We start from the raw sequence: 72,089 nt of genomic DNA, 5'->3' as shown, positions 1-72,089 counted from the left end.
CTTACGTCACAAGTGTATCATTTGGCTCACTTTTTAAAAATTTTCTCAAAATTCTAAAATAAATAAATAAATATTTCTTAAAGATTCTAATTAAATTTTTCGATATATAATGTTTCTCTTTAATACTTAAATATGAATTTTACTTTTAATTCACACAAATAAAACAGAAATAATGATTTGAAATTTGAGGGCGAGACAGCCCCTTGACAACGGGCCCAGACAGAGATATCTCAGCCCTGGACCCTGACAAGAAACCAGAAGTCTCTGTCGAGACTGTAGTAGCTCTACTGGTTTGTACTTATAACAAAGGATGAGAAAAGAAGCCATTGCCATCAGACCAAAATTGTAGAAGGAGTAGCGTTTTAAAGGAATTTCTCAGACATTTCTATTTTTAGTAACAATGGCAAAACTGTTCATCGAAATCAAAAACCGATGCACTATTTTATGTATCTTAGTGTAGTCTACTTGTGTGCCACGAAATACTGAAATCAGACTAAAACCATAGGGGCTTGTCTTCCGGATTGTTAAATGTAAAATAAATTTTAAAAATTTTGAATCTTCTTTAAATACACTTAAAAGTTGTTAAAATAAAGATCCTGACACTTTCAGGCAAGAAAAACCACGTTTGAAAAAGACGTACCACACCTATATACATAAACTCTCAAAGGGACGCAAGCTGACATCTTGGAAAAAATACCCCCTCCCACTTCAGCACCTATTTCTGGACTCTAAACCATTAATTCATTTCGGTATCATGGCTCTGTCCCCTACAGTGATGATTTTCCTAAATGTTGATGCGATTGTCAGTCGTGAACACGCGTTTAATCAACAGTAAATGGATACAATTTCTTCGATTTGAGCTCATCTCGCTGAATCGACCCAAAAAGAACGGAAGTTGACATGGTTGCATGGTAACGACGCAAGGGCGATAATCGTGGTATAGCATATAGCTCGCTTTTAAATTATGTAACAAATTACTTATATATTAAATGAGTCTTCCCAATGACAATTTAGCCTGTGAAACCAAACTTCAGCCCGTATTTATCATTTTTCACTGTCTTTTTCTTGTCAGTAAACTTTTTTCCGCGAAGCTGGAAATCCTTGGGTGTTACCATTCGCTTTCGATTACCCTCTGAGTTTTCCCTATACAATCATTATCTGCCCTTGCAATTTTGTCAACTTCCGTTCTTTTTGGGTCAATTCAGCGAGATGAGCTCAAATCGAAGAAATTGTATCCGTTTACTGTTGATTAAACGCGTGTTCACGACTGACAATCGCATCAACACCTAGGAAAATCATTACTGTAGGGGACAGAGCCATGATACCGAAATAAATTAATGGTTTAGAGTAAGAAATAGGTGCTGAAGTGGGAGGGGGTATTTTTTCCAAGATGTCAGCTTGCGTCCCTTTGAGAGTTTATGTATATAGGTGTGGTACGTCTTTTTTAAACGTGGTTTTTCTTGCCTGAAAGTGTCAGGATCTTTATTTTAACAACTTTTAAGTGTATTCAAAGAAGATTCAAAATTTTTAAAATTTATTTTACATTTATCAATCCAGAAGACAAGCTCCTATGACTAAAACTGTAGAAGGAGTAGCGTTTTAAAGGAAATTCACAGAAAAATCTAATAGTAACCAAGGCAACACCGTTTATCGAAATAAAAAACCGATGCACTATTTAATGTATCTTAGTGTAGTCTACTTGTGTGCCAAGTTATATTGAAATCAGACCAAAACTGTAGGAGGAATAGCGTTTTAAAGGAATTTCACAGAGAATTCTATTTTTAGTAACCATGGCAACACCGTTCATCGAAATCAAATACCGATGCACTATTTTATGTATCTTAGTGTAGTCTACTTGAGTGCCAAGTTATATTAAAATCAGACCAAAACTGTAGGAGGAGTAGCGTTTTGAAAAATTGTTTACAGACAGACGGACGACGGACACCTTACTATCGCATAAGCTCTTCTGGTCTCTGACCAGTAGAGCTAAAAAGACGGTTAACTTTTATCTTGAACCCCAAACATCATGAGTTAATTATTCTAATGAAAAAGGTTTCACAATATGGTTTGCTAAACAAATGCTTTTAATAAAATGTCTTTTACAGGAAGAAGAAAGCACTGACAAGAAAAAAGAAGTGAGTTCAAACTTTTAAACCGGAATTTTTAAAATGCATGAATACTTGTATGTTGATGGGTTAGTAGCACCCCAAACACCAATACATGACGTATAAAGACAAGACCCCTATAAAATCCACCATTTGCAATGTACTTTCGGTTTCAAATCTTAACATTTGGACAAAATAAACAGGTAAAACAAAAAAAAAAAAAAAATTTCAAGAGGCTTAAGTATTTGTTATCAAGTGATACTTTCTATCTGTTAATCAATGATATATTTATAAACTGTAAAAATTTTCATTTTATACCTTACATAGTTCTGGAGCTATTGTAAAACTAAATTTTTGGGCATGACCTTTGACGAAACAAAGGACTTTCTAATAAATTCCTATTTTTTGTAACCATGGCAACACCGTTCGTCGAAATCATTAATCGATGCAGTAATATGTGATGTATTCTTGTATGTCAAGTTACAGCGGCGGATATTATAAACAAATGGCGTCTCCATAGCGGTTAAAACGGAATGGCCACTGTTATTTACCTGTAAATCCTTTCAGTATGCATGTTTAAATAAAAAGGGCACATGACTGGGTAAAATGACGTATTATGTATAATGAGGTATGACGTATCATTTTTGTATTGCAATAAAAGACGTCATTCTGTATGTAAACAGAGAATGGGAAAAGCGGAAGATTTAATACAAAGCTTAAAACAAAGGATCGAAAATAGTTTTCAGAGTGGAATACATCGTCGCAAACCACGGCCAAAATGTACGCTCCTCTCCCATCTGGCCGTGGTTGAACGAGGAGAGAATTCTTCGTAGCTCATTAAAATATTGACCAATGCGAGTAAAGCATAGTCGGATGATGAACTTTATCGCGACCTTTCAATAACCAATCGCAGTATAGGAAATAGTTCTTGTATACTGTTGACGTCAGTTGTTGATTGCGATGAAAACAAAACTTGCCACTGATTGAATATGACGTCACATTAGAGAGGCATAAATATTCAAGATTACGACACTTTTTGTTATCAAACAGCCACGGGTAGGAGAGAGCTATATATGCGGACTCTGGACCGTGGCTTGAGACGATGAGTGGAATAAAACATTCAGAAATTGCAAAGTGTCTAGGACTAGACCGATGTACAGTTTGTGCAGTGATAAAGCGATATCAGGAACGGGATTCGGTGGAGAATAAGTCTAGTAAGAGAAAACTTGGTGAGCAGGATGAACGATCAATTTTGAGGTTAGTAAAAACACATCGTGTCGAACCTCTGAAGGATATCACTGCCAGATTCAACCAGTTTCAGGGAAATACTGATTCAGAAGTAACTGTAAAAAAATGTTTGTTCCGAAATAAATACCACAAACGAGTTGTAAGAAAAAACATACGAACCCGAGATGTAAACATTACAAGAAGCCCACGGGCCTTACAGGTCACCTGAGTATCATGTAACAACTTTCAAACATTTGAATTGGTTCGTGTTTTAAATCAAAGGCCATGAAATTCACAATTTTGAAAGAGGCACTATTGCTTATCATAACTATACACTTAGCTTGCTTACTTTGGTTACTTAATACACAGAGGTAGATCAGAGTAACAAAGAGAAAATGTGTTTCCACTTTATAATCCTGTTGTGTACTCCACCCCACAGGAACCAATGACCTGGGAGTAGTATAAGGGGTCTGGATGGGTGGGTCAACTGAGTGCACTTTTGGGGCTGAGGGGATAGGTGGGTCAACAGAGTGCACTTTTTGGGGGGATAGGTGGGTCAAGAGAGTGCAGCTCCTGGGGGGGGGGGATAGGTGGGTCAAGGGAGTGCAGATTAGGGGGTTCTAAGGATAGCCGGGTCAATTCAGTACATATGTTGCATCATCTTTTAGATCTATTGCATCATCTTTATATATCTATTGCATCATCTTTATATATCTATTGCATCATCTTTAAGATCTATTGCATCATCTTTTTAATACTTATTGCATCATCTTTTTTATACCTGTTGCATCATCTTTCAAACTGGATTTCCTCAAAACATTAACAAATAACACACAAGACCAAAACAAAAGAACAAGTGCAAAAATAGGTTGGACTTATCTTTCTGTAAACTATCTAGTCAGCGAGCTTACCTATGCATTGTGACGTCATAAACTTGGCAGCGACGTCATGTTAGTCCTTCACAAGCCGCGATGGCTGCTTATTTTGACACAATAACACAGACTTTCACTGCGCTTGAGACTTCATGTAATAACAGTATGGTCCTATGGATTTCAGTACCAAAACTGATTTTCTACCGTTTTTCTTCCAAGAAAGTTCTGAACAGCTGAATCCTGGATCAGCCTAGATGTTATTTCACTGGATTATTTAATGAATATTACTCTCCTGAGTTACCTGGTTACATGGTAAGTTTTAATAAACTTTTCTTTATACATTTTCTATGAAGGTCATCTTTGTATTTATTCATTATTACTGTGTTATATACCTTATGTTTAGAACATTTATACAAACACTGCCATTGTTTACCCTGAAATACACTAGGACACTAAAAGATCCTCAAAATGTTGATAAATCTTTAAAGGAAGAAAAATCATTATAACTCAATATTGTGCCAGCAGTGGTCTCCCTTTGATAACTCTCTTCAAGCAGTTATAGTTCATTCTGTTAGTACATCATATATTATATACTGTGTTATATACCTTATGTTTAGAACATTAATAGGCATTAATTTTGTGATAAAAATATGATAGATTCACTGCCATTGTTTTTACGAATAAGCAATGCTAATTTCAACCAAAAATGCCAATACATGTTCTGTGCACTATGTGAGTGATTAAAATTCTTAAACTGTTCTAAAGATCCTCAAAATGTTGATAATCTTTTTTGCATGAGTGACACATATGATTTAGTAATATGATTTATAAATATCAGAAAGACAATTACTGCAGGCACAATATTTTTTAATGCTTTTTCCAAGAGGAAGCTGATCAGATAAGGAAGCATTAAAGAAGTTAAAATGTTTAAAAAATGGAAATAATTTTGAAACGTTATAATTTTCAACAACTTTAAACTACACAATAGTAAAAGAAATATATACATATATCTTTCCTCTTGTACCAACTTTAAGATCTATTCAAAATGGATGTTTAAAAAACACAAAAATAAAAAGGGTGGAATAAGAAAAATCATAAATCAAATGTCTATAACATATCTACATGACCCACTAAATTAAACTTATAACCATCAAAGAGTGTACTAAAGGTAAAATTTTATGATAAAAAGCCTTACCTGCTATGACAGTGTTGATACATTCATAAAGTAGAGACATTGCTGAAGTACTGCCAAAAAGAGAGACAGAATTAGACATGACATTAATGGTAAGTACGTGTAGAATATGTGAAATCAAGAATCTATACTTTAAATAGAGACTGAAATCTCACCTATGAATTAGATTAGTTAAAGGCTCTATAAGTTTTTTCCCAAGGCGAGGCTCCAAGGGTGTTAATGCACTGAACTAAAATGTAAAACATCAAAGTCTTCAATACTGAAAAAGTGGTATGTTAAATCTGTTTAACATGAGACCCATGGACACAATGCATCCAGTCACAAGATATATATTCTCATTCATGATTGCAAGATTGTTTTATAAATTCAACAAAAATATTGTCTTGTTATTGTCTCTCTATATATTGACTTTTCAGAATTTTCTATCAAACTGAGCTTAAAATGTTTTCTTTTTCTCCCCTCCTCTATTGATGGGCATGCTTCTGTATTAAACTAAAGTTTCATAATGAAAATTTCATCCTGTCACTTCTCCAATTGCTAAATAACACAGCATCATAAATAAATGTAAAGCTTTAGATTGAACGTACCAGTTTGATGATTTTAATGAGGACCCAGTTGTTTGTAGAACTTGTCATCAGCTTAAAGAAAAGTGGGGCCAAAGAGAGGTAATTCTGGGGATTCTTTCTGGCCAGTTCACAAATCACATTGACAGCAGCTGATTGAACTCCTGTAGAGAATTTGATACATCAACATTAATAACATACTAATCTTCTCTACAAGTGAAGGTGGGGGATTCAACAATTTATACAGCACTGATAAAAATACACTCATAATTCTTGACATAGTAAAATATTACACATACAAACATACTCTCTCAAAGCAGATCACTAAATCTGTGAAAGCAAATAAAAAGAATACCTTAGATTTCTATTTCTAATAAGTTCTTTGAAAAACTCAGAAAGACAGGATTTAAATATGATTATCTTCAACATAGAATACCCACATTTTTTCTAAATTATATATAAAAACATATATTTTCTCTGGTTAAATAATACATCTGCAAATGAATGTACTGTGTATGTGATAGAGTAACATTGCTGGGCTAATAAAATAGTCCTCTTCTCGCTTACCCTGGTCTGGATCTTCCAGTTTTTCCTTGAGCCTTGGAAATGCAGGTCTTAATGCCTCGGGAAACTGCAGGAAAACTTTGTACATAATAAGTACTGCCTTCTTTCTTAGGTACGGACGAGTTGATGTCATCTGAAATTAACAATTTTACCAAGAACTCAGCAAAACAATATTCCTTTAATCATAATTTTCACAAAAGTTATTCATTTATTGGAAAAAAGATACAATGCATTTCAATCTTATTTAGGCAACACTACTGTGTATTCTGATCCAGCAAAATCATAATATGGAAATTCTTATTTGATGACTCCATATTAAATGTATTAGCTGAAACTTGAAACCGTTGGACTGAAACTTACAAGAGTCATGATGTCATTAGCGAGATCTCTGGCGAGGTCTGGTGTGACAAAGCAGGAGAGACCAGATAGAGCAATACCAGCATCGTACATATTCTGACTGCTTAGATCCTGTAAAATAAGTAATAATAATGAGTAAACAAAAGAGATCAGAAACCAGTGTCACACACAAGTGCAAATAATATAATGTTATCTCACATTAAAATTTGTTTAAGAAAAACAAAGTTTGAAAATAATATTTATATATTTAGGTACAAATGTATGCATTAAGAATTGATCATTAATGTACAATACAGTACAAACACTCTAGGATCATTTTATTTTTACTAAATTATATGATTTATGACAATAAGATATGTAAATTTTATGTGCTCATTCAAAGAATGTGAACAGAGGAAATTTCCAAGTTATACATCTGTATCTATCGATTACTTTTTGTAAAAGTACAATATATACAGTTTTAGAATTGAGAATAATTTTTACGAAATTGACAAAATCATAATTTCTAGAAAGTCCAGTATTTTTGTAAAATGATGCTGGAGTGTTATAATGTGGTACAGAATTTCACAAATGAAGAGAATCAATAATTATTTTCCTAATTAGTACATGCATAAGATAATCAGGAAGTCTACAAATCAATCTGTATCTATTTTAATTAAATATTTATATCATACTTTTTAATAGGGCAATAAATTCAAAATATGTCACAAAATTAATTTTTAGAAAAATCATTATCTATCAAACTACAATTCTTATACAGTGTGTTTCTGCACAATTTAAATATGCACACTCAAACAGATATCCTATATGCTCTAAAGTTGTAAAGGTCCCAGAAGAAGCTTATGGGAAATCCAATGTGCCAGTGAGTAATTTTCATACTTATTTCCCCATGGCAAATAGCACAAAAAATTATCCCAGGGTAGAGGCTCTTTCCGTTTATTCAGGGTCTGTCTGAAGTCCTAATGTACCTCTAATTTCTTTATTGGTCAGATCAATTTTTTGCTATTGTAAATTGGTTCAATGCTGACATTCTCAACAATGCATGTCTTAAAGTATCTTCTCCTTAGTTAATTTTTGTATTGGTAAAAAAGATACAAAGAGAGCCAGATATTTTTTTTAACCAACTAACTTTATAGTGTGATAACAAATCTGTGATGTAAACAACAAATAGAGAAAAATTCACCTTTCTGATCATGTTGGTGGTCAACATTAAAACATCTGTGCTTTCATGGAAACTTTGCGAGGCTGCTATATAACCAATTCTCTGTAAGAACAATACACGGAAGATGAATGATTAAGATCACAATATTACATACACATGATATACTCACTCATTTATAGAAAACATTAGAACTGTAATCATGGCCAAGCAGACTTTCGAAAAATGTAAAAATATATATCAAATGGTACAAAAGATTTTCCAATCTTGCTAGTCTTACATCAGACTTAATAAAATAAGTGTCAGCCTTATAGAACTTTAGACACTACTTTGCACTCTACCTTGTTAACTTATGCTAAGGCACCCAATTGATAAAAAAGTCAATAATTGCTTTCTAATGTAGATTTTCAATAATATGAAATTAAATGAATACATAGACACAACTGAATAATGTACCTATAGTAATGTCAAATTAACAATAGCAAGTTCGTTTTCTACTACTTAACTCACTTTAAATCAAGTTGAATTCTGGGGTACATCTCAGAAGAGATTGCCAAGACCAGTAAGAAAAACATCAAAATTCTTCAATATTTAATAAAATATTATAACTTATACCAAATTTATCACCTTTATTGTATATTTTGTTGAACTCATCACTTCGATGATGTGAAAGGCAGCCCAGCTTATGTCATATCCCAGCATTTGAAGCTGTCAAAGTAAATAAAGACAATGTATTTAAAAAAAAACTTGGTAAAAAAATCCAATAAACAAGGTGCAGACATAAGAACATTAAAAATTAAATCACATAAACCGGGATTATAAATAGACTAAGTAAGAGTGGAGATGATGCTTACATAGATAAGCTTGTTTACAGCATTGGCTTTCACTGCTTGGTTTTCTTGACGAAGTTCTTGCTTTATTTCATCAATGCATTCAGCAATGTACTTTCCCTGGGAAAAAAAATCACCACTAAGCATGTGATAAACACTCGTGTGTTTCTATTTGTTATGCTATATAGTTTCATGTCTGCAGTTTTGCCTAGCAAATACTGAAATAGCACATGTAAATGATAAAAGAGATATTGATCAAACTAAACCCTCTGTACTCTATATTCATGCATGTGGTTTGTGCCGCGGATATCAGCCTGGATAGCTCAGTCAGTAGAGCGCCTGACTGGAGATACAGGGGTCCCGGGTTCAATTTCTGGTCCAGCCATTCATTTTCTCCCCTCCTGTTACAGATTTGGTGCCATTGACCACCCCTGAATTGTAGGTGAAAGTCCTGCCAGGGGCTAATAAGCACTTGGGTTGTGTCTATGGGGGCAAAATACCATTTATTAAAGGAGGGAGGAATGTAATGGTTTGAGCCATGGATATTGGCCTGGATAGCCAAGTTTGTTGAGCACCTGTCTAGTGATGCAAGGGTCCCATGTTCAATATTCCAGGTCCAGTCATACATTTTCTCCTTTGCTGTTACACTTTGTTACTATGTATGTGTATTTGCTTTTTTTTATGTTTAGCAAGCACAGATATCATGCCTGCTTGTCACATTTCTGTTGGACATCACGAAACATTCTTTTCATAGACTTTACTTTAGGAGCACATTGTAAAAACATGTCTTACAAATAACAAAGACTTGAAGCAATTGAAAAAAGACAGGCTTATGGCTATTTGTCCTTGACCAGGCGGTATAATGTTAACTATCGGAATGCAAGGTAAATATTTTAGAAACATCAATTTCATGTCATTTGTATGCTAGTGTATGTTAAAAGAAATCATCGTATTTTACTGCGGGTACAAACGCCCCATAATCGTGATAATATTATCTCTATTGTAAACACTTAACAGTGTTGTGTATCTCTACTTCAAGCTTCAAATTGATATTGATTTTTACATCCCACCTCATTTTCTTTGTGGTTGCGAATGCCACGAACCAAATCTTGAAGATTTTTGTCCAGCACTCGCTCCAAAGTGCCTTTGACTTTCTTGAGAGCCATTATTTACACCGGTCAAGTCCAAAATATACGTTAATCCATGCTATGATGTTCCCTACAATTCAACAGGAAAGCCAAAATGGATCCAATCTAAATCATGTGAGATGTTGACGTGTGGCGTTTGGAAATTCTAAAATTCAAACCAAGAAATCCGGATTTTTTTCTTCTTGCATAGGAATAATTTGGCCTTCTGTTTCCCTTGAAAAAATAAACTTATAATAAAGTTTTAAACATTAATGCAAAGTTATGTGACCTTCCTTTCCGTTTTGCTGTACTGGAAATCTGCCTCAGAAATATGGTTTTTAGTGCTTTTAAAAAAACTTGCAAGGGGAAAAATACATTGCGTTGTAAATTATTAATATGAGTTGCAAATATGATTATAAATCAATAATAACCTGGGAATATGTTTTTATGCCCCTATTATCGAGGATTCGGGGGTATATAGTTTTTTCCCTGTCCGTCCATCTGTCAGCTGTAGGCTGTGTGTTTATCTGTTTGTCCGCAAAAAACTTGAACTTGCCCATCCATCACTTCTGATCATATTTCACAGGCGTATTCCTCGGGCCCACTCGATTGGGACCCTTCTTATTCCAGAATAACCATTCTGTCTGCTCGATTGGTTTGGTAGGGTAGACTTAGAAGGCCTTGTCAGCCTTCTACGTCAGAGATGGAAGGATAGCTGAAGGATAGCATTCTAATATGGCGTCAAGCGGTTTGGGGAAACTCGGGGGATTTTTATTATTGTAAATAAACCAAACTTAAAACAAAATACAGTTGCAAAAAAGTATTTTTATCATGTATGAAGGGTAATTCTGTTAAGAAGCATTTTTTCTGTTATGTAATTGCAGTAAAATCAACTTTACGTATTTTTTTCTTGTCAAGAAATTTCTGGGTTAGATTTTTTTTACCAGAGTGACCCTCTTGGAAAAAAATGTTCAATAGATCCGCGCCTTTTTTTAAATTTACATAAATATCAATATAACAATAATAAAATTTATTCAAATATGTGAGGCAGTTGGCAGTAAGCAGCTGACAGTTGGCAGTAAGCAGTCAGCAGTTGGCAGTAAGCATTTGGCTGTCGTATATGGCATTCCATATGATGTTTTAAATCTTTCTTTACAAAAAAAATTCCCAATACCATTATATTAAATTAATTTTTCCACTCTTAATTATCTCAAATTTCCCTTTCGAACTAACATTTAATGCTTAAAAAAAACAGATTCAAATTCTTGAAATTCAACAACTGCAGTAATTCAAAACATTGCAGATAATATTCCACCCTATTCAATATACTTCTAAACACTCGATTCAGACATACATATTCCAACCCTTCCAACATTCCCCTCTGCTTCTAGAAGGGTCCCAATCGAGTTGGCCCCTCGTGACCAGACTTTCCAAAGATATACTACCAAATTTTACCTCCTGACATTGACGTTGAGTTTGAACCACGTTTACCAAAAATTTTCAAACATTAGAATTGCCCACAAATATTTCCATTTCTTATTTTTGTCTCTGTGATAACTCTTTGAAACTTAGCGGAGTTAATTTCTTGATAAACCTGCCGGAATGTAATTAGGCAAGTCGAAATGTCAGGAGCTAGGGAGGCCTAATATGCATGCAAATCTCGTGCGCATCTGTCTTTGTGTCTGACGCTAAGGATGCCAAATATGCATGAAAATCTCGTGCGGCTGCCTTTGTGTTTGGCGGCAGTGGGAGAGAGCTATGGAAATTGGCAAGGGAGTCTTCATGTAATTTAAATATATGTCTATATTTTTAAAATATAAATCTACAATTTTATTTCACAGTGAAACGGAAATATAAGGAATCACTGTCTATCTCGTATAGTATGCCAGGGACATCAACGATAGTGGGAAACATTGGATAATTTAAGCATAATGGGCTTCGCCCATTATGCAAATTATTCCATGTTTCCCACTATCATTGATGCCCTGGCATACTGTACGAACTAGACAATGATTCCTTAAGTAACAGCTTTTTAAAAAGCTTGCCTGACTAATGCCATCAATATCTATATATAGAACTTATAAGCATGATAAGTTATAAACGTTTACAATGGGGAAAGGGGGGGGAGAATTATTTCACAAGAGTAAATTATGAAGATGTTGCACAAAACATCATGCATTCATTTAAGTTGTATGAATGGAAAATTAAGAACACATTTTATATAAAACGCATACAAGTATATTGTTCGTATCTCAAATAAAAAATGAAATCGTGTACATGTCCCGCTGTAGATTCGAACCCGCGACGTATAGATGAACACTTCACTCCGCGAGCCTAAAAATGGTTTCAGAGGATGAATTAAAAACACTAAATTAAATGTAACTGATTAATGCTGGAAAGCTTGGCTACATGTAAAGGCTACATAAATTAGATTCATGCATACAGCATAGGCTTTGAGGAAGACAGCTGAAAATATGATAACTACAAGAAACTGGGAATCGTAACGGTTATGACTGACATGCAGAATATGTTTACTAGTTTCTTGGGTATGCCAGAACATCAAAGATTGTTGGAAACGTGGGATAAATAATTAAAGCCCCTATATGCTTATATGACCCAACAAACTTGACGGCGATATATGAATGGCGACAGGTGCGGATTCAGGAAGTTTTTCCCAGGGATGAGGGGTCCACATCTAAAATATTTGTACGAGCAAAAAGGTAATAAACTTTCTCAATCCTGAAATGTGAGAGGACACAAGTCTATACTCTGTGGAGGAAACCCCTTGGAGGGGGGAGTGGTATGATCAGATGTATATTTGGCCAGTACATCCTCTCAAGAGGTTTTTGTTCGTTTCTTTTTTTTATTACTTTAAATGATGTAAGTTCTAACTCACTTCACAATATCACCGATACGTTTTTTTCCAAACCTCGATCAGGATTCCGACAAAAAAGAACAGACTTTAGATAATTCATGCAGTTTTCATTTCCATTCAACAGAATAGTCCAGAAAAAGGGCGCAAAAACTTACAAGTGTCATTTTGGCGCGAAATGAGTGTCACCCGCCTTACCTAGAAGACAAATGGACTAACCCAGTAGTATAGAAACGCAGAAAAAAGGTCAAACGGACATGTCCGTATAAGAACTCACAAGTAGTATAAGGAGCCTAGCTAGGACCGCATTCTGATTGGCTGAGAGAAATCACGTGATCAGATTTGATTGGTAGAGGGGATAAATGGGTCAACTGAGTGGAGTGCTAACCCTAACCCCTAGCCCCCTAACCCTAACCCTAACCCTAACCCTAGCCCTAACCCTAACTAGCCCTAACTAACCCTAACCCCCTAACCCTAACCCTAACCATAACTAGCCCTAACTAACCCTAACCCTAACTAACCCTATCCCCCTTAGCCCTAACTAACCCTAACCCTAACTAACCCTAACCCCCTTAGCCCTAACCCCCTAGCCCTAACTAACCCTAACCCTAACCCTAACCCCCCTAACTAACCCTAACCTATTCCCCTTAAATTTACATTGGTACGTTGGTACTACGTTTTTGTTTTTATGCTGACTATACAGGTAAAAATGCGCCGTGTGCAAAAACATTTCAAGAATGTGATTATGACGTCACGCTTCAGAGTCTAGACAGTCCTATAACCGGTTTGAACTGGTTTTACTGAAAGACAAGAACCACCTGGATTTTTTACTGAAAACAAAACACACACACAATACAATAACAAGAACACAGATTTTTATTCAATTTTTATTCACAATAAACAAAGAAATTTACAAATTTAACAAAAAATACATACAACAATTTACCAGGCTGTCTTTTAATCAAAAATACCCTCCAAATTAATCATCCAGTCCAACACCGTCGAAATTAATCATCCAGTCCGAATCATCATCAAACTTCAAATCATCATCATCATCATAGTCTCGTGTCCTCCAAGGAATACCTTTTTCATTTGGAAAATAAGGAATTATTCCATGGAGATACTGTGTATAAGTACCTAGATGCGGTCTTTTTAAGGCTTTTCCTTCTTTCTTGTACAGAAGTAAATGTTCAATACACGATTCTAAATCGGGGAAGTATATAGTTTCAATCCGAAAACCATTATCATCCTCACCTCTGATCTCCCATTTGTAGTCGTGGTAACCCTTCATTCCCTCAAAAGAGCAGTGCTTCCTTATCACCTCATAATTTTCAGGAAATTTCACTCTTTTTTCCAACCATACTTTTTGTTTAGTTTCTTCAACTTTTTCTTTAGATTGTTCCGGAATCATCTTATCCAAGCCCCACAGTTCTTTAAAGTATTCCCAATAAGTCCATGGTTTTTGATTAGATTCCTCTGAATGGTTTTTATGGTAATCCTGCGTGGCTTCTTCTAGGGTTTCCATCCAGGGTCCACTCTTGTCAGTATTCTCAATAAACCAGCTATACCTTGGTTCCATACCTCTGACTTGACCACTGAAACTTTTTTTTTACTTGTGTTCACTTTCAAGTACTCACACAGAATGATCCTCAATGTCCAGCTCTGGGTTTATATATAGCATGGATTTTTTTTAGGGTCGTGTGCAAAAATACGTTTTACCTACGTTTTTTTATGCTGACTACACAGGTAAATACTTGGCACTGAGCCAAGTTTGTTTAGGGCCGTGTGCAAAAAATATGCTGACTATACAGGTAAATACTTGGCAGCGAGCCAAGTTTGTTTAGAGCCGTGTGCAAAAATACGTTTTACCTACGTTTTCCTTATATTTACCTGTTTGCACCCTCTATAAAGTGCCGTGTGCAAAAAAAAAAAAAAAAACTTACCTATGCATTATGACGTCATCCACTGTATATAAATACGGTTTTCTCCGACTTTGGGTTCATTTTACTCTCAGAGCCATCACCTGATAGACATGGATTCTACTAGAGAAAAACAGGTACAGGCTCGACGAATATTGAAACGAAAAAGTACCGAGAGAGAAATAGATTTACCACCTAAACCCATTTCGGAGTATTATCACATGAGACTAGCTGAAAAATGGACCTCTCCAAAATTTAAAGCGCATGAAAATAGATATGTCGTTCATTTCGATGAATTTCCAGAAGAAGAAGAAAGCACAGCTTTCCTTCAGCGATTATTCAAAAACATGTTACAGGACTTCAAATCTAAAATGCAGTGTGATCCTAACGATTACCTTAGCCTGAGCATAAGTCACCCATCTTTGGATTCAGACATTTCTTATGGGTTTATGCAATGTAAAAAATTAGACGAAGACGTCATTTTAAAAGAAATACAAAACGTACAACAATCCAAAAAGGAGTTCAAAATCGGCGACGGCTCCACGGAATTCGATCTGTTACACATCGAGAATCCCCAGGGGAGTGGTGGAGACAGAACCAAACATCTACAACTGGATAAAGAAACTTTCAAGAAAAATAAGCAATCCATCGTTCGGATCGTCAATCCCAATGATGAATTTTGTTTGGCTAGAGCCATCGTCGTCACTCGATTACACAGTCAGAAACCCGATCATCCAGACCCGGAATGGGAAAAACGTTGGCTCCGTATGCGGAAGGGAGATAAGAAATCCTTGGACCAGAAGAACCAAGCCATAGCCCTCATGGAACAGGCCGGATGTGATATCACTCAAGCTTGTGGAAATGCAGAGTGGCCGAAATTACAACAGGTATTAGCTCCTCAGTCGATACTGAGGAGCTAATACCTGTTGTAATTTCGGCCACTCTGCATTTCCACAAGCTTGAGTGATATCACATCCGGCCTGTTCCATGAGGGCTATGGCTTGGTTCTTCTGGTCCAAGGATTTCTTATCTCCCTTCCGCATACGGAGCCAACGTTTTTCCCATTCCGGGTCTGGATGATCGGGTTTCTGACTGTGTAATCGAGTGACGACGATGGCTCTAGCCAAACAAAATTCATCATTGGGATTGACGATCCGAACGATGGATTGTTTATTTTTCTTGAAAGTTTCTTTATCCAGTTGTAGATGTTTGGTTCTGTCTCCACCACTCCCCTGGGGATTCTCGATGTGTAACAGATCGAATTCCGTGGAGCCGTCGCCGATTTTGAACTCCTTTTTGGATTGTTGTACGTCTTGTATTTCTTTTAAAATGACGTCTTCGTCTAATTTTTTACATTGCATAAACCCATAAGAAATGTCTGAATCCAAAGATGGGTGACTTATGCTCAGGCGGAGGTAATCGTTAGGATCACACTGCATTTTAGATTTGAAGTCCTGTAACATGTTTTTGAATAATCGCTGAAGGAAAGCTGTGCTTTCTTCTTCTTCTGGAAATTCATCGAAATGAACGACATATCTATTTTCATGCGCTTTAAATTTTGGAGAGGTCCATTTTTCAGCTAGTCTCATGTGATAATACTCCGAAATGGGTTTAGGTGGTAAATCTATTTCTCTCTCGGTACTTTTTCGTTTCAATATTCGTCGAGCCTGTACCTGTTTTTCTCTAGTAGAATCCATGTCTATCAGGTGATGGCTCTGAGAGTAAAATGAACCCAAAGTCGGAGAAAACCGTATTTATATACAGTGGATGACGTCATAATGCATAGGTAAGTTTTTTGTTTTTTTTTTTGCACACGGCACTTTATAGAGGGTGCAAACAGGTAAATATAAGGAAAACGTAGGTAAAACGTATTTTTGCACACGGCTCTAAACAAACTTGGCTCGCTGCCAAGTATTTACCTGTATAGTCAGCATATTTTTTGCACACGGCCCTAAACAAACTTGGCTCAGTGCCAAGTATTTACCTGTGTAGTCAGCATAAAAAAACGTAGGTAAAACGTATTTTTGCACACGACCCTAAAAAAAAATCCATGCTATATATAAACCCAGAGCTGGACATTGAGGATCATTCTGTGTGAGTACTTGAAAGTGAACACAAGTAAAAAAAAAAGTTTCAGTGGTCAAGTCAGAGGTATGGAACCAAGGTATAGCTGGTTTATTGAGAATACTGACAAGAGTGGACCCTGGATGGAAACCCTAGAAGAAGCCACGCAGGATTACCATAAAAACCATTCAGAGGAATCTAATCAAAAACCATGGACTTATTGGGAATACTTTAAAGAACTGTGGGGCTTGGATAAGATGATTCCGGAACAATCTAAAGAAAAAGTTGAAGAAACTAAACAAAAAGTATGGTTGGAAAAAAGAGTGAAATTTCCTGAAAATTATGAGGTGATAAGGAAGCACTGCTCTTTTGAGGGAATGAAGGGTTACCACGACTACAAATGGGAGATCAGAGGTGAGGATGATAATGGTTTTCGGATTGAAACTATATACTTCCCCGATTTAGAATCGTGTATTGAACATTTACTTCTGTACAAGAAAGAAGGAAAAGCCTTAAAAAGACCGCATCTAGGTACTTATACACAGTATCTCCATGGAATAATTCCTTATTTTCCAAATGAAAAAGGTATTCCTTGGAGGACACGAGACTATGATGATGATGATGATTTGAAGTTTGATGATGATTCGGACTGGATGATTAATTTCGACGGTGTTGGACTGGATGATTAATTTGGAGGGTATTTTTGATTAAAAGACAGCCTGGTAAATTGTTGTATGTATTTTTTGTTAAATTTGTAAATTTCTTTGTTTATTGTGAATAAAAATTGAATAAAAATCTGTGTTCTTGTTATTGTATTGTGTGTGTGTTTTGTTTTCAGTAAAAAATCCAGGTGGTTCTTGTCTTTCAGTAAAACCAGTTCAAACCGGTTATAGGACTGTCTAGACTCTGAAGCGTGACGTCATAATCACATTCTTGAAATGTTTTTGCACACGGCGCATTTTTACCTGTATAGTCAGCATAAAAACAAAAACGTAGTACCAACGTACCAATGTAAATTTAAGGGGAATAGGTTAGGGTTAGTTAGGGGGGTTAGGGTTAGGGTTAGGGTTAGTTAGGGCTAGGGGGTTAGGGCTAAGGGGGTTAGGGTTAGTTAGGGTTAGGGTTAGCTAGGGCTAAGGGGGGATAGGGTTAGTTAGGGTTAGGGTTAGTTAGGGTAGGGGGGTTAGGGTTAGTTAGGGTTAGTTAGGGTTAGGGTTAGGGTTAGGGTTAGTTAGGGTTAGGGTTAGGGTTAGTTAGGGCTAGTTAGGGTTAGGGCTAGGGTTAGGGCTAGGGTTAGGGTTAGGGTTAGGGTTAGGGGGCTAGGGGTTAGGGTTAGCACTCCACTCAGTTGACCCATTTATCCCCTCTACCAATCAAATCTGATCACGTGATTTCTCTCAGCCAATCAGAATGCGGTCCTAGCTAGGCTCCTTATACTACTCTCACACGAAATAAATAGCTGCTAGCAAAAAGCTAAAGGAAATAAATAAATCAATGTATTGTATTGTATCAGCAATATGGTTATTTTTCTGCTAACTGTTGTTGCTGAAACGCATATAAAAAAATCCGATGATAATCAGCATGAACAAAATTTTGCTGGCTTACTGTGACCTCTTAGCTTCGCACCTAGGAAATATTGATCCTTAGTTAGTGCCTGACGCCGTGACGTCAGGCAAATATAAGATCTTTTAAAATATGTTTTTACCTTTTGAACTTAAAGTTTGAACCACTTTAAAAACTTAAACCTTAGTCATAACTTTTGAACAGTTAGTACTAGGCTTTTATTTTCAGGGGTTTAATTATTCCTTGTGACAAAACTTTTCTTTAGATACCAACAATTTTGACCTTCTGACCTTGACCTTGGAGTTAATTTGACTTGCATTTGCGAAACTTCAAACCTTCGCTATAAGCTGACATACAGGGGCATCAGTGTTTAACAAGCACACCTTGTTTGTTTATGTCCCCGTAATCGAAGACATTTTACCATGTACGTCCGTTTGTCTGTTCAATCCACAAAAACTTTAACCCTGTCCATAGTTTTGGATTAGTTGGAGCTATGACTCTCATATTTTCAGATGTATTCCTTGTGACAAGACCTGTCTTTGAGACCAACATATTTTACCTCTTGACCTTGAAGTTTGTCCTTCTTTTGCAAAAATTACCAAACACAGTGACGTAGTGATGATCCATCGTTTTTGAAAGGGGGAGCAGACCGAGAAAGAAATTTATTTCAACTCACCTGGTGAAAAAAAAGGAAAATTGACCAGAGTAAACTCGAAAAACTAATATGGTAAGGGGGGTCCAACTTAGTTCAGTACAAAATTATTTAGTAAAACTGTTAAACACCACATTACCTTTCTATTAGTTACTACTTATTTAGTTACCTTTATTTAACAATACTGTGCAGCCAAAAGGACCAACCGAACTTTCATTGTGAACATTTCTTGAACAGCCCCCCACCCCCACCCCAACACTTTGATGCTACGGGCCTTCAGTAAAGTTAGTGCTAGGTCTTTCAGACTTCACATACTAACTGGTATGTGTATTGCGTTCATTGTAACAATACCTTTGGTGGATATCAATATTTGTTTATCTTTTGACCTTTATCTTATAGTTCGACCTTGTTTTTAGCTCTACTGGTCAGAGACCAGATGAGCTTATGAGATAGTAATGCGTCCGTCGTCCGTCCGTCTGTCTGTCTGTAAACAATTTTTTTAAATGCCACTCCTCCTACAGTTTTGGTCTGATTTCAATATATAAACTTGACACACGAGTAGGCTACACTAAGATAGATATTTCTGTATATCGGTTTTGATTTCTATGAACAGTGTTGTCGTGGTTACTAAAAATACAAATATCTGTGAAATACTTTCAAAATGCTACTCTTACAGTTTTGGTCTGATTTCAATATAACGTTGCACACAAGTAGACTATACTAAGATACATAATTCTTTGTATTGGTTTTCAGTTTTGATGAACGATGTTGCCATTGTTACTAAAAACAGAAATTCATGTGAAATACTTTCAAAATGCTACTCCTCTTACAGTTTTAGTCTGATTTCAATATAACTTGGCACACAAGTAGACTACACTACGATACAACATGTAATTCTCTTTATAGGTTTTTTATTTCGATGGAGAGTATTGCCGTGGTTGCTAAAAAATAGAAAATTCTGTGAAATACCGGTATTTTCAAAAGAACTTGAACTACATTGAGAGACATAAGATAAAATTTGTTGCATGAAAAGATTTCAATATCAAGATTCATTTTGAGACTTTTTGAATTAAATTATAAATTAAAGAGTTATCCTTCCTGGCTGAGGATCGGATATCCTTAAGAAGCTTTTAGCATGACCATAACTTTTGAATGATTACTGGCTGCTTGGACTTTTATATTTCACAGGTACACTCATTGAGATAAGTCATTTCTTTTCGTTTTTCCCAACAATTTTCATCTCTTGACCTTTACAGTTTACTTGCATTTCAAAGGGAAACAAGCAATATCATTTATACCTAGTAAGCAATGAGCAATTGGCGGTTGCCTTTTAACGTTAGTTTTTTTTCTTTCCCTTGTCAAAGAATTTTTGGTAGTGCCCCTCCAACTGAAATTGTATGGCTGTACCCGCGAACTGAAATTGCTTCCTCCGCGGGCCCGCTCTTGAGCAAATGTCAATTATATTGATAGACGGGGAATGTAAGTGAAAAGTCTTCATTAAAATATTTACCAGCAAGGTATAGCTGTACGTTGTTCATCGCCAGCTTGATCCTCGGGCATGACTGTGATGCATCCATACAAGTCTGTTAACCATCCACTTGCCTTCAACTTGCCTAATTTTCATCTTTAAGAGTTGTGTTTGGACGAAATGGAGATTTGTCGAAACATGCACTTTTTTCACGCAATGCAAGAAGTACTTGACATTTTATGTTCTTTAAGTATTCAAATGAATTAACACATATACCGGTATGTTAATTTAAGGACAGCGAATGCCACCACAGTTTTAAAAAATATCTTGAAAATTATAATTAAATGATAACAGGCTAATTCAGAGAATTTGTGTCCCCCGCTGAAGGAAAAAAAGAAGGATGCGCGGATTTTTTTTTTTTTGGGGGGGGGGAGGAGGGCACTTAAGAAGGATGGACGAGGCCATACGGATCGAGTTATGTTTTAAAAGGCTCCTTGAGATATCACTCGGAACTGAAAGTTTTACACACACATTCTCACAGAATGTAAGCATTTAGGTCTGTTGGGGGGGGGGGGGGGGTCTTAGGCTATTTGGGAGGTGTGTTATAACATGTCATTGCAAGAGCTCTCAGGCTTCTCGAGATATATAGTGACAAGACTCTTCTTTGGGGATACTAACAAGTTTGACCTTTTGACCTCCGAGTTTGACTTGCATTTGAGAAACTTCAACCCTGGTCATACGGGTGTATCAGTGTTTCACAAACACATCTTGTTTTATATAACATTGATTCCTTTCTTCAATGTATATTTCTAGTTTTAGACCCCTCCCTTTGATGTTAAGAAATGCTTTGGCCCGTGAAATCTTTTTGTTTTCTGTAATTCAAAACTTCGTTCTTCTTAACTTTTGAACTGTCAGGGCTAGAGCTTTCGTACTTCTCATATAATCCTTGTAATAAGACCTGTCATTGGATACCAATAACTTTTACCCTTTGATCTTGGTCTTGGGGTTTGACCTACTTTTAAAAACCTTGGTCATAACTTTTGAACGTAAAGGACTAGGGCTTTCATAAACTTCCCATATATAATCTATGTGACAAAGACTTTCTTTAGAAACAAACAACCTTGACCACGGAGTTTGACCTACCTTAAAAACTTTAACCTTTGCCATAACTTTTGAACAGGTAGTGCTAGGATTTTATATTCCACATTTTTGTATTTTTTATGAGGGGACCTTACTTTAAGTGTCAACATGTTTGCTTTGCATTGGAGAAAATTTAACCATGTTGCCATACGGGGGCATCAGTGTTTCAATGTCGTCGTCTTTTTTTCACGATTTTGATATTTTACGTGCCAGGAATTAAAATTGGCACGTAAAATATCAAAATTGTGAAAAAGCCCTGGAAAACGTCAAATATTTCGGACTACAAGGAAATATACATGGGAAGATGGATATCAATTAAGACCAAATACTTTTTCCTCCTATTCATTTCCTCCTCACCTTCATCGTTTAGCAATTTTTGAATTTGCCGATTTTATTATTATTGTAAAATTATTGCTATCATGGGCATTATTCAAGCACCTGTTTAAAGATAACAAACCAGGCAATATCATCTATGAGCAGTGACCGTGAGTTGTAAATAACTGGCCATCTTATGTAGAATATTATAAATAGTGGACTATACTTTAGTATAAACTTTAATGGACTATGGTTAACTAATTGAAAATATAGATAGATGTATATATATTAATTTATGACAATTGAATTGACAAGGAAGTTATATCCTTAACAATTAAGGCGAAGTTTAAAATACTTAATGAAAAATTCTGTATCACTATCTCGTTTAAGGACTTCCTCTAAGTATCCACGCCGAACACTCTCGGAAACGTCCTCTTTTAATGTATCAAACATGCAGAGAGTTGTAATGAATTATTTAGTATCCGTATCCTGTAAATCACAGATTAAATCATTGAGATAAAAACTACTTCTTCAATGATGTTTGTTCGGCCGGAAAGGGGAAGAATTTTAAAGTTTATAATACTCGTACCGGGTTCTTTGTTTAGCCCCAGTTTTAGAGAATCTGGATGCAGACATAGTGTCAGGTTGCTTTCTGGAAACTTGTCCTCTTTAAAAAGGTAAACAATAACATAAAATGATTAATATTTTCTTGGAAACATTATATTCATTGAACGATAATGACTTATAATAATTGTTAAGTATGTATGACAATGCTGACCTCGAAGGTGTTCAATATGGAAATATATAAATACATAGGTACATTTGTACCAATTTTTTTTAGCTTGTGAGTTGTTGTGGTTTAGGTTGTGAGTACTTAAATTAAATTGTTGTGTCTTCATATTTTTGATTTAATGCAAAATATCTATGTAATCTAAAATTAATCGAAAAAAATCAGCTAAGATGAGTAAATAAATCGGTTGAAATCAACCACTTTCGTTTGTCATTAATTAAAAGGCAGTATGCAGTACCCCAGATCAATTAAGCTTGAAAAAAGCATTCTTATTTTTCATCATTTGCTTCTTTGTTTGCCAAGTTTAATAGCATTTATAAAAATGAGTTTGTTTAGTTTTCTTAAAATTTACAATGACTTTGTGATAATGAGTCCATTTTTTAAGTACCCTTTAAAATATGAATTCCGGAAATTCGTACCAAACGAGATTTTACTTTTATATGTGTCATGCCACTTCCACAACATGTAAACAGGAAATGTTGAACAAATGTTTTTACGTTATCATGTTCCTTTTTAAAAGGGAACAGGATGACACTGTAAACAGAGGAAATGATTGGGCAATTGGTGTCAAGAATGGCGTATGTTGTGCATTGTTTTATAGAATTTTGAGTCGATACACTAAACAATTAACTTCCTTTTAAGACGTTTGGTTGCTGGATTACCATGCATAAAACATCTTTCTGAAGTTTAAAAGTGGGGAATTCCCATTTGGAAAAATTCATGTCACAGAAATAATATCCTGAATTGTGTATGTTGACATAGTGGATGTACTGTCGTGTCTTGTGAAAATTAGATAAAGGAGTTACCATCTGATCTCACATATGTCCAAGTGTTAATGCACCTGAGCTCTTCATGTGGTTCACATGCCACTGGGTTCACAGAAACATGTTTGGCTTTTGTATTGTTGCCAAGAACTGTATAACACTCATTTGGATGCAGAAGCAGTGATAAGGTTTCTGCTAGTTGACTTTGTACTGTTTATTTATAAATGCTTCAACGGAGCAGAGCATTCGTGATAAAAGGTGATCACATTTATATTATACCATGTATACAGTGGAATAATCATTGTTTGTGGGGGAATAAAGTTTGTGGACATCGAGGGGAATTTACATGCCCATAAAACTTCATTTTGTGTATGTACATTGATTCATGAAATCTACTGTGTAAAAGGCAACCCATGAAATTACATCCCCAAGAACAAGCAAAACGTTGCCCACAAACATGGACCCATGAATTAGAATGATTCCACACTTCTTCTCAAAAGAGAATAAGTGACTTAAAAATATCTACAATGGATGTTAAACAATAAATTTATATTTTTTTTTTTATTACAGAGTGAAAATGTTACCAGTAGTTTGATAACCTGTTGGGAGAGTATATTCAGAGCTGGACATAATCAGCAGTAAATTAATCCTTAGGAAGGAAGCAATGAATTCCATCTTCAGAGTTGTGTTTCCATTACTTCTTTTCACTGTTGTCCCGGTGTGGCCTTGTTTCAGATCATGCTGCAACTGTGGAAGTGAGTTAAATTATTAATTAGGTGTAGACAGGTTAATGACAATATATAAACAATATTGTAGATGTAAGGGTATGGCTAAAACCTATTGTGATATTTCATGATACTTTGGGGCTGTATCATGATACATGTACATATTGTAGATCACTTTATTTTCGCGACACCTTATTTTCGCGAGATAGTCATTGACTCTTTATTAGCGAGACAAAATTTTCACGAATTGTGGTCATTGCTGTATATAATCTTAAGGAATTCTATTATACGCGAGAATGAAAATTTCGCGAGCATACCGTCTCGTGTAATTACGTGAAAATAAAGTTCTCGCGAAGAAAAAGTGATTTACAGTATATCATAATGATATTTCATTTTGCTGATTTATAATGCAATATGCATGTCTGTAAATTCCTGTTATAATGGGAAAGGATGAACATCATTTTTTTAATCAAGTTCACAAATGTTTAACAATTATTTATTCAATAAAAAAGTCTAGTAAATGAAAAAATAAAAAAGACTTCATAAGAAAGTAAAGGAAATCATTTGTATAAGGTAAATCTAAAGATAAATAACAAGTATTGTTTAAAATGTTCCTGAGCCGAATTTAGGCTGAGCATAATGAAGAGGGGGGAGGGGGGCTGAATCCTTTTTTCCCCTTGCTTGAACTTTGTGATTAAATCATGTTATATTACAGTTTTTATGAACAAAAACAGGAAGTATTTCTAATTACTTATTATATATTATGTAAATGATATGCAAATATTATGTCTTGTAAATGTTTACAATGCAGCTGTCACATAAAAACAAATTCATGCAAGTGAAATTACAAGAGAGTGCATGATGCTGCATGGAAAAAAAAATCAGAAAGGATGTTTTAAAAAAATGGCACATTATAATTAGATTTGTCTGAGAATTAGAATAATTTTATATGTAAATTCATCATCTAGATTATGAAAATTCATTGCAGCTATTTTCATTGTTTCACACACAGGCATGACACCACGGGATCCATACATACTTCTAGACTCGGAGCTGGTCCTGAAATGCACACTCAACTCCTCGGCTCCTTATGATTCCTCCCGGTTGTACTTCTCACTTAAACCCAATAATCTATCCATTCCTGAGAGGGAAATCCCTATGAATTATACCAGCATTATAAACAAGAAGACCATATCATTGAGGAAGACCATGAGGTCTCTAGAAGAGGCAGGCTACTATTACTGTAAGATCAGAGATGTTCAGCAGTCCATCAGTATGGTAGACAGGCAGGTGGTAGAACTAGAGTGTAAGTATTTTTTTTGTGTTTTTTTAAGCTCACCTGAGCCAAAGATCTTTCAAAATCTTTTCAAGAAAAGTAGAGATTATGTCCCCTGTGGGTAGTGCATTGCCACAATAGAAAATAAAACTTATGGGAAAAAATCTTTAAAAATCTATGAAGCCATGATTTGTCAGAGAAATATGGGAGGATCCTCAGTTAGTGTAGATTCAAGTTTGTTAAAATCACCCCTCTGATCTTAGGGATAGGTTGGTACCAATCATTTAATACTGTACTCCTAGCCAAATGCTCAGGTGAGCAATGTGGCCCATTGGCTTATTGTTTTTTATTCAGTTCTATTTCCCTAAAAGGAGAATTCCTGAAATCATCTTGCTTTTCTGTCCATTTTCCTTCCTCTATTGGCTGTAATCTTATTACATGTAAGACCATTCAAGTTGGAAGTAAAAAAGAAAAATAGATTCAAATGAGAAACTCTTCCTTTTTGGGCATGCAATGAAAAATCTTCTCTGTTTTTTACACATTACAAGAGTTAAATTTGAAAAAAATTCCAAAATTTCAGTTGTTGCCATTCAAGATTACATGCCTATTTCAGTTTTTAAGTAACCTGATTCTCACAAATGACCTCATCAAAAGGAAAAAAAAATCGAACTAATTTGTTATCTGTTCTCATTTGTTATGTAATTCGAGTTGTTCATATTAAATGTTAAAATTCTTAATGATCTTTTTTGACAAGACTGAACTGATTTTAATCAAATTCCATGCATTCCAGTAGTAATTTTAGATATAGATAAAAAATATGAATTTCATATGTCCTTTAATTACCTTCTGAGTCGTTTGAGTGTTGAATTCAACCACATCCCAAACACCCCCTCTATACTCATAGGTGAGCTGTGTGCATTTATCTATTATAAAAGAATAAATTAGTTAAACTGATCATTCTAGTAATTGAAAACATAAAATATTTTGAGGTCAGTTAGTCTTTTTCTTTATTCCTTAATAGTTAATAGACAAAGTGACTATTAAGTACAGTGGACCTTCAGATATCCGGACGCCAGATATCCGGATGCTTCAGTATCCGGATGATTTTTCATCGGAACGAAATTTTTAAATGTTATTCTGTCTTGTTTAACTGGTGATTCAGATATCCGGATGCTTCACATATCCGGACAAATTGACTGGGAACCAAAGCGTCCGGATAAATGAGGGTCCACTGTATATGCTAATGAGTTGATCTATGAATCCAATATGGCTGTTGTGAAATGATAAAAAAAATTGCTAGTTGATTTTCAATTTCATGCTCCAAGGTCAAGCTACATTTGAAAACAATGTTGAATTTGTAGAAGGTTGTCTTCCATACATGTGAACATCATCAACATGATCGAACAAAATGTTTACATTATAATTCTAATCCCTTTTCTTAAATCACAAATCATTTCCTATGAGTAAATGGGCTTGGGTTTAATTTAAATGTTTTTATTTACTCTCTGAATATCTTGCAGAAAACTGTTTGCTAGATTAATAGGTCAGTACCCTTTCTGAAAACAGACCTTTTAAGTGTAGTTTGGGTGAACATGTGACTCATTAAAAATCATGTTTACTAAAACTAGAATGGCTGTGATCTTTTTCTACGTGTTCAAGTTCAAAAGGCATTAATTTAAAAACTAAAGTTAGAAATTTATTTGATATTTTGTATAAGCTTTAAAAATTTTTCGGTTGTCGAGAGTTTTTGTTAAATTGATTTTATGATATTTTGGCAATATCGAGGGAAAAGAGTAAAATAAAAATTTAGCTGCAATTAACAAAGTATGGCAAGCTAGAGACATACATGAAATATAGAAGCTAATGTGTATGGAATTTCTTCAAGAAAGTTACAGCATGTTGTTTGATAATTATGAAGGCTAATGTTAGGTCTTGATTGCCTACAGAATAAGTACAGCAAAACTCATTTAGTACGAACATGAATATTGCAAATTCACGAATACAGCTCGGATTGCCAGCTGTATAAATTTGAACAAATTTCTTATATGGATATAACGAATTACAGATACATGTATAGTGAAGTAATTTCACAGGTCCCAGTGACTTCGTTATAACCGAGTTTTGCTGAATTGGTTTAAGGAAAAAGTTTAACATTAACTTCACTGTGAATTATTTCAGATTCAATTTAGGTTTAATACAGGTAATATATACACACATATATTTTATTTAATTTTAAAAAATCCTCGAATATGAATATTCGAAGAAAATCAACTATAGATATGGATAATTCAGAAACTAAACGTACAGTAGAACCTTTATATATGGAATGTTGATATCTTGAATACCTACTTATGTTGAAGTGAGTTGGAAGTCCCAGCCATTTTTGCTTCACAGTCAATATCTCAAACCATCAGAGCTTTTTCTCAGCTCCATTGAGTTTTGAAATTGTATACAATATTGATTTGGATGTGTTTGATTTTCTAGATCCCCTCCGAAATGTGACAAACTTCCATTGTGAAATCTATGACTGGGATGTAAACAAGACATGTACCTGGGACCTTGGATATTACGCTAATCCAAATAACATCAATGTAACCCTGTATGGGTAAGTCATTTATACTGGGACTGAAAGATATAGCTTTGTAGTAATACTGTTGTTTATATATATTTTTTATCTCACCTGAACCAAAGTTAGCTTTTATGATCATAGTTTTGTTTTTATTGTGTTGGCTATTTTCTCTCTATGCTTTGCATCCTCACAATGTCACAGTTTTTTGATTTCGGAACTCTGGGGGTACCAAAATCACAAAACCTTGACATTGTGAGGATGTGTGCTATGTAACTTTTTTTTTTAAATCATTGCTTCTCTGGGACTAATTTCAGCCATATTTTAAGCTTACAAACTTTTTTTCACAAAGGATATTCAAGTTTCTTTTTATCATAGCATTCAGAGCCAGAAACATTTAATATATTTCAAATTAAAAGCATCCTATTAGATCACAGGTTTATTTATAGAAAATCATTGCAGTAAATGCCAAGATTGGTTAAGAAATAAGGGCTCAAGTTTGCTGCCATTATCAAATCAATATTCAAATATATGATATGTGGTCATAAAAGTGTACATGTATATTAATTTTATACATGTATGTATGTATAGCCTATATGTGCCTCTCAATTTTAATTATTTAGGAATGTTTCTTTTGTGTGTGTCTTTTTACAGTAAATTTTCATAAACCTCAGTGGCTCATTCTTTTTTTTTTCTAATTTGTGCCTGTGATGTCTTTGCACAGAATTATGTCTCATTTTTGGTTATTTATTCCATATGTTGGACCTTGTTTTCAAAAATGCAATTTCAATCCGTGTTTACAAAGAGAACTTTGTTCCTTTAGGAGTGAAGGAAATCAAATTTAATTACTAGGATCTAATTTGATAAATCACTCCAAATCAATAAGAGTCTTTAAACATTTCAGGAAACACTGTTTTGGTGTCAGGACTTGCAAAAAATCCGTGTTCATAAAATGTCCTTCTCTAAGCCCTAACCAGTGCAGATGGCATTTTGGGTCATCTAACTTTGACAGTAGATATTTTCGGGTCATTTTATTGTTGAGGAATCTCAAGCTTAAAGACTCGATATTGCGCTCCAGTTTCTGGCTAGAAGTAGAAAAACTAGGTATCCTTGTCTTTCTTGAGTTATATTATTTACTGTACATCTACATGCCTCACCAGGAGAGTAGAAAGATTATGTCTAGCCCATTACTTGTGAGATGCGTACTTTGTACACTTATAATGTCGAATTTGCCAAGTTAATCATATATACTTAGACAAATAAAGTGAAAGGAGATTATAATTTGTGTCAGATTTGATAATTCCAAAGTTCACTGTTGAGGCATGTTGTCACTGTACCCTGTTTTGATTTTGCACACATTTTATTCAACCACTGAAATTTTGTTATACGTTTGTTTGTTTGTTCTTGTGTATTTTTTTTTTACACAGATTTCACTCACACAATATGAATTGGGTTTTGTGCACATTATTAAGCAAGGTTTAAATTTAACTCTGTTATGAAAGTTAGCAAAAACACTTTTGCACTTTTATTGAAAAATGTGTAGTTGTATAAGAATTGCAAGTTATTGTTGAATTTAGATATGAGAAATTTAAGCCGTTATTTAATTTATAGATACAAATATTATGTATCAATGCACATCTGAAAGATTTTTTTTTATGCTACACAAGATAAATACACTTGTTGATGTACAGTTTACTTGTTTTGCAAAACAGAGCTTGTTTTGCTTTAAACATCAATGGAATCTTGTTTTCACAACAAATTGATACAAAACAATCTTTCAGAAAACAGTTTAAATTTTCATAAAAATAGACGCAAACAAGGACATGACAACAATAAACCAGGAAAGTGAAAACAAATTGTTCTCACATATTAACAATTATAGGAAAAATGGTCTGCATGGGGTCATTCATCAATGCCCTGTGCAGGGCCTCACCAGTTGTGTCTGGCCTAACCCCTCCCAGAGTAACGGCAGAATCGTGATCAATGGAGGGGCATCATGGACCTATATAGTCAGGGTGAAAAACCTCCACAGTCGAGAAACCATTGTTCGAAATGTCTTCTTCATCCAGTGTTTAAATTCAATTGGTAACATATGTACATCATAAGATTCAGAGATAGAAATTGGCTGAAAGAGGATTAAACTGGGTCTTGCCAGTCTAATGCTTTATAGATTGTGACATGTCTGAAGCTTTAAGGTCACTGGGCTTCAACAAATTTTTCTGATCAAATGTGTACTCTGTAATTTGTCCTTTGTTAATTTCAGCTTTGCTGTTGAAAAATTGTATGTTGTTGTAACCATTGTTGTCATAAACTGTTCACAATTTCATCTTCTTCTCAAGAACCACTGGGCCAATTTCAACCAAACTTGGCACAAGGCATCCTTGATGAGAATTCAAGTTTGTTCTAATGAATGTCCATACTCTCAATTATACCCCAGCAACAAGTTGCGTGAGATATAATGTTTTTGACCTGTCCGTCAGTCCTGGAATTTCCGAGCTTTTCAACTTAAATTTTTGGCGATACCTTGAATATAGAGATGAACAGTTTGTCAGCACAACACCTCATAAAGCGCTGCACAGAATTTCATCAAACTTTGCAGATATTTAGGCCACAATGTGTAGATGTGCATATTACCAGGAAATTCCAATTTCTTTATTTTTTCTTGGAATTTCGGCACTTTTCAACTTAGATTTTTGGCCATATCTTGTATATAGAAATGAACAGTTTGTCAGTGCAACTCCTCATAAACCGCCGCATAGAATTTCGTCAAACTTTGCAGATATTTAGGACACAATGTTTAGATGTGCGTAATACTGGAAAATTTTGATTCCTTTATTTTTCTGGGAATTTTGGCACTTTTCAACTTAGATTTTTGGCCATATCTTGAATATAGAGATGAACAGTTTGTCAGCGCAACATCTCATAAAGCGCTGCATAGAATTTCATCAAACTTTGCAGATATTTAGGACACAATGTTTAGATGTGCATAATACATGTACTAGGAAATTTTGATTCCTTTATTTTTCTGGGAATTTCAGCACTTTGAGTTTTGGGGGAGCGTGGGTTATATGAGCTTGCTCACTTTTTCTTTCATTAAGAATAGTAAAATTTCGCTGCATGTCATTTCCGGAAATATGCATAGCATTTCCGTCAATTTTTGTTTTCATTTCCGACATTTTTTGTTTTCATTTCCGACATAATTTTTTTTTTTCATTTCCGGAATTTACCTGTGCGGCAATTCAATGTTTTCTAAGTAAAAGAAAATGGAATTTGAAAAGTATTTTTACCAAAACATTAATAAAAAAAATTAAAAAAAAAACAACATCTATACATATATGGATACATGTAGCACTAAGTCTAGGTAAAAGAGTTAAATGAGCACAAAACTCTTTCACCACATTTAATGTGCACTAAATTAAATGTCAGAGACAGCACCATACTTATGTCCAAGTCACTGATAGATTTACAAAATTGGATTACAATGATTTATTTATGATTTATTCCTTTGAATTTTTCATAAGTAAAGTTATCAAATCTGTTACTATGGGTACTACATATGTACTTGAAAAATGTCAGAAATGAAAACAAAAATATGTCGGAAATGAAAACTAAAAAATGTCGGAAATGAAAAGTTGATAATTACCAAAAATTCCGGAAATGAAATGCAACCTAAAATTTTAATCTTGTCCTGTAGAACCTTGGGGCTAGAAAACATCAAACTGTTATGAAAGCTTCATTGCCCAGTGTAGAGTCAATTTTGTTCAAGTCATGATCCCAGGGGGAAGTATGATCAAAAATATGCATAGGAACATATTGGGAAAAAAACTTTTAAAGTCTTCTCCTGAAAAACAGCAAAGCAGTTTTTAATCATGTCTTAAATATGTAAAAATCCCCATGCATTTGAGATTCAAATTTGTTGAATCATGACCTCCAGGGAAAGGGTAGGGTCATATTAGACTTTTAATAGGGATGGGGTGGGTGTCCACTTGGGTTACTTCAATGTATGACCCATTAGCTAGGGGGTGTCCACACTGTGGCTCGAACCTACAACCCTCAGATTTAAAATCCAACGCTCTACCAACTGAGCTAAAGGGTTAACCCACTAGCTAGTGCTAGTAGGAGCGTGGCCTCACTATTTACAACACTTAGCCACTTTTAAACTCTGCTACAAATGTGATTGGCCAATATTATCAGGGTATTGTTTGATTCTGTGTTTCATATGCAAACTAGTATTTATTTAATTGAAATCAAACATCCAGTCAATGAGTTATATGGTATCAATTTGTTAAATATTACTAGTATGGTCAATCTAGCAAATTGACACACTGTTATTGGAATGATAGTAACACCCTGGCACACTTTTGCAAATGGCCAGACACGTTAGAAGATAGATCCTAAATGACCATTTAAACACTCTTCAAATTCATTAAACAGTTAACATCTTTGTATATTTATTATATTTTTATAAATTTAATGTCAGATGTAAAAATCCATTCAATCCATTTAAACTTAAAAGTAATTTTTCTAAAAACAGTGACTAGGTGAGTGTTGTGGTCCATGGGCCTCTTATAACAATGACAAGGTGATGGAAACAAGATTTACTCTATGTATGCTTAAGTTGACTGGTCATTTGTAGGAATAATGGAGGAAAATTTTGGCATACATGCCCCAAAATGCTAAATAATCAGCAGTGTGTGTGGGACCAAACAAAAGATGATGTTGTAATTAGCTCAGGGAGCTCATGGACATATACAGTCCTCACGAAAAACATCAAGCTTAACAATGCTACATATGTCAAGCATACTATTCAAGAAATTACATCTATAGGTATTCCAATCTTGATATAAATCTTTAATGTAACATCTCTACACTTTTGCAATGCCTTAAACACCTGCTTTAAGAAGGCTAGCTACAAAATTGATGAAAATATCATTAAGTCCTGCCATCAAATCAACTAATGCACATACGAAAGCCTAATGCATAATTTTAAACCCTGACAATATTCTCTCTCATATTATTAATTATGTACTAGTTACTAATCTGAGAAGATATGGTGCAATTTGTATCATTTAAACATTTCATATTAACATATATAACTGATCTATAAAGCTTATATTCAAAGACGAGTGCATTTTGTCTTTGTACTTAAATAGTAGGTTTCTATAGGTTTATGGCTTTGTAACTATATCTACAGACATAAATATCAAAACATTACTATAGTATGGTGGATTGCATGTGCATGTACATTTGTTTAGAAACTGCACTAATATATTTAATAATGCTTCTTCCATCATGGCTGTTTTATTCATTTTATTCCATTACAAATATTTTACTAATGAACAACATTTCTGATGACTGTGATGAAGTAAATAAGAATCAAGTTACATTTATAAGATGTAAGAATATGAAGAAGTTTCCATTTTTGTTCAGTATAATCACCAAAGTGAAATGAACATTGATTAAGTATTTGTATAAGATAAAATTTTGATTTTTTTAATATAAGGGTAACATTCAAAGATTTTTTTCAAATTATACATATGACCAAAATTTTATTGATAGTATTTATGTCATGAACATCACAAGTTTGAAATTTTTCAATGCAGTGAGACCCTCTCCAGTTAAATACTTGAACATATACAACACAACATACAAAGACTGTGTGACTGTCACCTGGGAGTATAATCGACCAAACCGAGTCCAGGCAGTGGAGATAAGGTACTCCAAATTCCAGAGAGATGATGACGTACTTAAGGTAATCTAAATAATAGTACATGTATATCTAAGAAATTATTAGGATTTCCTCTTAAGACAAAGGCTCAGAGAAGCTTTTCTGATAAAAATTTGGCCATAATGTCTGCTAGTGACATAGATTTTTAGATTTTCATCTTCAGAGCCTTTGGATCAATTTTCAATTGACCCAAAATATCTTTGGATGAAGGGTACCAGATTATCAAATGAAGGGAAACATACACAAGACAAAAACAAGATGGTTGTCTTTAAAAATTATCCCAAAAACCACCTTTAGATGAAAAAGTACGGTGAAACTTGTTTATTACAAACATTGATATAATGAATGTACAGACAAATTATGGATAAAGCAAGGTAAGGTCCCCAGAACTTCACTATAACCAAGTTTTACTGCATGATTAAATGAGTAGATGGGAAAGAGGTTACAGCCATTGCATCAATTTGCTGTTTTTTTTAATTTTGAACAGTTTATATATTATAAAAACCTGATAATGTCTTTACAGACAGTGATATTGAAGAACAGTGCTGTCAATGCCACAGTATGTAACCTCACTGCCTACACTGACTATCTGTTTGAGATTCGAGTCAAGCCACAGAATTATGCTGGAAATATCACTGGATATTGGAGTCAATCTACCAGAAAACTTTATAAAACCATTGGTGATAGTGAGTTTCCATAATTTCTAAGAGAAATATTAATTAGAAATTAAAGATTAAGGCATAATGCAGTTGATTGTGTATCTGACAATATGCCTCTCCAAGCATTACATGAACTGGATATTTGAAAAATATTAAAATTTGACATCTTTATTGTTCAAAATATACAGACTTCAGTGGTAAAACAAAATGTTGGTGATGAATTAAGTAACGGTAAATATTAACATGTTTCAGATCCCAGTGCAGCCCCTGTACTTACCCTGGGAAGTTACATCAATGATCAGGAACATTGTGTCAGTGACATGGATAATCGTCGAGTTGTTGTTTTGTGGAAGGTAACCTTCAACCGTTACAATAATTTTATAAACATAAATGTATCTATTGAGTAGCACTCCCATTACTAATGGTCTCATAAATACAGAGAAACCTGTCTAATCCGATATACACTGGGAGATGAATTTTATGTCAAAATATACAAGGTGGCAGATTGCATAGTGTAAATTATCATGGAAAAAAGTAAAGTGGGAGGGAAACTTAATGTCGGAATTCACAGTGTGATGGATTGAACAGGTGTCGGATTAGACAGTTTTCACTGTATTTTCAGTCAGAGGAGAGTATGCACCCCTCTTATATTTTAAAAGTTTTTCAGGATCCTCAAAATGCTATAACCTAATACTAGAGGCTTTAACATTAAACTCATGGAATTGCTGTCTTAATCTGTTCTAGTCAATAACGAATATGGAATCCAATGGAAATGACACATACTATGAAGTCCACTACCGTCAGATTGGAGACACACAGACAGACAGGAAGGTGGTGAAGGAGAGAATAATGAAGGTAGACCTGGACCTGAAGTGTAGGAAGGGTTATAACATCCACGTCTACGCTATCAACGAGTTTGGCTTGTCTTCTGTCTACGGATCCATTCATATTCCACCCAATGGCAGTAAGTATTTCTGAATACAAACCATATTATTCCAAATGCTAGTATTTTCAAGCCAATTGTTTGGACTGATAAAAAGTTTGATTACTGAAAGGTACCTGTTATAGTAGGTAGAACAAAAATGAAAATTATGTTCATCCATTCTGAGGTGATTTTTCTGAATTATTGTCATCTTGATTATTCAGGCTTGACTGTATATTCAGCAATAAATGTTGAAATTTCTTTTTTCTTACAAGTCATTGTATACTGAAGCATTGATTACATGCAGTTCCTATAAGTGTCACAAGAATGTGTGATATTGATATCTCTTCACTGAATTGATTTTGAACATTGTAGCTGTAGAGATGCCTAAGAATGTTCAGGTGGAGACAGATAACAAACTGGTCAATGTTTCCTGGGACTACAACCCAAACAAAAATGTCAGCTTCACAGTCTACTGGTGCAGCAAACGAGGGCTGGTAAGCACTTTTTAATATTTACATACTGGAGATTGTACTTGAAATTCACTCATTTTCCTGAGGAATTTTAAATAAGGCCCCTGCCTTATATGCAAGAGTGATTAAGTAATAGCTTTGTCTGTCTATATGTCCATCTGTCTGACAACACTTTTGTGTCATGATATCTCAGTCAGTTTTCAATGTATTTAAATTTTATACTCAAGTACTTTACTATGAGAGGAAGACACCTCTACATTTTGTGAACATATCACTTAGTCTGTTTGAATGTATGTCCATGAACTGTTGTGATACATGTACTGTGTGTCACAACTCAAAAGCTGTTTTCAAATTCTAATGTATCATTTTCTTTAAATTTTGGAAAAGTACTTTACTACTAGATACGATCTCGTTGCGAGCAACGAGAGGTCTTCTGTCCGATTCCGAAAAAAACCTGTAAAATCTAGCTTGAAATATTGCACGCAAGGAGGATTGAATCTATGTCGCCAGCATGAAAATCCAATGTGCTAAATATTACGTACGCCATTGGGACCTCTGCTCTAAATCTTCTTGTATATACCTCTGTATAACAGTGCCTTTGTCTTAGAATTATGAAAGGCTGGTCACTATTCATAATTTCGAGCCAAACGCCACGAGTTAATCTTCCCCCCTTTTCTTTAAATGTTCTATTTAATAGGTGTGATAGCTTCAATGAAATAAAAGGAACGTTCATATAGCCTAAAATTTGATGATGAAAGTATATTTAACACATTTCACAGACACCATATAGTATGTGAGCAATTAACACTAAAACAGTGAAACGGCTATGAATTTTAACTTTTTTTTTTAAATTTCATGTTTATTGCCAAAGTGATCGTATCAGGAATTCGTTAAATTTGTGGGATTTAAGATAACTTGGGGATCTAAGATAACTTCGCTATATCCGTGAATTCGCAATATCCGTGTTCGTACTAAACGAGTTTTACTGTATCCCGATTAGTTAAACATTCAAGAAGAGATTGAAATGTTTCGCCAAAAAAAAAAGGCTCGTCTTATGACGGTCAAGGAATTAGATACCGTTTGTGCTCAATACCTTGAATAAGATCTTTGAGACAATACTGTAAATATAAACTTCATTAAACGATTTTTAAAAAAATATGGTTATCTTATTTTGTCTTTTCTATTGGTTTAATATGGCACAAGTGTGCAAGGGAAAACAGTGGTTAAGTTTTATACTTACTGTATTTATTGATATTCTTTCTTGAAAATTAAAACTGTCACTTATAAATATGATTAAAGATCTGCTTTTCCGTGGTGCAATCAGAAGATATTAGGTATCGAATTTCATTTGCACATTTAGTCTTTTCTTTTTCTACTTTGAGAACCAACCAAAACCAATTATAGAAGACGTTTAAGAATTTTGTTTGACACAGAATTGCAACATAACTACAACGTGAAAATCCAAGTATTCCTTTACATTTTATTTGTCCTTATGTTACTTTCGTTCAAGCAAACGCTCGGCTGCCTCCGTAAACTCCTATTGCGAAATGCCGGAGTTGACAAAGAGAGCGGCCATTTTGGAATGCTTCAAATTTTTAAATGCTAATATGTAGAGTATAGATTTATTAAAATTCAAACAAATTATAATATAAGCATTACAAGAAAGGTGTCTATTAACATACCAAAAATAAACGAAAAATATTGAAAAACAAAAAAAGTTGAAAATTTGGACTTTTTAAATTGGCTACCGGTAGCAACCGGAAGTAATGACGACAAACGAAAAGTCGCGTCCTGGATAGTATTTATCATCATGTATAAACTCTGAAAGTTTCACATTGATATCTTTTACCGTTCTTAAGAAAATCCGTGGACAAAATGTCATTTTAAAAATCAGAAAAAGGTCTGTAACTTGGCACCAGAAGCGAATTTTCAAAAAATCTCTCAGATGTATCAAATCCATTTACCAACACATCTGTCCTGAAAATTTCATCTAATTCTATCCAGTAGTCTTCGAGAAATCTCGTCAGAAAAATAATAAAAATAATAAGAAGAAACAATACAATCGCTATAAGGTCTTCCGTTAAGACGGAAGACCTTAATTATAGGATGTCACCTATGTATTTTTGGAATATAATACTTTGGAATCATCAATATTCAATTGGGGTCCAATATATGTGCATTTCATGGGTCGCCCTTATCCACGAATTTACATCCCCACAAACAATTATTTTGTCAACATATTTATCTACTGAGTCATTTTTGTTTACAAGTTACTCAAGAAATTACATGCCCATGAACCAACAAAATTTTGCTTACACCATGAACATTGGCCTCCACGAATTAAAATGATTTCACAGTATTTGTATTTCGCCTGTCTGTGTGTCGAAGTGTACACCATATATACTTACAGAGAAAAGAAGTCAGCTGGAAGGTAGCAGGCTTTGGGAAGTCTTCCTTGGTGTTCAATGCCAATGAGTTTCATGAAATAAGCGACCTTAAGTTTGGAGTATCAGCTGACTCACTCACAGACAACATCAGCAGTGGATTTGAATGGATCACTTGTGTTTACAATAGCAATGAAGGTATTTGTATGATTATTTATCTTGAATTTTATCCCACAGTGGTAAAGTTGAACTACAAACTATAGAAATACAAACTACTGTAAATTCACCTATTTTTGAGGGATCAAATTTTCATGATTTGAAGAATTGAGTAGTTATGTATGTGATATTTTACATATCATGGTGGACATAAATTTGTAGGTCTCTTCATATCTCAAAAACCATGAAAAATAAACCCCACACAAAAATTAGTGATTTCACAGGAAATTTAAACTGTTATTGAGTAATTACTGCTCTTTTGTATCCTACATCCTTAAATTAACAATTTCTATTACTGTAAAACGAAAAAAAATTTGGTGCATATGTATTTTAGCGCAAACGCAAGTGGGAATGCATTGGCGCAAATAAATTTTAGCGCTTGCACTTGTCATCAAATTATATAAATGTGATATTATTTTTATTCATGCCCGTATTTTACTTTTTGGTTAGTCAAACACAAAAACACAATAGTACTCCCGTATATAAGTAATCATTCGTCAACTTTACCATGGTGTTGCAATCACATAGATGTGGCACATTGTTAAATTTATTTCAATTTTAAATAAAAGAAATGGAGTATTTACGCATTTTATTCATATTTAAACAATGCATGCATCAAAAGAAAGTTACCTGGATATTCCATAAACGGTAATTATAATCAGGTATTGTCTGCAAGCTCAATCTCCATGCGTGATTGAATTGTTTACCTTGAGGCGATAGAAGATTGACAAACCAAGAAGCCAAACTTTGAAGTTGCTAATGATAAGTATCGGGTAACACTAACAATAGTTAAATTAAATCTTTATTTGGCAGAACATTTTCGATTGATCCTACCATGTACGGTGCTACACGTGTGTATGTAAAATTCAACGACCCTTTCACATTACGTAATCGCATGTTCTGGTTAACATCTACATGTACTTGTGTGAAAGCTTTATACACACAAAAAAAATATGATATTTAGAAATCCGTTAGCGCACAATAAATTTAAGCGTTCAGGGGCTCTTGCGCCAAAGGCGCTAGAATTAGTAGTGCGCCAAATATTCTCATTTTACAGATTTCCCCTTCTATAATTTGGAAGTAGAAACATGTCATTTGAATTTCAAAGCTATTTCATATATTGTTGTTAAATTAATTTTGTATTCCAGCACCTGCCTCTCCAAGAAAGGTCTCTATTTTATCCAACAAAGATGGCCTGGTCATAAACTGGATTCCACCAACTTGTGATGGATTAACCTCCAAACCAGTCAGGTACCAACTCTCCTGGTGTCAGATAAAGGATAAATCAGACCTTTGTCAAGGTACAATACCTGTGATTTTATATAAAAAAGAGATTCTGAGACAATTTTTGAGCAGAAATTTCAAATGTTGGTTTTAATCAGATGCAAATGCTAGTTTTCACTTGTAGGACTTCATTTTACATAATACAGTACATATGTACTCATCCACATGATTATTTCTACATGTACATACAGATTTTCTGATCACAGTTTTTTTCGTAAGCAAGTAAATTCATCAAACAATCAAATGAAATTGTGTTTGGATTTCTTCAAACTTCTTAAAGTGGTTAATTTTCCAAGGTAATGCAAAGCTTTTCTTGGGTCTCACTTCTCATACAGTGTATTTTTTAGCTCTTCTGATCACATTTTGTCCGGCGTCCGTCTGTCTGTCCGTCTGTCTAGCTGTCTGTCTGTCTGTAAACTTTTCACATTTTCGACTTCTTCTCAAGAACCGCTGGGCCAATTTCAACCAAACTTGCCACAAAGCATCCTTGGGTGAAGGGGATTCAAGTTTGTTCAAATGAAGGGCCACGCCCTCATTCAAGGGGAAATAATTGGGAATTAATGAAAATTTGGTGGTATGTTTTAAAAATCTTCTTCTCAAGAACCACTGTGCCAGGAAAGATGAAACTTATGGGGAAACATCCTCAGGTAGTGTAGATTCAATTTTTTTCAAATCATGACCCCCGGGTGTAGGGCGGGGCCACAATGGCCGACCAAAGTTTTACATAGAAATATATAGGAAAATTCTTTAAAAATCTTCTTCTCAAGAATAACAAAGCCATAATTGATCATATTTATATGAAAGCATCCTCAGGTAGTGTAGATTCAAGTTTGTTCAAATCATGACCCCCGGGGGTAGGGCGGGGCCAAAATGGCCGACCAAAGTTTTACATAGAAATATATTGGAAAATTCTTTAAAAATCTTCTACTCAAGAATAACAAAGCCATAATTGATCATATTTATATGGAAGCATCCTCAGGTAGTGTAGATTCAAGTTTGTTCAAATCATGACCCCCGGGGGTAGAGCGGGGCCACAGTGGTCGACCATTTTACATAGATATATATATATCGCGGTATATTCCAAAAAAATTAGCCCATATGATTTTTGTGGATAAAACTATAGGAAAATTCTTTAAAAATCTTCTTCTCAAGAATAACAAAGCCATAATTGATCATATTTATATGGAAGCATCCTCAGGTAGTGTAGATTCAAGTTTGTTCAAATCATGACCCCCGGGAGTAGGGCGGGGCCACAATGGCCAACCAAAGTTTTACATAGAAATATATAGGAAAATTCTTTAAAAATCTTCTTCTCAAGAATAACAAAGCCATAATTGATCATATTTATATGGAAGCATCCTTAGGTAGTGTAGATTCAAGTTTGTTCAAATCATGACCCCCGGGGGTAGAGCGGGGCCACAGTGGTCGACAAAAATTTTACATAGAAATATATAGGAAAATTCTTTAAAAATCATCTTCTCAAGAATAGTAAAACCATAACTGGTCAATGGTTTACTTTTGGATTTAAACTTTTCAATAATAAACCAATTTCTATTTTATTCCTAGCCACAGTGCTCAGGTGAGCGATGTGGCCCATGGGCCTCTTGTTGTATGACAGTTTGTGTGATAGTCATTAAAATACTGAAAATGATGAAAACTTTCCTGTAACAGTCTTACTTCAGATTAATTAAGACTTTGTCTCATGTGAAGTCTGTCACTGGTGTTGGCTTTTCAATTTTTGCTCACCTTCTAATGATTTGTGTTAACCCTTTGTGTGCTGACTTGTTTTACGTGCGCTGTAACCTCAGGACTGAGTTGTTTTGTAATATCAACAAAATTATCACAATGGTGTACTAAAATGCAAATATCTCAAATTGTTGACAACCAATTTGCTTGAAATTTGGCAAATATATAGCAAATGTTGCGTTTTTTAATCTTTACTGTTTTTTTTAAAAAATCTAATATTTTATGTTGCCATGGAAACCAAATTTTCAAAAAATTTATCTTAAAATGACTTTTTAGCATTTTAACTATATTTTTCAGAAAAAATATTGCACTTTGATGAAAAAAATATATCAATTGCTTTAAAAATTCAATTTTTGTTTAATATTATGTAAAAAAAATTAATTTAAACAATAACTCTATGATAAAGTCGATGTTATATATAACCGTTATGTTGTGAAAAGTCATTGTATACTTATCTGAGTAAGCATGGTAAGGGATATATTCATGTAGGTTTAAGTAAATTCTGATTTAAGTTAATGGATTTTTTTTCAGATTTTAACTAAAAAGAGTATAAATTGATGATTCAATTAGCCTGTAAATATAAAACCAGTGATTATTTTAAGAAATATTGGCAATCATATAAGAAAGTATGATCCTCAAAGAATATGCAGTTTTCAAGGTTGGGAAATCTAGGAGCAAATTGGCAGAACAATGAACTAATTGCTGTTACTAGTATTCATTTTCAAATTAAAGCAGTCAATATGTTACATAAATTTGAAAAAAAAATAAAATAACATTTACACTAAGTTATAGAGGTCTTATTTTCTAATGACTGGTATCTAACAGCCCTAAATATACTCTAGTAATTCTCAAATCTTTTTTTTATTTTGCTTTTATTGAAGAAAATGCATTTCTCCATGTTATTTGTAAAGTTTACATATTCATCAACTTTCCTCCCACAGTACTTCTCACTCTGTAAGAAATGTGGTATTTGTTCTAGAAGTTTTATTCCTGGCTGGCAACAATAATTGCCAGCAGGAAAACTAGTATTTTAAATTTTAGAAATTTAAGCACCTTTAACAGTCATTTAAATGTTTTCAAAAATGACTTCGTTCAATATTAATGTGGTCACTTGTGAATAACAGTTTTGATTTTTTTTCAATTGATTTTAGTTAATGATGGTTGACAGATATGTACCATAATATCAATCAATATATTATGAAATACTTTTAAGTTTATGCAAGTCTAATGGTATGGGTCATGGATATAGGCCAAGTAAGCTCAGTCAGTAGAGCATCTGATTGGTGATGCAGGGGCCCCTTCTTAGATTCACGGTCCAGCCATGTATTTTCTCCTTCCTTGTTACATATTTGATGCTATTGACCCCTCTGGATTTTCAAGTGAAAGTCCTGTCAGGGGCTAATAAGAATTTGGGTTGTGTCTGCAAGGATAAAGATAACTTTAAGGAGGGATATGTAATGGTTTTGCTATGGGTATCAACCTGGGTAGCTCATTAGGTAGAGCACCTAACTAGTGCAGCAGAGTTCCTGAGTTCAATTCCTGGTCCAACCATAGTTACCAATGTACATTTTCTCCTTTCCTATTACACAAGTTTTAAATGTGCCTGAATTTTTACTTCAACATAAAATATTATTCCTAATACTGTATACAGGGAAATTTTAGCCCCCGTTTTATTTTTGCCCCTTTCACCCTCTCCTTGATTGGGCGAATTCAAATTACACCTCATAATTTATTAAACAGATCTATGACTGGGGGAATTTAAAACAGGGCAAAATTGTTCACAAGTTCAAAAGGGTGAAAATAACATGGGGCAAAAATAAACCTGTATACAGTAATGAAATTTATATTTTATTTCCACTATGGGATTTCTTTGTATTCTTAGTAACTATTCATATTTCATATTTAAAAATAAACATATATTTGGAGACCAAAATGTAATCTTTGTTGATAAGTAATTGTACAGATATTTGCATTTTTGAAAAAAAAAATTGACCATCATTAAAAAAAGAATTCTCACAGTAAATCTAAGCCTTTTTTCTGTATTCATTCAGGCATATATTTTATTTAGCTGGGTATCCAAATTGACTTCGCTATCTCCGTAAATTTGCAATATTCGTGTTCGTACTAAAGGAGTTTTGCTGTATTACCCAGTCTTTATTGTTATTTATTGAACAGATGTACATGCAAGTCCATACAACATGTACAATTTACAAATTACTCATTCTAAAGACTCTGAACTCTTTCTTATGCCTACAAAAATGACAGTTCATCTTAATTTTAAACTGTAGAAATACCATTTATTTAACCAGTGAATTTTATAATTTTGTGTGTGCATGTATAGGTTGGGGCAGTCTCACTGTTTTTGGTTTTCAATAAAATAAAAATAAAAAGTGGAGGAAATGTGCAATTTAATCCACATGCTTTATTCTGGCAAAAGTCTATTTTAAAGAAAAAGAAAATGTCTCCCTGATACATGTTCTTAAACTTGGTTTTAAAAAAAATTCTGATACATATAGTACCAATTATTTTCACTTACTAATTAGGTCCCATGCAAACTAGAGTATGTAAATGCCTTGAAGAAATCTAACTCTAAGATACCAAAGATCCCGGAACATATTTTGGTTTTGAAATTATTAAGAGTCTATATAATCCTCATCAAGGAAATAAAAATGGTATTTTATTACTTACTGAAATAAAACAAATACCACAGTTTACACAAATGACAGTCATTTCAGGGAAAATCAGCACTTCAAAATTTTTTCATCACTTTTACTATTTTCATGTATATGCACATGATCAAATGCATCAATGCATTTTTTCTGATAACTAGCTTACATTTGAAGACACTATATAGAAAAAATCAAGTTTATGCTAAAAATTTTACAATATATCATATACTGTTATAAAAAATATTTGAAAGTTTTCCCAAATAGATGGAACATCAAGCAGCTTTAAACCAGAATTTTTAGGTGTAATTAGGGACACTTAATTGACTCAATGATTGTCAATTATAAAATTCATATTGTGTATATTTCGAATACCTGTATCATGAATTAATTTTGCTTGATCACAAAAATGTGTTGATGGATATATATATTCTCTATATATCTCTTTTGCACTCACTTATTAATGCAATAACTCATTGGAAAATTTCCTACAATGTTCAAGGTCCTCCACATTTATTACTTTTATTAGGTGGAACCTTTTTTATCTTTCAACATTTTTGAAATGGGTCTTTAATTAGATTTAAAAAAAATTGTTTACTTATTTATTTGTTTATTTATTGCTAAAAAACAAATGCTTTTAATTAACAAGATGCTTCAAATTATTTTTTGCAAACCTTTATTTCAAAGCAAAGCTTGATTTACGTATGTAAACAACGTGCACAGCCACCGAGGAAAAGAAAAACGTCTGTGACTTGCCAGGTTCAATCTCGCGCATTATTGTTTTCATTTAGACGATGTAATGTATGTCTACTTATAAAACACCAAATAAACAAATAATAACCACCGTATGTCCAAAATATAAAACTTTGCCGACCATATAAGCTCTTGATATGCTTCAGACTGAAGTGCAGTAGCATGTGCATCCTACTTTCGTTTAAACAGGAAGAACTTCGCAAGGTTAAGGTCAAGTCAAGTTAACCAGAGTTTTTCTGCTTAAATATCGAAAATTTCTTGGTATTTTTATGTCTACTAACACAAATTTATTAGAATTATTGATATTTAACTATTTTTTGGATTTATTTCTTTATTTTCCTTTATATTAGAGCAAGTTAGTTGATATTTATTACATGCGCGTTTTTTCCCTGTTTCCAAAAATAGCGGACTGACTTTCATCCTAACAAACGCCAAACACCTTCACTTTAAATCACAATTTCACAAATAATTCGCATATTTTAACATCTTAATTATCTATTTTTCAATATGTTGTAGTTGTATAATACATTTTGATAGATTCTGAATAATTCACAGCTCATTTATACGTTTTATACGACGTTTTATGTGACGAAGCGCTAATTCCAGTCTCAGACCCAACATATTGGGTTCCCGCACGCAAGCGTTTGTGACGTCAGACCCAATATATTGGGTTCCCGCACACAAAGGGTTAACTGATATTTTATTTTTGCCTTATAGTCTAGTCATTCTACTGAAAAATGAGAACTAATTGCAACAGTATATATTTTAAAGCAGATTTGTAGATAAGCTATTAGTAACTCACATATAAAAAGTTTAGAAAAATTCACTCAGGGGAAAGTTGGGAAATCGAAAGATTAAAATTAGGGATCAATATGAATTTAGAATTACCCATTTGCACACCGTACTTTTTCTATATGAGCTGTCTATGACAGACAGCCTGTAAACAATAGCCAATTAGCATTAAAAGTTGTTGTTTTAACCTGTAGTTTGTTTTGCAATCAAAACTAAATCAAAAAAATTATATATTTTGATTTTCAAAAAAGTGAAGTTTTGACTTCCACACCGGCCAAATATCATCTACACATATATATGGTTGTAATTACCATTCATGTAAACAAAAAAGTATGGAACGCTGTTTGTATTCACAATATATATGTGAAATTCCTAAATGTGAATGTGTTTATTTTCATTTTATTTGTAAACATCTGATGGACATTTATACCCCAGTAGTTTTGGAATTTATACTCAAGAAACAAAAAATGTATGGAACACAGTTTGTATACAAAATAAGTCAAAACAGCCTTTTCTAAAGAATTCTGCAAGGAAGCTTATCAGACAAGTACAATGTATATCAGAGTTGTTATAATTGCATCATCACAGAATATATTTTGATTAAATATCTAGAATATATATAGAAATTTATCATTTAGAAATAAAGAGTACAGAATTTATGGAATCACATGAACAAGATTTGATTTGAAGGTCTCCAAGTTAAAAAAAATCAAATATTTAATTCCATTCAGGCATCTCCGGAACTTAAATTTGAACTGTGTGATTCAAACAATTTTTTTGCTCTCCAGATTTACTGCTTATTGCTTTTGTAAAAAGTAGCGAACCTTTTGATATTGACCTTTTTCTCTATAAAGACTGCACCATGCATCTATACCATGTACAAAAGCTGCATTATGTTTATAGTAATGGAAATAATTCAAATGGAATCGTTTAGACAGAATTAAACGCTTAAATGCTCTTTTTTAAAATTCTTAATGTAACTTTTTAACATAATATTTTAAACCCATTTTAAAAAACTTAACTTCTCCTTGTAGATCATGTGGTCATTTTTGCAACAGTAAAATGCCTGATGCGGCACTTATTGAAGCTCCATTTTATGGGGACTGGTGATAACGGCGTTTCTATGAGCATGCTTTAGAATGTGAACAATCTGGAACACTTTCAAAGTCACTTCTTAATAAGAGCAACATTGAAAAAAGAAAAGCAGATGGACGTGAATCTTTCTACTATAATTGTATATTGTTTAACATCCCTCTCGAGAATTTTTCATGCATATTGAGACGCCACCACTTGCCAGTGGAGAGCTGCACATTTTGTTCTATACTTAGCACTTAGGGTCATTAAGCAATGAGGGATCTTTTTCACGCCAGTGCCTACTGTGACACGGGACCTCGGTTTATACGGTCTTATCCGACCGGTCTCCACATCCCACTGTGGGATTCGAACCCGCGACGTAAGGATCTACTCCTTACTTCGCAACTCTAGAGCAGATGCTCTAACCACTGCACCATACGGGTGAATTCCTAGATTAAAGCCAAAGTCTTATAATTTCTATAACTGTTAGGATAAAAATATTTGGGGAAAATGTTACAAACATTAATAATACTTTTACATATGAATTTTAACAAGTAAAAATTGATAACCAGTATCTACCAAGAGTTTAACAATTAATTCTTCCTTGAAACAAATACTTGGCTTGCTCTCTTTTACTTCATTCCATTTGTGTAAGTGCTTTAATTTGACCTTAGATTTTTTTATCAATAAGAATAAAATAATCTACTGTGTGCTTTCAATTGTCCCCACCCTCTTCAAGTAACATTACATAGCAATGGTTTGAAATACATTAAGATTCAAGAAGGGTAACAATATAATAATTATTAACTGCGCAGAACCTTTGCGCGCACATTTCACGATATTTTGTTCTCAATGCAATTTAATTACTGTTGATTCGGCTACATCTTGGTCAACAATGATCATTTTCAAGGGATTACAATTTCAGATTTTATCCTAAAACGTGTCTTATATTCATATTATTGAATGTAGTTGAGGGTTACACTGAAAAAATCTTGAAATATTTTTTCGAATATCACCATGAAGCAACATTAAATGTTGCTATGTTCTTATCACACCAGAGGGCGTGGTTTCATTTTATGGAAGGTTAAAAAAATACATTGATCCACTTGATATGAGTAAGATAGCATTTTTATTAAGGTACATTGATACTCTGATAAGAGAGATAACTCTTAATGACACAAATGGCTATTATTCCTTTATAAATTTGTCAAGTTTAAGTGCCTTTTTCGTCAAATTTTGCCCCGCAAGCCATGCTATAATTGTTTGTATTTTATTCAGCATAAACATTTCCTTTGGAAAATCATAAAAGTTAAAGAAAAATTTCATATGAGCGAGCAGAGGGTTTATGAACCTTAAACTCATGACAAGAAATACCCTGTAGGGTACCCGGGTGTGGGGTGGGTTCAAGTTCTGATCAAGCAAGAACCATCATACTCATTATAGTGTACAAGCATTTTATGATACTGATGTAAACAGAGTAATTTTTTTTTATTTCGGAGCATTTTATACAAGTTACCAACCAATCATATTGCAGGGACTCAAAACTGGTGTCACATGTTGAAAGAAAATTTTCTAAAGGGTAGACAGCACCCTGTAATCTATGGGGAACAGCTTTGCTGTGCGTAAAAAAAATATTTTTTGACAAAAAAATTAACAACCTACCTAAGCCAGAATAAAAACATATAAATCTATTTCGGGGAGGAATGGGGTTCTATGAGATCTTCCCACAATTTTCTTCATATACGGGGAAAACCTTTCAGTTACAAGAGGGATTCAGGTTGTGTTTTTTTTTTTGGGGGGGGGGGGGGGGGTAGTATTTTCTGCTAGTTTTCCATAAAAAAATTCTTATTGAGGGATGTCCCCTGACCCCTCTAAATCTGCTCCTAATTATTTTCGGATATTACCTTTCATATTAATTAAAACGTTTTTATTGTTTCGTAACTTTTGGTGAAAGAGTATATTCGTGCTATACTTAGCATTGCTGAATACCGAAATTTTTCATGTAAAATTCATTTATAAAATATCCATGGTTACAACCTATTTACATAAATCTTCTAAATAATTTCTTTGAAGCATTTATGGCAAAAGAATGCATTTCGAGTATGTGTGTAAACTAACATAGTGACCGTATTCGTGTTTCTAAAGGTTCATTGTTCAAAAGTAGGTGATATTCTCAATTTATACTGTTTCCATGGCAACCAACACATATAGTATCCAAAATTTGATATTTTCCCCATTCAGTTTATTCAGTTAAGTTTATTTCCCTACATACATCTTATTTTAAACCAGTATAGAAGTTTCTACTTTACATTGTTCGTTTAACACTTAATCAGAGTGAACACAATACGTCCCAATAATGACCTCAATTTTTCAATTTTCCCATGTACCGTATAAATTTTTCTAAACTTTTTGTTATATATTCAGATCATATCATAGATTGATTAAAACTAAGTTTTGAAACTGTTGCAATTAGTTCACATTTTGATGGAAAATTTGATAATTTGACTAGACTATTATTGGCATTAGGTATATTGAGAATTGACAATTTCCTTTAGGTTCTTGGATGACCAGGGATATCAAGGCTCACGATTCTGTGGATTACGTCTATCAATTATCAGAGCGGGATGTAGAGATGTCCAAGTGGTACAGTATTGTCATCAGATCCATTTCTAACTCAGACAAGGTATCTCCTCCGACAGACATGTTCACTGGCAGACCCGTCAGAAGCTGTAAGTCTCATTTGTGTTGTACATGCAATTAAAAATATTTTCATTCATCAAACTTCAGATATACATTATAATTCTGTACACTGTACATACCAAATAATGGAATGGGTTCTAACCATAAGTTTATTGCTTTGTATCTCAACTATTTTTAACCTAATAAGTTACAAAATGTTAATACAATTATAGAAAACATTTTAAGTTGAGAAATATATTTATTTATCACAACAGTAGTGAACAAATGGACCATATTCCAGTTCTGAGCCTTATTAATGTGACGTTTCTCTATTTTGTAGATATGATTGCTGAGGAGATTATAGGCATAGCATTAGCAGCTGTTATTGGTCTCATTTTCTTTGCTGTTGGTGTGTTGTTTATCATTAAGTAAGTGAAATTTCCCTACTTTCATCTGTGCAGGATAGTAAATGATTGTATAAATCTACCTGTGAAACGTATTTCTAAATATGTGTATGATTTTTATTGTGTAAGTAAATAAATCATAATATTTTACCAGCGTGGGAGAGCAAGCATTTGTTGAATATTTAGAAGGGTAGCATTATATAAATATAGCCCTTTGATGAGGTCGATCCATAGATATATCGACTTTACAGAAAAGCATATCGACTGAGCACGAAGTGCGAGGTCGATATGCTTTTCTGTGAAGTCTATATATCTATGGATTGACCGAATCAAAGGGCTACATTTGTTATATTATTTTTTACAGAGGTTGGTAAAAAACAATTTGAAAAAAATGGGAACAAACCACAAGTTTTCTCTTTTAAACACTTAGAGACTAGAAATCAAAATAAATAAAGCTGTTTAATATATTAACTATGTTTTCGTTTTGAGTAATTTAGAGGATTTACTAATTGAAAATACTACAAATATACATCTTTTTGATTGTTTTGTATCAATTTTGACAAAGATATTCAATATGTTCTAATATTAAGTAGATCCTAATTCAGGCCATATTGTTACATCCTATCAGTTACAGAACATTACAAATTTAAATACAAGTTGAACTACATATATTTTTTTCAGAAACATCAAGTCATATACTGTATTAGCTATTAATAATTGTGAAATCACTACTACTGTATAAAGGGTTATTTTTGGCCCGTTTTATTTTCGCCCTTTCAGACTTGCAAACAATTTTGCCCTGTTTTAAATTCTCCCAGTCACAGTTTTGTTTAAGAAATTATACTGTATTCTTTAAATTCACCCCTTTTTAATTTCGCCCAATTGAGGTTAGGGCGAAAGGGGCGAAAATAAAAAGGGGGTGAATATTTCTCTGTATACAGTATTAATTTTTTGTTTTACAGAAAATTACGTCCATTTTAAGAAACGTCAAGTCGATATGCTTTTCTGATTCTATAAATAGTAACTCAAGTCTTTATGCTGTTATATACTTAATCATGTGACCAAGTTTAAGCCAATCAGAGGGCTTGAAATATATGATTAAAGTAATATATATAAATGAAATGTTCTTTTTTTTTTTTTTTACTTAGACACTGTTACCATGCTGTGAAGAGTGCTGTAAAACTAGATCCCATTCATCTTCCAACAGTTCAAACTGTAAGTTAGGTGCTATATAAATTGTATTCTATGATTTAAAAAAAAATTCAAACCTATGTATAGTAGTGAAAATTTGTATGAATGATCTATCCACAAAATAATTTTTAGTTCATGTGCTTGAATCATAGTAAAAGCCAATAAAATAAAAATTGTAATGGGTATCAAATACTTTATTTAATTTAGCATTTGCATAATATCTCAGATTTCTCAACATATGGATTAGACTTGTTACATTGTCCATGATGCATAGTATTAGATGATACATTTTTCATTTCAGAGTAACACAGCAGGAAGTGGTGTTTTGTCTGCTTACAAAGAAAACTCAACAGAGACTGAGCCCCCGAGTCCTATACAGATACCCCAATCTACCTCACCCCTCATCAAACAGGTAACATCACCCCACCACCACCTGACATATATATATTCTTTAGTCAAAGGTGGAAAAATCTATTTAAAAAAATCAATTGTTCAAAATATTAAAAAATCTCACTTCCTTTGCAGAATGGGGTCCCTTTCCAATTCCAGTACAGCATGGACAGTGGGAGAGGGAGCCTTCCAGTGGAGGATTTCCTGGACCATGATCTCAAACATCATCCAATTCCGGAGATTGCCACTCCAGATGGATCCGTACCAAAGGACCCAGTTCCATTTCTCTCTCTGTCCTCACCTCTATCTTCACCAAGTCAGGAAAGCTGCTTGAATGTGGAGGGAGTTGATAATGGCCTAAAAGCCAGCAGTTTGGAAGGAAGTGTAGAGTGGAACTCCTCACTTGCTCAATATAGAACAATTTGCCAAGAGTCTGATTCTTCATCGGATGATGAGACTAGTAGTGTGGCCAGCGAGATGCAAGAAGATGAAATTAAACCTTATATTAAAGCTGGCTCCCATAGTTCCTTGGACAATATGGACACCTTGCCTGGCTACCTGAATGATTGTGTCAAGTCAGGTTAGTTAAGCCATGTTGAGAACACTGCCAATGATATCCAAAGAAAAAAAATAAGTTGATGAATAACTGAAAGAATACACCAAAAAATCTTCTTTTGATTATAATACATCTATGAATACCTCATATTAGGTGATCTGTTAATCATCTTTTGTAATTTTACTTCTTTTATTTTAGTACTTTCCATTAATAACAAATTGTCAGAAAAATTTAATGAATTTTATCAGGCATGAACTGATCATTTGTCTAACATAAACATAACCCTCAAATAACTAGTTGACTGTCTGGTATAAACTGATTAACTCTGTAATGAACTGATTAACTGCCTTCTTTAACAGGGTCATCTGAATCTGATGGAGAAAGGCATGGAAAATGTTGCTCAACAACAAACAAATTACTAACACATTCCTCTCTAAATGTAACAAACTGTATCTGCTGTACAGAGCGAGAAAATGTTAGTCAGAACTTAACTAAGAAGACTTCTCTACAAAATAACTCACCAATGTTCGAAGCTCAAGTCATATCAAGTAGTATCCATCCTAACCCAGCATTTGATCAAGGAGAATTACCATCTAGTGGAATGATAAAGCTCCCTGCTCTAGAAATGTGTAACATTCTAATGACGGTTGAGAGCTCTTGTTCAATAGAGAAGAGACTGTGTGCTGATGAGGTGGACAATGTATCGGTGAATTCAACCGATTCCTCAGACTCTCAGATCTCGGCTAAAGACGTGGGCAGTGTTTTCACTTCCAGTGGGGATATAATGGCCAGTTCAGACTATTTACCAGTCGATTCTGTACAGTTTAGTTCGTCATGTTTTTCTCTCTATGATAGTAGCACTTATCTTTCTTGATTATGTTTGATATTTCAATGTTCGTCCAATTTTAAAGATGTCCAAAGTAAGGTTTTTTTTTTTCTTATGAGATTCCTTGTTAAACTATTTTAAGAGTACCAAGTAGTTTTTTGTGCAATTAGTTTTCCTTTGATTGTTATGTTGTTTTGTTGTAGTGTTAGATATTAAGGGTATGGTTTATGCTTAGGCTCATTGGAGCAAATTCCTGATTTATTCTGCTAATCTGATTATTTTGTCCTAGGTCTGATCAGCAAACCTGACAATATGTACCTCTAATAGTTTTATGATGGTCTGACCATTTACAAAGTACTTGTGTGACTTTTAATTTGTTTTAACTATAAAACAACTGTCTCAATATATTTGGCATACATCACAGATATGATACATATAATATATGTGTTTGTTGATTGATTGAAGTTTGCTGTAGTAATGGAATTCAGATCTGCTCAGATATTTTTTGTCTTTCCTGCTTTAACCACATGTACATGTTACACCTTTTATCTACCAGTGGTCAATATTGTCTTGATAAAATATTAAATTTTTTTTTCATGAAAATACTTTATATTTTTCCATCATTTATTCATCTTTTCACATACATTTAAATATTTTTCTTACAAGAAGTTTTCATTGTCATAAATGTAATTTACTCAGGTGAGCAATGTAACACATGGGTTCTTTTGTATGATATTATCTTTTGATGATACAGTTATAACTTTGACGCACATTTTGTTATTAATGTTTTCCCACTTTACTTTTTTGCCTTGAATAATGAGTAATACCAGGTTATGCTGGTCAGCAAACCAACCTCTTGGTAAGAAATATCTAAAACAGTTGATTGATATATGAATATTTAGTTCCCTTTGAATAAAATGGTTTTTTTTTTTAAATTTTTTTATGACAAGCAACAGTCAGCGTTATAAATTTATTGTTGATTGGTAAAGGGGTGCAATATCTCTTCAGGGAAATTTTTGTTTCTTTTGTTGAAGACTTGTTTACTGGTGCATAGTATGCCACTTATACATGTAATTCTAGTCATAAATAGGAGCTTTAAATTACTGGCAATTCATGTACTGTGTGTTCTCTAGTATTGTGTTCAGTTTTTAAATATCAGTCACAAATGATAATGGTACACTGTCTCATTTTAGAAAATGGATTTTTTTTCTATTATTACCCTCTCACAGTTGATAAATCCATAAGTGTGATTATTGTGCCATGTATTTTGATCTGTTTATAATGAGTTTATATGATACTAATATATTATATGTGATGAGTTTATATGATACTAATATTATTGTGGAACAGATATTACTTGTGTTTATTTCTGTTTATATATCAGGAAGAAAACATTTTGTTTCTGTAATCCTACATTGCGAACAAGGATACATTGTTAATAATTTCAATTGATTTTTTCTCTTTTGACAAAATTATTAACAACGTTGATTCTATTTTTTTATGCTTTTCATGCAATTCCTTTGTGTCTGAATTCATACATTCTGAAAAATGTCACATTGTTAAACACAAATTTCTTTTTACATTTCTTAAGAAATATTGGTCAGGTTTTATTAACTACCTCAATAACCATATCATACTCATTCCTCATTAATTCTTTTTAAATTTGTAATTCATGCAATTCATTTCATCATCGTATTTTATCCATATTAAAAATGGGTCAGATATTCAAATTATGAAAATAATATAATAGACAAATATCTCCTGCCCCCTCCCCACAAATAAACTTTAGGGGAGGGAGGTTTATTGAAATCATATGATCTGTTTGTCCAGGTCATATGAATTTTTGTGAGTGAAAAAAATATCATACTTATGTTTTTTCTTAAAATCCACATGAATTTTTATTTTATCATCTTCTATAAGAAAGTAATTGAATGTCTTAGAACTAAATCAGAATGCTACTCTTTCATTTTCTCTCTCAGTAACCATGAAAATTAATTTAGCAGCCAAACAAAATCAAAACTTTTGAAAACTTATGATGAGAATGCATGGTCACACCCAAATTCATAATTAAAAACATATCATATGCCTCAACAACAGAAGATTATATTGCTCAATTTGTCTTCCATTAGATCTTGTTATGTAGAATAATGACACATTCCAGTTGTACATATTCAAAAAAAGGTTTTTGTGACTGTGTTAAAAAAATGTTAATAAATAAAAAAAAAAATACCCAAATTTCATCTGGTTTGTTTTTCTGTTATTTTTACTGGTCTAACACCAGAAAAGCCATTGCCTTAGCAAGTTGTTGGTCATTTTTCATTTTCAAATTTTCAAAACCTTACTTATCCTATTGTTTTGGTAAATTTTCAATGAGACTTTGTACATGGTACCTTATTTATTGATAACTGATCCATTGATCAGTGAGGGTTCTTTATTGTGCCAATTCCTATTGTGACATGGGGCCTCAGTTTTTAAGATCTCATCCGAAGGATCCATCACTTCAAAGTGGCAAAGGAACAGTTGCTACCTATTTTTTATCAGCTTAGTTCAGTCGCAGTCATGACTGGAACACACACCCTTGCGATAAAGGAGCAAGCACTCCACTGACAGAGCTACTATGACAGCGTATTAAAAGGAAACTTTACTTTAGAGAATCTGTGTTTTAGGTCATCTTAGTCACTATTGCATCTGTTTTTCAAATGTCATATATTGTCCATCAGTCATAAACTTTATTTTTCAGCTTCCTATGAATTCCAAAACCAATTTTTATCAATTTTAGTATATATAGCATCTATGGATGAAGGGGAACATAAATAATGAATCCCCTCAAGAGCCCGAGGGTCAATACCACAAAAAAATAGTGCAGTTTCCATAACCTGACAAGCAGTCTGTTAATTATTAGCTCACCTGAGCCGAAGGCTCAAGTGAGCTTTTCTGATCAAAATTTGTCCGTTGTCTGTCGTCGTCGTCGTCGTCATCGTTGTTGTTGTTGTCGTCGTTGTCGTAAACTTTTCACATTTTCATCTTCTTCTCAAGAACCACTGGGCCAATTTCAACCAAACTTGGCACAAAGTATCCCTGGCTGAAGGGGATTCAAGTTTGTTCAAATGAAGGGCCACGCCCTTTTCCAAGGGGAGATAATAATGAATTAGAGAAAAATTAATGGCATTTTTAAAAAATCTTCTTCTCAAGAACCACTTGGCCAGGAAAGATGAAACTCATGTGGAATTATCCTCAGGTAGTGTAGATTCAAGTTTGTTTAAATCATGACCCCCAGGGGTACGGTGGGGCCAAAATGGCCGATCAAAGTTTTACATAGGAATATATAGGGAAAATCTTTAAAAATCTTCTTCTCAAGAACCATTGAGCCAGGAGAGATAAAACTCATGTGGAATCATCCTCAGGTAGTGTAGATTCAAATTTGTTCAGATCATGACTCCCGGGTCTAGGGTGGGGCCAAAATGGCCGACCAAAGTTTTACATAGGAATATATAGGGAAACCTTTCAAAATCTTCTTTTCAAGTACTTCAAAGCCATGATTAGTGATATTTATATAGAATCATCCTCAGGTAGTGTAGGTTCAAGTTTGTTCAAGTCATGACCCCCTGGGGGTTAAAATTCTAGCCCCCCCCCCCTTCAGTAAACTTTCAGTTCTGATCTGATATGTGCTTTTTCCTAACCGATGTGCTCAGGTGAGCGCTGTGGCCCCTGGGCCTCTTGTTTATGGGCTCTCATATCGCGACAAAAATGCTTTCTTGCTAGAAAATTTTGAGCAGCAACAGGTCCAAGAATTTAACTTTCCATCCAGAGTTCATACAAACAAGAACCACTCATATGATCTAGTACACATTTCTTAAAGTTCATAGCAATATGCAAGCCACCCATTCGTGGCCCAAGTCTTACCATATGGTGGAATTTATTTGTTTGTTCATGTTCTCAGCAACTACTCATCACAAATGATTGAAAATTAAGCCATTCTTTGTTGAGGCATGCCATATGGTGGGCTATATTTTTGTTTAAATCCAGTGTCATCTTATTGTTTATCTAAACACCTACTTGAAAACTTTAAACTTTTTCTACTTGAAAAAGACGTTAATGGTAATCTAACAACCAAGCTCTATGATAATCGTGATGACTTTTACTTTTCTATCGTCATCTTCCCTTACCTATGCAGCAATATACCTTCATCACCTGCATATGGAGTTTACATATCTCAGTTGATTCCATACGCAAGAGCATGGTCTACGTATGAACAATTTCTAAAACGAGGTAAATTATTGACAAACAAGTTGATGAAACAGTAATATCAGCAGTCTTGTTTAAAGTCATCTTTTCGTAAGTTATATGGTCGTTACAATGATCTTGGCAGTAAATACAATTTATCATTGAGTCAAATGCTGACTGACGTTTTTCATACTTATATATATTGTTAGTCCATTATTTATACACTGAATTAACGACGGATTTTTCAGTTATTTCCCGAACATGACAAGGAGCACACGGCGGGTGTGACCGTCAGAAGGGTAAGCTCACTCCTCCATGGCACCTGATCCCACCTCTGATGTTTCGGAGGTCCGTGTTTGCTCTGCTATTATTTTGTAATGTTTTATGGACCTTTGATCTTGAATACTGTTCGTTATCTCCATATGTTTCACTGCATCTGTCCGTACCATTCATACTAAATTTCATCGCAGTTTTCTCAGCAACTACTCATTGGAGATGATTGAAATTTTAGCACATACTTTGTTGAGGCAAGTCATAAGGTGGGATTCATTTTTGTATAAATCTGAAATCAACTTCCTATGTAACCGTGCATCTGCCCGTTACGCAACTTTTGTATATTAACACGATTAGTGAACATTCACATCAGAACAGGGATATTACTAGTGTGCATTGGCTCACAGACTTCTTGTTTTTTACTCCTTCAATATTTTGTTTTTAATACCTTTTTAAGGTTTAATCGGTTAATCAATGCAAAATGTAACAAATGAAATTTAATCCTTCACTATATAGTTAATCGAAGTTTTCCGGTTATTAACAACTCTGGCTGAAGTTTGGGGGTAAATGTGCCTGTTAAATGTACATATATGAACTTACGGCTTCCTTATTGATTGTTTTCAGCAGAGAATACGCGGAAATTCGCCCACGCACCCATTCCCTCAAGAAATTACTGAAATGAGAGTTATTTAATGAATTGTTGTTTTTTTTTATCTCGTAATAATTTTAGAAAGTAAGAACTGAAATTTTTTTTAAAGAAGTACTTTTCAGGTAGAAATCATACTAGGAGACCCAACATTTTTTGCCGCGGCTGCTGATCTCCAATATTTGTCGATGAACCGACCTCTGTCTTGACTGCCGATTCTTAGGGTGAGCAGATGTGTAGCCAGCTCTCTTTTTCAGAGGTGATGATTCATGGGCTTAAAAGTAGCAAAAGGTTAAGTCTTTCCAGCATAACTGGATTCTTGGAGTGAAAGGAAATAAAGGAATATATTTTAATTATTTTTGTTATTGTTTTGGGCTTAACAGATTATTGTTTCCAAACCAGTAACAGCATCAGTTTCTTTTATCTTAAATACTAAGATTTTGCTACCGAAACGTACTATTTGCTATTGTTGGTTATACATTTCTTTGCTTATTACTCAAGCCCCTAAAACGATGCTAGGTCATCGATTTGCTCAATTTAAAAATACGAAAATATATTAATCTGTAGAGAAAAAAATTTCTAGAAACAAAAATGAAGCTTATCTTTAAAATGTCTGTATATTCAAAGATATTAAGTGTAAAATATATATATGTCGGATTCTATTCTATGGCGAATGAACAATGAGTGAAGCTCCGCAGCCGCAACAGTTTCTATACAGAGATTTCGCGCTTTACGAAGGAATCTCAGGTAACTTTTACAGTCGCAGACAAAGCATCATTGGACGAGTCCACTGGTTACTCTGAAAGGTGACGCAGGTTACCCCATTGTTAACAAATCAACAATGCATGGCCAGAAAATGTATGGTTGTGCCCCCGAAACTGAAATTGCTTCCCACGGGCCTCCAAATGATGTGCACTTTGAGTGATAGTAATATAATAGCACAAAATAAATGTTAAATTCTTCCTCATACGTATTTTTTTTTTCCATACGTTTTTTTTATTTAATAAAATCGGCCAAAATTTTCAGCTTTAGTTAGTAACGGAACCTATATAACTTTTTTTTTTGGATTCGTACGGAAGATTCTGTCAGTTTATGTATTGGACATGTCGCATAGCTAGATCAACCCTTAGTCACGTGGAGTTTTTTGAGCCTGGAGCCCCCCCCCCCCTCCCCCTTCCCCCATCAACTTTGAAAAGCTTTGCAAATGCTTGTGACAATCTATTCGGATTGCATATTGCTCCATTAAATATTCCTGAAAATAAGTAATTAATGTAAATTCATTTTCAAACGTAGCACGATAAATTATATTTCTTCTAAATTTAATATACGAGTTTTGTTTCCTAATACATGCATTTCGTTCATCAGAAGATTAACTGTGCTCAATAGCCCTCATCTGAATATGTATTACCATTTTAGGATATTAATGGCACTTCCTAGCTGACTTTCTACAGCTTGAGTATCTCTGACGTTTTGTCAGTATATACTTAGTTCTTGTACAGGTTGATCACTTACAGACAATTAACCCGTAGGCCTAAGCATATTTATTTAACAAATTTAATCTTTATTATAGGAACTTAATTATCCAGTAAAAACTCCATGTTTATTCGTGTACACAAGACATTTCTCTCTCGAGTGATGTAAAAGGAAATGGTTACATATTAATATATACATTTTTCCAATTTTAAAACGTTAAGGACCCTTCTGCATTTAGCAGACATTTTTAGCTTACCTGAGCCGAAGGCTCATGTGAGCTTTTCTGATCACATTTTGTCTGTCGTCCGTCCGTCTCTAAACTTTTCACATTTTCGACTTCTTCTCAATAACCACTTGGCCAATTTTGACCAAACTTTGTACAAAGCATTCTTGGGTAAAAGAAAATTTAAATTGTTAAAATGAAGGGCCAAGTCCCCACACAAGGGGAGATAATCAAGAAAAGACAAAAATAGGGAGCGGTCATTAAAAAATCTTCTGAAGAACCACTGGGCCAGAAAAGCTGAAACATAGGTGGAAGCATCCTGGGGTAGTTTAGATTCTAAATTGTTCAAATCATGACCCTTTCGAAAAGGGCGGGGCCACAATAGAGAATCCAAGTTTTACATAGAAATATATAAGAAAAATCTTTGAAAATCTTCCTTCTCAAAAACCACTGGGCAAGAAAAGCTGAAACTTATGTGGAAGCATCCATAGTGTAGATTTTAAATTGTCCAAATTATTATGTTCCCCAAACGAAGTTGGGGAACATATTGTTTTTACTCTGTTTCTTATTATTATTATTAAGTCTTCCGTTCACAACGGAAGACTTATAGTGATTGTATTGTTTCTTTTTATTATTATTATTATTATTATTCCTCCCAAATTTTGTGAGCGCGATTACTCAGAGATGGTTGGATAGATTTTCACAATTTTTCACAAGATAGTAGGCTGATATATGAAGTTTATATAAAATTCCGTTTTTTGAAATATTTACTTCCGGTCCGAAGTTATGGCCGATTTTATAAATTTAAAATGAATTTTTGTCCAGAATTTTTCTCAAGAACGGCTTAAGGTAAAGATGTGGAATTTGCAGAATTATTAGATCATGACATTCTCTTTGTTTTAAAGTAGTTTTCGTGTGTTTCTGATACTTCCTGTTCGGACCGGAAGTGAATTTGTGTTTCGGTCAATTTTCGACTTTTTTGTTTTTAATATTTTTTTCAAGATATTTCTGGGCATAATAGAGATAGATCCACAATAGCCAAATATATAATTTGTTTTAAAATCAGATCACGCGTTTTGTAGATTTCAGCTACTTTCGTTTTGCATTTATAAAATCAAAGGACTGAAAGTACTAAAGGGGCATTTATTACTTTAAATTACACGCAGGTTACGTTTTCATGTTTTTCTACATACAAAAATCAAAACATATAGACTCATTTATATTAAGATTAAGAAAACATAATTGCAATGAAAATCAAAGTACCTAAAGTACTGAGAGGACTGTTTTAGATACCAACCTTTTTCTCACTAAAATGTACATGTACATGTATGTAGTATAAACAGGCATGTTTTTCCTACACATAAACATCAATGCATACAATAAGTTACCTATTTTTTGTCAATCAATAAAAATCATAGTACCGCAAGTACTGAAAGGATATTAACTATTTTATTTTACTTTGACTTATATATACATATATTTACATTTCCAATGTCTTTGTCCGACATAAAATTACCAATTGTAAATGTAATTTATTTCCTCATGAATGTCTTGGCGCGGTTCCAAAAAAAAAACCACGTGCAGGGCGGGACAACACCTAGAGAGAAGCAGGCTTGGAGCCCGTGGATTGGCGGAATCAAAGCATGCAAATATAAGGAATAACTGTCAGATTTTTCGAATTCATGAAGATGATCAATGGATTGGCTTGTGTGATAATTTTATGCATAAACGCCTTCGGCGTTTATGCAAATTATCACACAAGCCAATCCATTGATCACTTCATGAATTCGAAAAATAAGACAGTTATTCCTTAAGTAAATCTTTCTTTGAATGCAAAAATTCAATTCATATAAACACGTATTTTAATTTGTCATGTGTATACATCAAGGACGGTGAATACTTTCATTTTTGTAGTGAAAATCAAAGTACGGTTAGTTCTGAAACGTTGTCTTCTTGATACTCCGCATTTATTTTTTTTTTAATCTAAAGAAAGTTTAAATATGCTTCTTAACCAAAAAAAAAAAAAATGCATGCAGAGGGACAACAGATACATTCATTTTTGCAGTAAAAATCAAAGGACTGCGAGTACCGAAATGACATATTTAGTTTCTTACAATTTTAAATTTATTACATAATGTACACATTTCTCTACATATAAAAATCAATGCAAACGGTATCGTACAGGAACGGAAGACTTTTTTGTTGCCATGGCAACAAGAGTCTAGTTAAGGTCTTCCGTCTTCACGGAAGACCTTATAGTGATTCTACTGTTTCTTATTAAGGTCTTCCGTCTTCACGGAAGACCTTCTAGTGATTCTACTGTTTCTTATTATTATTATTATTATTATTATTTTTTTCCCCAAAATTTTGTGCACGCGATTTCTCGAAAACTATTCAGTAGTTTTCTGTGAAAATTTCAGGAATTATGCGTCATTATATGAAGTTGTGGCATGGATAAGAAAATTTGGAATACTCACCTTTGGTTCCAAGTTATTGACACTTTTCTGATTTTAAAATGCAATTTTGTCCCCCCTTTTTTTCGAAAATGGTTTAAGATATTAACTGGAGACTTGTAAGAGATTATAGATGATGACTTTTAGATGTGACGAATCACCTTTTCGTGTGTCGTCGGTACTTCCGGTTGCTACCGGAAGGGAAATTAAAAAGTCCGTATTTTCTAACTTTTTTGTTTTTCAATATTTTTCATTGATTTTTAGAATTTTAATAGAGACCCTTCTTATAATGCATACTATATAATTTGTTTGAATATTGATAAATCCAAACTCTAGAAATTAACATTCAAAAATCTGAAGTGGGTCCAAAATGGCGGCTGTCTCTGTCAACTCCGACATTTCGCAATAGGGGTTTACGGAGGCAGCAGAGCGTTTGCTTGAACGAAAGTAAAATAAGGATAAAAGAAGTGTAAAGGAATACTAGGATTGTCACGTCGTTGTAACGTTGCAAACGTGTGTCAAACTATTTTTTAATCCATGGTGTCTCAAACGTCTTCTATAATTGGTTTTGGCTGATTCTCAAAGTAGAAAAAGAAAAGACTAAATGTGCAAATGAAATACGATACCCAGTATCTTTTACATTTTGCGGAAAAACAGATTTTAAACCATAGTTATAAGTAATAGTTTTTAAGAAACATATATAGTAAGTATTAAACGTATCCACCGTTTTCCTAATGCACACTTGAATTAAACAAATACAAAAGACAGAAATAAGAAAACCATATCTAAAAAGATAATTTAATGGAGTTTATATCATCATTCTTGTCTCAATGATCTCATTCAAGTTATTAAACATAAATGGTGTCTGATTCTTCGTAGGGCGACACGCTTTTCGGCGAAGCAATTCAAGCTGTACATGAAAGTTTAAGTACCGGTAATCGGGATATTTCATTATAGGGATAAACAGCAAAATAAAAATCAGTTGAAAATTATAGCAGTTTCACTGATTTAGTGCTAGTTATCTATATACTATAGTACGATATAGAATGTGTAAAAGCATTAAATATACTTTCTTAACAATGAAATTTAAGCTATACGAACATTCTTTTTTTATTTCCATTGAAACTATCACACCTATTTAATGGAACATTCCAAAGAAAAAGGCCCGAAGATTTCTTCGATTCGTTTGACGCGAAATTATGAATAGTGACCCGCCTTTCATTATTCTAAGACAGATGGACTGTACTGTTGCAGAAGTATATAAATGTATATTTAAAGCTGTGGTCTCAATAGCGTAATAGTCAGCGCTTTGGATTTTTGCGCTGGCGACCCGGGTTCAATCCCCTTTGTTTCCATAAAAAGTTATATCACTTTTCAACTCGATTTTGTGGTTTTTTTTCCAGAATTGGACGGAAGACCTCTCGTTGCTCGCAACGAGTTTCTTTTCTAGTTATTCTTATTATTATTATTTTTTTTGACAAAATTTTGTGCAGGCGATTTCTCGAAAACTATTCAGCGGTTTCTCATGAAACTTTCACAAAATATGTGTCATTATATGAAGTTGTTACATCCGAAGAGAAATTTGGAAAATTTGCTTCTGGTGCCAAGTTATGGACAATTTCCTGATTTTAAAATGCGATTTTGTCGCCCCTTTTTTTCGAAAATGGCTAGGTATATGATATGGAGACTTATTGGAGATGATAGATCATGACTTTCTGGTTTGCAGAATCACCTTTTCGTGCATCGTCAGTACTTCCGGTCGTTACGAGATGCAAATTAAAAATAATCGTATTTTCTAACTTTTTTGTTTTTCAATATTTTTCATTTATTTTTGGTATGTTAATAGAAACCCTCCTCATAATGGTTACTATATAATTTGTTTGAATGTTGATAAATCTAAACTCTAGATATTAGCATTCAAAAATCTGAAGCGGGTCCAAAATGGCGGCTGTCTCAATCAACGCCGACATTTCGCAATAGGGGTTTACGGAGGCAGCCGAGCGTTTGCTTGAACGAAAGTAACATAAGAATAAATGAAATATACAGGAGTACTTGGACTGTCACGTCGTAGTTTCGTTGCAGTTCTGTGTCAAACTAACGTCTTCTATAATTGGTTTTGGCTGGTTTTCGAAGTAGAAAAAGAAAAGACTAAATTTGCAAATTCGATACCTAATATCTTTTTTGCATCACGGAAAAACAGATTTTAAATTATACTTATAAGTAATACTTTCTCAAACAAGAATATCAATTAATAGTGTCAGTATATATCTTAACCACTGTTTTTCCTATGCACAATCGTGTCATAATAAACTAATAAATAATACAAAAATAAGAAAACGATTTTTTTAAAGATCGCTTCATGGAGTTTATTTTAGCATTCTTGTCTCAAAGACCTGATTCAAGTTATTGAGCATAAATGATATCTGATTCCTTGACCGTCGTAGGGCGAGCCATGTTCTTCGGCGAAACTTTTCAACCTTTTTCGATTAACTAATCGGGATAGTTCACTTTGGGATAAACAGGAAATTGAAAAAAAAAATCATAACCGTTTCACCGCTTTAGTGTTACATGCATATATACAATATGGAATTTTTAAAATGAGTTAAATATACTTTCTAAATCTCGAATAATAGGCTATAAGAACGTCCTTTTTTTAATTTCATTGAAGCTATGACACTTTTTTAATATAACATTCCAAAGAAAAAGCGCGAAGATTGGCGTTTGGCGCTAAATTTTGAATAGTGACCTGCCTTTCATAATTTTTAGAGAGAAGCATATTCGTTAATATATACAAGTAGATTTAGAGTATAGGTCCCGATAGCGTAATATTTAGTGCGTTAGAATTTCACGCTAGCGACTTCGGTTCAATCCCCCTTGTTTGCAAATCTTTTTTTTTACTTTTTCAGCTCGATTTTACGTCTTCTTTCCGGAATCGGACGGAAGACCTCTCGTTGCTCGCAACGAGTTTCTCATCTAGTTCTTATTATGTTCCCCAAACGAAGTTGGGGAACATATTGTTTTTACTCTGTTTCTTATTATTATTATTATTTTTCTTCTCGGGAAAATTTTGTCCGCGAATGATCTTGTAAAGTACACATCCGATTAAGGGGAAACCTTTTTAGTGTAAGTAGGCATGTTATGTAGATTTGCGGAACGAAGGTCATTTTGCGCGCACGTGCTTGCAAGAGCGCGCACGTGCAACACGTGAAATGACCAATATACTTGAAATTGCCGTAACTTTTACATTTTTCGATGTAATGCTTTGATATTTAGAATGCATAGACATATTATAATTGTAGATAAGATGACATTGTCAAATGCCATTTTGTGTGCACGTGCTTGCAAGAGCGCGCACGAGCAACACGTGAAATGACCGATTTAATTGTTATAAGCGTAAATTTTTACCTTTTTGATGAAATGCTTTGAAACTCATAATATAAGGATACAGTAGTAGCATAGACAATATGACATGGTCAAAATAACAAGATGTCACGCGCATGCACGTGCGCTTCGCTCTGATTGGCTGAAACTAAAGTCTCAATATCTTTCTTGTTTTTTGATGAAATCATTTGAAATTTTGAACATAGCCATGCATTAGGATATCCTACAAAATGATATATAAAAATTATCAAGAAAACACGTGCATGCACGTGCGCTGTAATCTGATTGGCTGAAACTTTAAATAGCTATTACTCCCTTGGTTTTCAACCAAACAGGATGGGATTTGGAACAAAGATAGATATAATAGACTTCTACAAGATGGTATGGTCACCATGCACATCCATACACGTGCGTGTACGTGCGCTGCAATCTGATTGGCTTAAACTTTAAATAGCTATAACTCTCTTAGTTTTCAACCAAACAGGATGAGATTTGGAACATAGATAGATATAATAGACTTCTATAAGAAGGTATGATCACCATGCACCTCAATAAACGTGCGTGAACGTACGCTGCAATCTGATTGGCTGAAACTTTAATTAGCTATAACTCCCTTGGTTTTCAACCAAACGGAGTGGGATTTAGAACATAGATAGAAGTAATGGACTTCTACAAGAAGGTATGTCACCATGCTCAGGTATGCACGTGCGTGCATGTGAAATGGGTAAAACCAAAAATACACTTGAATGAGCGGTTTTTTTATACTTTTAGATTAAATACTTTAATATTTAGTACATTAAAGTATATAAATTGTGTAGACTAGATGATATGGTCATTACGCACATGCATTCACATGCGCACGCGTGCAATGCTAAAATTTGAATGAACTTGGTACCCTTCTGGGTAAACGTTGCTAAAGTCTCAAATGCATAGAGTTTGTCTTTCTTATTAAATGAAGCTAACAGGGAATATGGCACGAAAAGGGAGATGGGGAGCGTTTGGGGAACATCTGTAACGGTCCCCGTTACAATTAGCACTAGTTATTTTTCTTCTTCCTGGGAAAATTTTGTCCACGAGTGATCTTGTAAACTACACATCCGACTTAGGTGAAACCTTTTTAGGGTTAGTAGGCATGTTATGTAGAGTTGCCAAACAAAGGTCATTTTGCGCGCACGTGCTTGCAAGAGCGCGCACGTGCAATTGGTGAAATTACCAATATAATGGATATTGCCGTAACTTTTCTATTTTTTGATGAAATTTTTTGAAACTCATAATGTAAGGATACATTAGTAGTATAGACAAGAAAGCATGGTCAAAATAGCAAGATCTCACGCGCATGCACGTGCGCTTCACTCTGATTGGCTGAAACTAAAGTCTCAATAACTTTCTTGTTTCTTGTCATAATCCTTTGAAATTTTGAACATAGTCCTACATTATGAAGATCTACCGTATGATATATAAGAATTTTCATGAGAGCATGCGCATATGCGCGTGCTGCAAGCTGATTGGCTGAAACTTTAAATGGCAATATCTCCTTTGTTTTTTGACGAAATTCTTTGAAATTTAAAACATAGTCATGCATTAGGATATCCTACAAAATGATATAGAAAAAAATCATGAAATCACGCGCGTGCACGTGTGCTGCAATCTGATTGGCCGAAACTTTAAATGGCTATTTCTCCTTTGTTTTTTGACGAAATTCTTTGAAATTTAAAATATAGTCATGCATTAGGATATCCTACAAAATGATATAAAAAAAATCATGAAATTACGCGCATGCACGTGTGCTGCAATCTGATTGGCTGAAACTTTAAATGGCTATAACTCCCTTGTTTTTCAACCAAACAGGATGGGATTTAGAACATAGATAGATGTAAGGGACTCCTACAAGAAGGTATGATCATCATGCACGTGCACGCACGTGCGTGCATTTGAAACGAGTACAGCAAAACTCGGTTATAACGAAGTCCCTGGGACCTTTGAAATTACTTCGCTATATCCGTAATTCGTTATAACCGGATAAGAAATTCATATAATTTAAATAGCTGGGGATCCAAAGTGACTTCGCTATAACCGTTAATTCGCAATATCCGTGTTCGTACTAAACGAGTTTTACTGTATATTTAAAAATTCTCTTGAATGAGTGATTTTTATTACTTTTGGACTGAATGCTTTAATATATAGTATATTAAAATATATAAATAGTGTAGAAAAGATGATATGGCCATAACGCACATGCATTCACATGCGCTTGGGTGAAATGCTAAAAATTGAATATAATTGGTATCCTTCTGGGAAAACGTTGTTAAAGTCAAAAGTGCACAGAGTTTGTCTTATTTAATGAAGCTTACAGGGAATATGGCACCGAAAGGGAGTTGGGGAGCGTTTGGGGAACATCTGTAACGGTTCCCGTTACAATTAGCACTAGTTACCCTTGGGGTAGAGTGGGGTCACAATAGGTATTACAGTGGGAAATCTGGTAAAGAACAGCATGGTCAAAGCTCCTCAGGTGAGCGATGTGGCCTATGGGCCTCTTGTTGTACATGTAGGAAAGCTTTTGTGGACCCACATGTTCATGTATTGTGAAATACATGGCTACTTGGTTCTCATGCTAAAGTGAGACTCCATTGATCACAAAGTGAAAAAAATTAATGCACAAATTCTTTAAAAGGATCCAAGGTGCATCAGCTAACAAAGTTTGATGATTCTAAGCTAATTTGTACCTGAAAAATGTTATTGTAGCCATATAAATTGAAAAGAAGGTCATGGTGACAAACTTTTCTGCAGACATATTCCAAGGACCCAAGATGCATCAGCTGACAAAGTTTGATGATTCTAAACCAATTAGTATCTGAAATTTTTAATTTAAGCCAAAAATGTTCAAAAGTAGGTCACAGTGACCTATTTTTTCAGTTTTTGTATTCCAAGGACCCAAGATGCATCAACTGACAAAGTTTGATGGTTTTAAGTCAAATAATACCTGAAATATTTAAAGTAAAGTCATAAATTCTCAAAAGTAGGTCAAGGTGACCTACTTCTCAATTATTGTACTCAAAGGACTTAAGATGCATCAACTGACAAAGTTTGATGGTTCTAAGTCAATTAGTACCTGAAATATTTAACAATGCTTTAAATTTTCTGACTACCTTTTCAGTCGACCTACGCTGATGATAATTCTAAGCCCAACAGTGCCCTAAAAATATTAATACAGCCATAAATTTCAAAAGTAGGTCACATTGACTTTCTTTCATTCGTTGTAGTCCATCAACTGACAAAGTTTGATGATTCTAAGCCCATTAATATCTGAAATATTTAATCAAAGCCATAAATTTTCAAAATAAGTCACACTGACCTACATTTCAGTCAACTTACTCCAAAAACTAAATATGCTTCAACTGACAAAGTTTGATGATTCTTAAGCAAATTATTACCTAACATATTTGATTACAGTCATATAAAATGAAAGTAGGTCACCATGACCTAGTTTTCAGTTGACCTACTTTGAAGACTAAAGATACATCAACTGACAAATTGATGAATCTAAGCCAAATAGAACAATATACCCTAAATATTCAAATATAACCATGTAAAAATTTCAAAAGTAGGTCACAGTGACCAACTTTTCAGTCAATGCTTTCCAAGGATCCAAGATGCTTTATCTTACAAAATTTTATGATCATGTGCCTTAAAATGTCCAAACGATGCCTCTAAAATGCTTTGACATAGAATGCCTGCAAAGTTCAAAAAGTAGGTCAACTGTGACCTACTTTTTAATGAATATGTTTTATGGCCCAAAGATGCATCACCTTACAAAATTTATAATTCTTAACCTCTCAGTATTCCAATTAATGACTTTAATTGTTTTGAAAAAGATTAGCCTCAATTTAAAAAATAGGACAAGGTGACCTTTTAAGCTCTTCTGAGCCAAAGGCTCAAAGAGCTAATGCTATGGCCATTTGTGCGGTGTGCGGTGTGCATAAACTTTTTAGAATATGGGCCATAACTCAAGAACCCCTTGGCCAATCAGTACCAAATTTGTCACAGGGTATCCTTGGCCCAAGGGCTACCATTTATACTAAAATAAGGATTGGGACCCTTAAACAAGGGGAGATAATCAGGAAAACAAAACCAAAAGTACTGGTTGGTAAAAAAATCTTCTTCTCCATAACCACCAAGCAGATTTTCACCAAACTTACACACAAGGATCAGGATTTGTCGAAGATTAAAATTTGCACGGGGAATTACCCTGGGACAAAGGGCGTGGTCTCAAGGTCACTTCAAAGTTGACCTAAATTTAAAATTAATAAAAACGTGTATATTTTGCTTACTATAAGGACTTGGATCATCAATTCTTGTAAGTTGATGCATCTTACGACTTCACATCATGTTAACTCAAAAGTAGGTCACGGTGACCTACTTTTTAAATTTTACAGGCTTTTGTTTTCAGATTGATTTGGAGGCATATTTTGGACACTTTAAGGCCTATGATCATCAAACTTTGTCAGTTGATGCATCTTGGGTCCTCGAACAATGTCAACTTAAAAGTAGGTCACCGTGACCTACTTTTTGAACTTTATGACTTATTCTTTTAAAAACATTAAATCCCATTATTTCAGACACTGGGAGGTTTAGAATCATCAAATCTTGTACTTTGATGCATCTTGGGACCTTAAAACATATTTATGAAAAAGTAGGTCACTGTGACCTACTTTTTGAATTTTGCCGACATTTGTTTTCAAATTGTTTAAAACACATATTTTGATTACCTTCAGACCTACGATCATCAAACTTGGTCAGTAGATGCATCTTGGGTCTTTGAAAAATGTCGACCAAAATGTAGGTCACGATGACCTTCTTTTGACATTTTATGGCTATATTTAAGTATCTTAGGTATTTATTGGCTTAGAATCATCAAACTTTGTGAGTCCATGCATATTTGGTTTTCGGAGAGTGACGACCTAAAAGTAGGTCACGGTGACCTACTTTTGACATTTTATGGCTTTATTTAAGTATCTCCAGTACTTATTGGCTTAGAATCATCAAACTTTGTGAGTTGATGCACCTTGGGTTTTTGGAGAGTGATGACCAAAAAGTAGGTCATGGTGACCTACTTTTGACATTTTGTGACTATAATTAAGTATCTCTGGTACTTATTGACCTAAAATCATCAAACTTTGTTAGTTGATGCATCTTGGGTTTTCGGAGAGTGACGACCGAAAAGTAGGTCATGGTGACCTACTTTTACATTTTGTGACTATAATTAAGTATCTCTCGTACTTATTGACCTAAAATCATCAAACTTTGTCAGTTGATGCATCTTGGGTTTTTGGAGAACATCAACCAAAAAGTAGGTCACAGTGACCTAATTTTGAATATCTCAGGTACGTATAAGCTTAGAATCATCAACTTTGTCAGTTTAGGCACCTTGGGTTTTCGGAGAACGTCGACCAAAAAGTAGGTCATCATTTCGGGAAAATATTTTCCTTTCCTGTTGCACAGGAACCCGATAAATAAAAAAAATGTTAAAATTTCATGTGACATGTCGATAAAATTTTCACTTTTCAATTACGCCCAGATTCCTGCCGAATGTCAATCAAAAGCGCCCTCGTTCTTTTATTATACTACTGAGTACCCTGAATTGTTTCTAACATTGAGCTTTAACACTTGTTTAAGAAAAGTGGGATCAAGGTCAAATGAAAGGTCAAGGTAAAAAATATTGAATAGCTTACATCAGTATGTCTTAGCATATGAAGTTTGATAATACCTGTACCATAATGAATGGTGTCTTTTAAATCTGACCTAAACAGTAAGGCCAAGGTCAATGTAAAGGTTAAAAAAAATATGTTGATGCACTTGAATATCTCTCATTAATATTTATCAGCATCTGTACTGGTAATTTAGGTGCTGCTTTTTTCACATCCAATCCTTAGAGCTATGTCTTGGACTTTTGGGTCAAAAAAAGCACAAACTTGCACCAATATGACTGTATGAAACTTTTAAAATTTTATAACCCTAGGAGAATATGCTTTGAAAGAATTTTCAGTATATAACTTTAACCCATCAAAGGAAACAGATAGCAATGTTTCCTGGGTGACTTCAAATTCCATGATATTTTGGAAGTCAACTCGTAATCTGGCCTGGGGGCCATAAAATGAGCTCACTTTTGATCTCAGTCTCACTTTTCCACTACATATTCCTTTGGTAAAAGTGAGAAGATCAAAAGTGAGCTTGTCTAAGTTTTATGGCCTCCAGGCCAGGTCATTCATCACTTTGAATTGTTACAGGGTTGGCACAGAATCACCTGGTTTTATTTTTAGATTTTTATCTCAATTTCATCCATAAATAACGACACCGATTTGACATCAGATTTTTATTCAAACTTGTGATAAAGATGGTGAGACATGTTCATCCATCTTCAAACGAAAAAGCTGACCCACACTGGTTTTACCATAGCCAGATATGTCCCCTTGCTTCTGTCAGCAAGTCTTGTAATACAATTCAACGGAAGAAAAATAAATAAAACAGCCATAACAAAGTAACTATCAACTTTAAAAAACATAAAA

The 72,089-nt window shown here is 34.1% G+C and overlaps 2 protein-coding genes across 3 annotated transcripts; one reads left to right on the top strand and one right to left on the bottom strand.

Annotated features, from left to right (window-relative positions):
• Positions 1 to 5,327: 5,327 nt before the first annotated feature.
• LOC134254891 (AP-3 complex subunit delta-1-like) lies at positions 5,328 to 10,181 on the bottom strand. Its single transcript, XM_062737421.1, has 9 exons — positions 9,940 to 10,181; positions 8,894 to 8,989; positions 8,667 to 8,747; positions 8,064 to 8,144; positions 6,884 to 6,991; positions 6,527 to 6,656; positions 5,984 to 6,123; positions 5,552 to 5,625; positions 5,328 to 5,449 (listed from the first exon to the last, which is right to left on the bottom strand). The coding sequence occupies exons 1-9, from the start codon at positions 10,033 to 10,035 to the stop codon at positions 5,335 to 5,337; spliced, it is 921 nt and encodes a 306-aa protein (XP_062593405.1). The 5' UTR covers positions 10,036 to 10,181; the 3' UTR covers positions 5,328 to 5,334.
• Positions 10,182 to 23,251: 13,070 nt separating this feature from the next.
• On the top strand, positions 23,252 to 55,088 carry LOC134254893 (uncharacterized). 2 transcript variants are annotated; one of them, XM_062737422.1, is made up of 18 exons: positions 23,252 to 23,801; positions 24,114 to 24,298; positions 25,281 to 25,574; positions 28,029 to 28,149; positions 32,747 to 32,937; positions 33,714 to 33,862; positions 34,362 to 34,524; positions 34,750 to 34,850; positions 35,242 to 35,461; positions 35,795 to 35,916; positions 38,303 to 38,474; positions 39,641 to 39,793; positions 49,363 to 49,536; positions 49,827 to 49,914; positions 51,039 to 51,105; positions 51,383 to 51,493; positions 51,607 to 52,051; positions 52,387 to 55,088. In XM_062737422.1, the coding sequence occupies exons 2-18, from the start codon at positions 24,208 to 24,210 to the stop codon at positions 52,899 to 52,901; spliced, it is 3,177 nt and encodes a 1,058-aa protein (XP_062593406.1). In that variant the 5' UTR covers positions 23,252 to 23,801; positions 24,114 to 24,207; the 3' UTR covers positions 52,902 to 55,088. The 2 variants fall into 2 exon arrangements, with proteins under 2 accessions (XP_062593406.1, XP_062593407.1); XM_062737423.1 differs by lacking the exons at positions 23,252 to 23,801; positions 24,114 to 24,298; positions 25,281 to 25,574; positions 32,747 to 32,937.
• The last annotated feature ends 17,001 nt before the right edge of the window (positions 55,089 to 72,089 follow it).

Source organism: Saccostrea cucullata, unplaced genomic scaffold (assembly GCF_032062105.1).
Source record: "Saccostrea cucullata isolate Sc308-1 unplaced genomic scaffold, CSIRO_AGI_Scuc_v1 ctg1383, whole genome shotgun sequence".
Taxonomy (NCBI): Eukaryota; Metazoa; Mollusca; class Bivalvia; order Ostreida; family Ostreidae; genus Saccostrea; species Saccostrea cuccullata.
Note: the sequence above shows the minus strand (reverse complement) of the source record. Positions and strands in the feature narration are given on the sequence as shown.

Coding starts and splice junctions, on each gene's coding strand:
- LOC134254893 (XM_062737422.1), top strand. CDS start 24,208: ATGAATTCCATCTTCAGAGTTGTGTTTCCATTACTTCTTTTCACTGTT. Junction 24,299..25,280: donor ATCATGCTGCAACTGTGGAA/GTGAGTTAAATT, acceptor TTTCACACACAG/GCATGACACCACGGGATCCA. Junction 35,462..35,794: donor TCATATTCCACCCAATGGCA/GTAAGTATTTCT, acceptor TGAACATTGTAG/CTGTAGAGATGCCTAAGAAT.
- LOC134254891 (XM_062737421.1), bottom strand. CDS start 10,035: ATGGCTCTCAAGAAAGTCAAAGGCACTTTGGAGCGAGTGCTGGACAAA. Junction 6,992..8,063: donor CCACCAACATGATCAGAAAG/GTGAATTTTTCT, acceptor CTTATTTTACAG/GATCTAAGCAGTCAGAATAT. Junction 6,124..6,526: donor ACTGGAAGATCCAGACCAGG/GTAAGCGAGAAG, acceptor AATTCTCTACAG/GAGTTCAATCAGCTGCTGTC.